The 60,948-nt window shown below is 36.7% G+C and overlaps 5 protein-coding genes across 5 annotated transcripts; all 5 read left to right on the forward strand.

The window, feature by feature from the left end:
* Positions 1-8,506: 8,506 nt before the first annotated feature.
* Positions 8,507-25,023, forward strand: LOC136811235 (thrombospondin type-1 domain-containing protein 4-like). The gene is made up of 16 exons (XM_067067848.1): positions 8,507-8,586; positions 9,431-9,699; positions 10,441-10,567; positions 11,517-11,640; positions 12,153-12,292; positions 12,804-13,071; positions 13,794-13,963; positions 14,220-14,329; positions 14,679-14,897; positions 15,587-15,774; positions 16,059-16,200; positions 16,650-16,869; positions 17,243-17,413; positions 18,225-18,398; positions 23,244-23,426; positions 23,790-25,023. Exons 1-16 carry the CDS (start codon positions 8,515-8,517, stop codon positions 24,723-24,725), a joined length of 3,513 nt encoding a protein of 1,170 aa, XP_066923949.1. The 5' UTR covers positions 8,507-8,514; the 3' UTR covers positions 24,726-25,023.
* Positions 25,024-26,992: 1,969 nt separating this feature from the next.
* LOC136811236 (peripheral myelin protein 22-like) lies at positions 26,993-29,616 on the forward strand. The gene is made up of 3 exons (XM_067067849.1): positions 26,993-27,187; positions 27,699-27,937; positions 28,769-29,616. Exons 1-3 carry the CDS (start codon positions 27,022-27,024, stop codon positions 28,955-28,957), a joined length of 594 nt encoding a protein of 197 aa, XP_066923950.1. The 5' UTR covers positions 26,993-27,021; the 3' UTR covers positions 28,958-29,616.
* Positions 29,617-33,032: 3,416 nt separating this feature from the next.
* LOC136811311 (lens fiber membrane intrinsic protein-like) lies at positions 33,033-37,735 on the forward strand. Its single transcript, XM_067067926.1, has 3 exons — positions 33,033-33,352; positions 34,068-34,202; positions 36,855-37,735. The coding sequence occupies exons 1-3, from the start codon at positions 33,178-33,180 to the stop codon at positions 37,064-37,066; spliced, it is 522 nt and encodes a 173-aa protein (XP_066924027.1). The 5' UTR covers positions 33,033-33,177; the 3' UTR covers positions 37,067-37,735.
* Positions 37,736-38,488: 753 nt separating this feature from the next.
* On the forward strand, positions 38,489-43,260 carry LOC136811237 (putative aldolase class 2 protein PA3430). Its single transcript, XM_067067850.1, has 6 exons — positions 38,489-38,720; positions 39,012-39,148; positions 40,073-40,233; positions 40,947-41,048; positions 42,204-42,373; positions 42,756-43,260. The coding sequence occupies exons 1-6, from the start codon at positions 38,530-38,532 to the stop codon at positions 42,883-42,885; spliced, it is 891 nt and encodes a 296-aa protein (XP_066923951.1). The 5' UTR covers positions 38,489-38,529; the 3' UTR covers positions 42,886-43,260.
* Positions 43,261-44,012: 752 nt separating this feature from the next.
* On the forward strand, positions 44,013-60,580 carry LOC136811240 (uncharacterized). Its single transcript, XM_067067851.1, has 7 exons — positions 44,013-44,407; positions 45,572-45,777; positions 46,542-46,895; positions 48,089-48,172; positions 51,987-53,054; positions 54,144-55,096; positions 55,534-60,580. The coding sequence occupies exons 1-7, from the start codon at positions 44,154-44,156 to the stop codon at positions 59,518-59,520; spliced, it is 6,906 nt and encodes a 2,301-aa protein (XP_066923952.1). The 5' UTR covers positions 44,013-44,153; the 3' UTR covers positions 59,521-60,580.
* Positions 60,581-60,948: the final 368 nt, after the last annotated feature.

The following is a 60,948-nucleotide window of genomic DNA, read 5'->3' on the forward strand; positions in this document are numbered from 1 at the left end:
AAAATCCGTAGTAAAACGCCACACATTTCAGAAAACCAGCGATTCTACAAATATCTCAAATTTGTCTCAGCTGCTCAAACCTTTAACCAACAAAATTCTGCAAAACGTGCAGAATGGGCGAGTCAAATTTTAAGATATTCAAAAGGATAGCACAGTTGTGACAAATTTTAAATCCAACTTTTTTACCCGTATACAGCTCGGAAAATTAACCGCCTTCGGCGGTCGATAAATTAGTCGTCTAGCTTGCTAGACTACTGTCTCACTGTCTCGGAAAATTGATCTGCTGTTCACGGGTTTGCACCCCTGTTTTAATGTCTAGTAAATATGATCTGCTGTTTTTCAAAAATATCCCGACAGTTTGTACATTGTCTCATGAAAATAACAAAATGAAACAGCAGTTGGATAAAATATTCATTATAAAGTTATTGTCGAGAAAAACCTATCTGATGTTCACCGATGACGTAAGTAAGTCGGCGACTACAGTCAGAGGCAACCCGAAGGCTCCTCTTTCGATAGATATCTACCCGAAGGTAGGGGATACTCGGGGATAGCGCCACTCTTTCTCCCTGGATTGCTCCACTTACCCTTGATCCTTCTCTTAATTGCTGAGCATCAAGCAGGGAGGCATCAAGTACCATTTTGGAAATCTTTGGTAAGACCCGGCTGGGGGGTTGAACCCACAACCTTGCGCACCGTAGCCGGATTCTACCATTGCACTACGGTCGCTTAGGGTTGATGACGACCGATGACGTCATTACCTAGAAAATTATATCTACTGGTCACTGATGACGTTTTTTCCTGTAATAGAAGAACAGATGTTTTGAAGTAAATTGACCCTCCTAGAAAATGAGACCTGCTGTTCACTTTCAATCCATTTTATCTTGGAATGAACTTCAGAAATGCTTGACCTTTGATGATAACCTTAGAATTGGATCGTCTTATGGATTTAATTAAATTATCTTACCTGTCGCAATATTTCTAATTATTTTCACCAGATTACCTATTCTAGCCGTAGATTTATTGAGGATATCCGATATCCGGGGGGTTAACGGTTTTTTGTTCAAAAGTGGATATCCAGGGGGTTAAATATCTACCAGGGAGTGGATATCCAGGGGGTAAAGTGTCTTTTCAAGTAAAAATTACGATATCCGGGGGTAAGCATCTTTATAAGAGAGAATATCCAGGGAGTTGAGCATATTTTTAAGAGTGGATATCAAGGGGTTTTTTACTAATAAAGTAGGATATCCAGGGGATTTGATCATACCTCGAAAAATCAATATCTTCAACAGTGGGGGTAAATTTTGTTTCTGGAAAAGCCCATTTCACTTATCTCTGGATAGCCATTGCTATTCTTGGACGACTTTTTGGAGAGATGATCGAGATGAAACTGAGGAAGATAAAAAAACTTTATAATGACGTCTTGTTCTCCAATCAACATCAAAGCAGCAGAGTGAAATTCTTTTTCGCTGGTGCTGATGATACGGCCTTGTCTTGGCTTCACAATACAAGAATGTCTATGTCGTGCATATAAGAGACTAAACGTAAAATTCGTATTTTTTCTGTTCATTTTGTTGTAAAATGAAGGCAGAATAAGAAATTTGAAATCTCATGTTTTTATCCCGAGCAGAATAGAAAGGTAGCGAGGGCAAGGGGTGGACATAATGGAAAGGGAGCTAGTCTTCATAAAGTAGACGTCCTGCTCTCCGGGTATCGAATTACATAATATATTATCTTCTTCTTTTTTTTCACGGCTGCGGTAGACTTATCCTAGTAGATTACCGACTTTCGCTGTGTTAAATTATTGACGTTTGATTTGCTGGGCGTCAAACCAAAAAGTTATGTATCTTTTCGACTGCCCTTCCTTTCTTTATGATATACAAGTCTTATCTTGTGTTCTTACTAGCATTATTACCCGATTGCTTCCATACAATGTTTAGTATGGTACATTTGATGCAAATTATTACCGGTTATTGACGAGGCTAACCTTTTTCGCCCCGGGTGTTCTACATCTTGCATTGATCTCATTTTCTCATCTCCTCAGGCCCAAATTTCAGAATCTGTGGATATCAGACTATGCTTTGTATGATTGCTTTATTCTGGAATCAATTTATGAAGGTTTTTACCGCGCATTTTTCTTCTCTTGCTATTTGTGAGCTTATTATAATCTTTGTGGAAGCATTTTAAAGTTATCTCAGTAAAATTGGTCCTTGGTGCAATTTAAGACGCGTGTGTTCGTTCAAGTTTGATCAATGGGTTGCGGTTCGATCAGTACGATTTTTCAATTTTCGACAAGTTCTTTCATCAGGTGTGGACGGGATTAAGGAAAACTCAAATATGGCCTAATTTGCCGCAAAAAGACCAATTTTATAGGGAAGAAATTTTCATGCAGGAAGAAAATTAACCTTAAAATTCCCCTGATATCCTAACTTAATAGACCTTTTCTTAAATTACGTCTCGAACATCACTTGCCTTGTATTCAAACAATTACCATGGTGATTGTAACATAAGCATATCTCGGGGCTCCCCAGCGGTTTGCGTGAATGCGTGAATGGGCTTTTTCACTTGCGTGAATGCGTGAAAATTAAAAGAAAATTGCGTGATGTATGAATTGGAAAACTTTGCTTGAACAGAAATTGCGTGAATTGCGAAAAAATGTGTGAATGCATTAATTTGGGGAAAAAAATTTGCCTGATTCCATGACTTGAAGGTCCGCTTGGGGGGGGGGGGGCTCATATCTGATCAAAAAATGTATTCCACTAACCATAGTGTGGCCCACAAAAATTTCTCCATTCTTATAAAAAAAGCGTGTAGCTTGGAGGTGTGGTAAGACTTATGATGACCTGTAGGATGATTAATAACTTTCGACAAAAAGTGAAGTGAACTTTCTCCCTATGGGCACAAACGTCTTTTGGACGTCTTATGTACGTTTCTAGGACGTCCAAATGTCTCAAAGCCGTCCATTGAATGTCCATAAGACGTTGCGTGCCCATAAGGATCAAGGCGTATGAGATATCAGTAGTGACAAAAATTCCATCTCAAACCACAAGAATCTTTCTCCTTTCTCCACAGCTATAGTTTTAAAGACATAACACTCCGAGTCACGGAGATAAGAAAGAAAAGGTCTTTATATTTAATATTCAAGAGATAAAAATTAAAAGTTTTGAATAGAACTGAATGTTTTTACTGGAAAGTTTTTATTTGGTCATTTTTACTGTATATGATTGTTGATTGGATAAAACTTTGTGCAGGATATGAATTCTTTGGTGTCAGATGAGGTGAAAAGGATGAAGCTGGGGTGGTGCCATGGGAGAATTGTGGAAAAGTTAATTAAAGTCTCAATATAAAAACAGCCACTTTACAATACACCTCTTTTCGACCGTATTTTTTTGTCTGCTTCATCCCACTAAAACCGTCCCGGTCCTTTTTTCACACCGAAAAAAGGATTGGGACGGTTTTAGTGGGATAAAGCGGACAAAAGGATGCCCGCGTGACTGCGGTCGAAAAGGTGTATTAGAACCAGCAATGTCGTTCGTATGTCAGATATTGATTGCAAAAGTTTAAACGAGTCACATTCGCTAAATTCTATCATTTGGCCGTGTACAATAAACTTACTTGATGAACAAGGATGAATTCTTGTGTTACAATCTCAAAAGCTTCCCTCCCTTGTCTCAAGTAGTTCAGTTGTAGTAAACAATATAAGTGTTTTGAGATGTGGGATTTTTTCAAGTGGCTAAGGGGAGTCAGATTTCTGAAGTGGAATAAAGGGTAAGTGTTGAGGCTAGACTGAGATTTGCACCACTCTATAGCCTGGATTTGGCTTTTGGCAAAGTGTTTTGAAATTCTTACAGGTTCTCTTTTAAAAAACCCTCCTTCATTCTCTGAGCCGTAAAAACGAAGGCCAAACTTTTTTTCATTTTTAGGCATAATTTATCCCCAAGTAGCTTCATAGACAGCTTTATCTGGGAGTAATTTTGTTCAGCTGCTTCAAACATTTTTCTGTGGTTTTAACCACTTCACTTTATTTGTAGACACTTTCCAAAAAATCGAGAACTTTAACCATAATAACATTGTTCGATCCTCTATTGATTAAAGAACAATCATTTTTCAAAACACTATTAACTTTTGTCAAAATTTTATATCGTAAATTGATTTTCGGCAGTAGTTTGAATCACAGCCCTCCACAAAACCACCGCCGTAGTGTAAGGAGCAGTGGCGTTGTGGCAGGGGGGGGCCGGAGCCCCAGCGAAGCTTTTTTGAAGGGGTGCCAAAGAGCAAGCCAAAAGAGATTTTTTCTGAACGCCCCAATCTTACAAATAATATTTTATGCGCTTTATATTGCGCTCAAGGACCAATTTTATTGAGATAATTTTAAATTACTTGTAATTTTAATTGGCAACTTCTTTGCAATCTAGCTAATTTACAAGTTTTTTTTGTGTACAATATAGCATTATTAAATGAAAATCTAACTGCGCCCCAAGACCAATTTGCTGACAACATTATTGAAATCATAAACATCAATTTTTTCGGGAGGGGCGGCACTTTGGAAAATTAAGGGCGCCATTTTAAAAAAATACTTTGGCCCCTCCTGAAAAATTTTCCCACAACGCCACTGGTAAGGAGCACGAAATCATTAGCATATGTCAGTAGCACCAGAGTCAAAAGATACTTTCATCGGGTTGATTTTCACGATTTTACAGTGATTTTGTGAATTTATGCCCCGATTATGCCATTTTGGCAAAATCTCGCGAAATCTTGTGAAATCCCCGCGAAACTAGAATTTTGCGATTTTTTAAGCTGGCGAGAGTAAATTTTGCCAGAATTAATCATATTAAGATACAGCGTTTGTTATTGCTTGTTTTGGTCAACCTTTGCAGGCTAAAGGAATTTTTACTTTATTTTTTGGGGGTAATGTAAACCTATTTAGCCTTTAAATACTAAGCTATTCAAAAGTCGTGCGCTAAAAATGTTTCGATCGAGGTCAAACTACCAATCATGTGTAAAAATGACCTCTTAAATAAAATATTGGTGAAAAAAATATTTTCGTTTGATTTATGGCATGTAAAGGGTTCGCTTATTTGTTTTGAATTGTCATCAATCACGAACCGAAATGACACCATTACCGCATTGGAAACTATAAATATCTTCTAGTCATCAAAATGATATCATATACATTTCAATGATAAAAGTGTTAATAATAAAAGTGTTTTAAAGCCCTTTAAATAGTTCTGTAAAGGAAAAAATAGCGCCGACTTAAGCATACAATTTATGTAAGAATTTCCTGTAAAATATAATCCAAGAAAAATTGATTTCGATAATTTATTTTATTTTGCTTTTTTGCTAAAGCTGTGTTTACATTGAGGCTTTCCAGAACGTTTTCTTCCGATGATGAATAAGTACTCATTCATTAGTACAAAGTAAAATTATTTTTTTTATAAGAAACCCAAGGATACATACGTTTGTTTTTTAATGATCATTTTCTTACAATCAATCGATAATTTGGTGGAGTCAACAAAAATTTGATACGTATTTCTGGTTGGTTTGGTGTCCCATGATTCTCTATTTTTAAAAACCTTGTTAACTTGCTCACCTATGGGGTTTTTTGAAACTGAATGCGTCCATTGCGGTGAATCATGAAGCAAACACAGAGCTAAATTTAGAAACATTACAAATAATTAAGACACCCCCGTGTCACAGAGATTTGGGTTCTAATTGAGTTGAAAAACCCCGAAGAAAAATATATTGTATGATAAAACGAAGCCAAACTGGCCACTTATTGCAGAATTCAAACCTGTGACTGGCTTTTGGTTATGAAAAAATGGGCGATTGAATGTGAAATATATGGAAAGATTTTCAAAAACATTTTTCACTTGAAAACAAAGAAACCTGTAAAATCACAGATCTCTAATGACTTGTGCAATATTGTAGATTGTGAATTGACGGGCAGTGGTAGAAATTAAAACAGGGCTTTGCCTTCGTAATCACCCTGGCAAAATCTTCCTGATTCAGACAGTTTGGGAAAAGTTAATCTATTTGATTAGGATTGAATCCTCTTGTCAATGCGATTACATGATAAATCCAATGGCTTGCATAATAAGTAACCATCTACACGCTTTTTTTTATAAGAATGGTGTATTTTCATTCCATCATGGATATTCTTAACTTTTTGGCGAAAATCATCCAAAAATATTCTTACGGTATTCTTAGGTTAAGATCGAAATTGGCAATCTACAGGTTAAAATGCTTTAAAAATGGCATTTTTAGGTTCAGTTGCTAAATTCCATGATGGTGATATTCTTACAATATTCTTAATTTTTTGGCCATTTTCATCATGGACATTCTTATAAAGTGTATTCTTATAAAAAAAAAGCGTGTAACGTTTAGAACTGGACACTTTAACCATACTAAGGATATATCAAGTTTGCAAGTGTTTCAATAGCACTCAGCTGTAAGAAACTTTACATAACCATAAAAAAGAAAATAATTATTCCGTGGGAGCACAAGATTAGTCCAACCTGATCGAAAGGACCCAAAACGATGGAGAAAAAAAATTGCATTTTTCGAATTTGTGCATTTTTTGCTGACGTCATCAACTTATAGAGTTAGAGCTAATTTACGATTTATGACGTGATAATTTGATGACGTCATATTTCACACTTTCTTTAATAACTAAAAATCCATAAGTAAATTCCTGAGAATGGGTGCTTTTGGTCGCGGCTTCGGGATTTGTGATTTTTAAAAATCTAGACACGCCCTAACTCACCCGAGTACATAACCATCAAAAAAGAAAATAATTATTCCGTGGGAGCACATGTTTAGTCCAACCTGATCGAAAGAACCCAAAACGATGGAAAAAGAATAAAGGTATGCTTTGTAGGACAGCAGACAGAGGAGCTGGGATGAAGACAGTCAAAATTTTTTTTAAGTTTCATATCTTTAGACAATCATCAACTACTGAATTAAAAAAATTCAAATTTGGGGGAAGGTACCACTTCCCGAATTCAACTGCCCCTTTTTCTAGTGAAGAAAGAGCAGGACATCGGGAAGTTTTCAATAGATCTATCCGTTCATTTTCATTCAGTCTATAACAATTATCCAAGTAACCGTGGACCGAACCCATAACCCCTACTCTACCGACTAAACTACCCGGCCACTAAAATAATAGTTTACAAATAATTGCATGAAATTACTGCGAAGACAGAAGTCCCCTGGAATATACCCCAACGAAACTCCTTCCATATGCCACCCCTTTTTAACAGCCCATCGCACTGGAAAGATTGACAAAAATATCGTCCCCGGGGGGAAATTTTACTCTATTTTCTTGTCCCCACTGAAAATACTCAGATAAGCCTATCCTCACTGCAAATTATTGTGCTATTCTTTCCATCCCCACTGAATTTTTCTTGCTTAAAAACAATGGAATTCGAATCCCCAGTCATGAGTAAAATGGAAATATCGATCCCCATTGAGGGAATATCAATCCCCATTGAGTTTGGACCAGCTATTTTTACCCCCACTTGCTGAAAAATCTCACCGGGTCTGTGAGAATAGGTATCATATGGCATACGTACCACAAAGAGATGAACCGTTGAAGTAAAAACGTTTCAGTGATTTTACGAGCTTTTAATAGTTCTTTAGGTTTCACTTTAAGTTATAAAGTAGTAACTTCCGAATACGTTATAATATTTCTTCGATACCCCAGGCCTAAACTAAAGTCTTGATGAGATTTTTGTGTTCTCATAAAGCTTATTTTCAGCGGTTGATAAAAAGTCGTTGAAAAGAAACAAATATTGTGGTCAATCCTTTGTTGTGTCGATTTGTGTCGATTTCAGTTTTCCGATATTTTTCATCGAGAGAATGAGTTTATGTTTTTGATACTCTTGAATGGATGAAAGATTTTTGGATTCCATTTTTTGGCGGTGAAAGGATAGATGTTTATTTTGAGTGTTAGTTATGAAAGAGTTACATAATAACTTTTGTTTATCAAAATTAGAATCAAAGTCATTCTTTTAGGAGCTTACTCTTAGGTTCCTTAAAACTAAAAATACCGAGGCGGATGCAGAAATCGCACCTTTAAACTACCAAAAGGTTATTTTGAGAAAAAATCTCATTTGCTCAATAGTGGGGAGACTATTTAAGAAAATCTCCTTTGCTCAAATGTGGGGAGGCTGAAGTCTCCCCAGTCTCCCTGCTTCCACTGGGCCTGTTCCATAGTAGACACAGGTCGTATGTTGTGTTCTATTTCTTGAAATATTTCTATGAATCGAACTAATTCGCAGTTCCCGTAATAGGAGGACGACACAGCAATAAGGGCATATATGAGAATTTTTGTCAAAAGGTAGGGCTTCGCTCTTTTGAGCACTTTTGATAGAAGACCCGAGAGTAAATGATCGTAAATCAAGCCCCTATTATGTCCCCCTATAACGTATATTTTGAAAAAGAGATCAAAGTAGAAAATCAAAGTTTTGAAAATAATGGTCTAAAAAGCAAGGTCATTTGATTTAGATTAACTACAAAATGAAATTAAAAATGAAGCACTCCTTGTTGGCCCTATGGACGGTGGTTGGAATATGTGAATGTTTTTCTGCAGTAAGTTTAACAAATTTCGCTTTTTTGATGAATGCATTGGACCAAGTGTCTTTCAAGATTGCACTAAACTCACTAGACCCTTCTTTTCACTTAGTTTCTGCAGTAAGTTTGACAAATTTTACTTTTTATCAACTCATTGAGCCAAGACTCCTTTAAAGGTTTTGTTTCTAAATAAGGGTGATATCGTTTGCTTACTCGTCAATTTTAATTCACAAGTTTTTTCACATTGGATTGACACGGGTGTGGAGCAAGATTGGTCAGAAAGAGGGAAAAAACGTTTTTTTGCTTATATCAGCATAATATAACAATAGGCAGACACTGTCCTGATATGAAATATGTGTCTGATATGAAACGGTAAATTTATGTAATAAATAAAACCTTTAAGATTGCGACAAACTTAGAGACCCCTCCTTTCAGTCAACTCAGAGACCTCTCCTTTATTTTTAATTTCACAAAAATGTCTGTAATAAAGCACAATCAAGATGTACGAGGAAAATATACCATTTTATCATTTTATCGCTTACACTCTTTTCTTATAAGCGTACCGAAAAATCGAGTCGAGACTCAGTATGCTTAGCAAATCTCATTTTCAGCCTTAATCTTTATGCTTAGCCTTCGTTTTGTTGATTTTCTTTTTTTTCTTCTTAAATAATCAGCGTTTTAAAAAAGCTGCACAAGTTTTTTTGCATTTCAGCTTGGAGGTATGCTTAGCATTATGCTTATTTTTCACCAAGTTTAAGCCTAAGTATGCTTATAAACGTCATGCTTACAAAAGAAGAGTGTATTATATTAAAGCCGCTATGAAGTATTGTTAATAACGTAATCCCGCCCTTATTTATTGCAGCACCCTTTCACACCGCCTCAACAACAAACATTTTCATCACAATTTATAACACCCAATCAATATGTCAATGGTTGGTATCAGCCTCATCGTTACCAAGGTAACAAGGGTTCCCACCACGTCCGCACTCGATCAATTTACGTTCCTGATCAAATGAAGAGTAATCATGTAATGGGCACTCGGCACCCTACATGGTCGTTCTGGTCAAAATGGACCTCGTGCTCCAAAACATGCGCCGGTGGTGTGACGAGCCGAACCCGTGTTTGTAAAAGGTAAATATTCCATTGCTTAAAACAACTAATACACATAACACTTTTAGGAGCTCTTTCCAGCTAAATTTTATGAACGATCTTCCAGCTGCAAGTAATTTAAATTGACATGGAGACCAAAAACAAAAAAATGGCACGCTGAAACGAACTTAAACATGATCTATTTTACTTTAGCCTAAGGTTATCAAAATTATATTGAAGACGATTTGACGCACCTCGGCCTCGAAGAATCCTTAAATTTCAGTTTTCTACAGTACTGAAAAAGTGAACCCAAATAGCAGAAGTTTATCCTCTATCTAGTGTTGTATGATCTTTATGAACGATAAGTAAACATTGTAGCAACGTTATGTGTCAGGTGGTGGGAAGCTTCAATAGCTCTGGTTTAGATGGCCTACTTTTCACCCTGCCTATTCTAATTGTGAATTAAAGTTGGCATAAAGATGGGCTGTCTAAAGTCAATGCATTGTCCTCTTTTGACGCCAATGGCTAAACCCGGCCGTTAGCACAGAACATCTTTTCAACATTCAACTAACGTTATATGGATGCTGTGAGCTTTAAATAGACAGTTGAAATACACTGTGTGGCGACTGTGAAACAACGAGCCCAGCTGGCACACAACGTTGTTTCAACGTTCATCTAACGTTATATGGACGTTGTGAACGTTAGATAAACGTCAAAAAAACGTTGTGTGTCCGCTGGAAGAAATCAGTTCTGGTCTTTAGCCCTCGAAACTTTCCTTTCTAGTGAAGAGACACCGTTGCGATTCAATTACGAAGAAAATACAACAAGCGAAGAAGAACAAGGAGGAGGGAGAGGAGCTTCAAAAAAATGTGCTGGAAAACCACGAGAAGTGGTTGCATGCAATACACAGGTTACTTAAGATGACCACTGAAAACAGTTTAAGCACAAACCCTATGGGCACACAACGTTGTTTTAACGTTCAAATAACGTTATTTGGACGTTATGAATGTCAAATGGACGTTGATACGACGTCGAGTGCCGGCTGGGAAGGGAGGGAAAGGAGGATGCTTTTTGTATAAAGATAATAAATAGTCAGGCTAAGGTATCGATGACGAAAGCATCATTTATACCGTGTGTGTTCCAGATGAGATGGAGCTGTTATAAAATACTTTGATAATTGGTCATTTGAAGTAATAAAAATTATGCGTTCTTTAGAAAAATTAACTATTACTGATTAACGACCAACCAAATCAAATAAGAGCTTGTAAAAACTCCATCTCGTCCCGCATGTTCTAGACACAGAGCCCTTTTCTTGCCTCCTAGTTAGCCTATTGTGATTAGTACGTATGGAAGCACCCCGTATACTCCTTCGAAAGTTTGTTGATACTCAATACCTAATAGCTCTCCCAAAGAATGCATCCGACAACTACAATCATGCTTGAAATATATTGAGAATTAAGCTTATTTCCTCGTTTTTCGAAATTTGGAGTTTGGGCGAGGAAGTCGATTATGGGCTATCTCTCAAATTTAATTGGATATTTCAATTTGGCTCTGGTTTATAGACCTCCAGGCTATATTACGAGCCTTATTGGACCATTTTTGAACTTTTAGATCCTCTTAAGTCTTAAGTCTCATGTAAAAATCTACCCTTCCAACCTACTTTAGAGCACTTACAAATCGATTGTGGTTTCAAAACTTCCCGGTGGATTTCCCTTTTTTCTCAAATATTACGACCATGATTGTAACTTTTTCTATCGACCATGATGAGCCGATTATTCGTTATAGAACGAGAAATCCAAGGCCTTTTTTTCCTAAAGACTAGTGGTATATTTCAATAATGTCATTTTTGTGTTTTACAGCCTTGCTTGAACGGGCATACATTACGTTTGATGAAACGAATCGCGCGCTCACGTCAATGTTCCGCCTACAACAAAATACCGTATCGAGGGGACAAGTATAATTGGGTGCCTTACTTGAAAAAAGGTTGGTTTCTAAGCTTCTAAAATTTATCTTTAAAGGGATGATCAGATATATTCCTTCAGACACCCTTATAGTCCCCTATAGTCATTTTCCCGGGGGGGGGGGGGGGGGGGGGGGGGCAGTCAGGCAAATTGACCGATGGGTATGTGCGGCGGTTAAGGTTATTTTTTCAAAATATCAGAAATGCACTGTAAGGGTGGACTTTTGATAAATGGGTGGAGATTTAGCAAATCTAGAAAAAATTACAAACTTTTTCTCGAAAATCTTTTTTTTTTGCTCTAAAAGAGTTTAAAATTTGAAAAAATGCACTGTAAGGGTATGAATTTCACCCATTTTTTTCTGCACTGTAAGGGTGCGATTCTAAAAGCCAATTTAATAATCAAATATTCCAACTTAAAAAAAAAAAATTCAGAAAACCTTCTCAATCAATGATACCAAGAGTATCTGTAGGCCAAACACTCCCTTTCCCTGATTTTCCTCAATTCTAAAAATCAACTCACATTTTAATCCTTTAGATGCTGACTGCGAATTGAATTGTATGCCAAGGAAATCACGGTTCTTCAAAACCTTTGGAAATGTTGCGGACGGGACAATATGCGGAAAAGCGGGTGGTTTTCATTGCGTGAAAGGAAAATGTGTGAGACGACGTGAAGAGGTGATAAGTCTTTTGAAAAAAGTTAGAATTCATTTTGTTTATACGTCATTTTTTATGCGGAAACATCTGCAAAAAAAGTTGTCTCCGTATTTGAAGTTTTACGGAATAAACATCATGAATAAGAAACGCTCAATTTCTAAAAGCGTTCTTAAGAAGAAATTGAGAACTCGATTCTTAAAAAGAAATAATCAAGGGTCCGTCAAAATTTTGGTTTTCAAAATTATTATTATACATTTGGTACACATTTTTTTAAAGCACCAAGGTTGCCAAGGCTTGAGCCCTGAAATGAGCCAAAAAAATTCACTATAAAGTAAAAACTTCATCCATAGCAGACGATAGCCTCTGACCCAATAATCATAAAAATGGTATAATATCAGAGGTAGTCAAAGCAATTTTTTCAGAAAATGAGCTAGAATGCGAAGCAACCCCAGCCCTGACCCGAAAATTGGAGTTGCTTATAAAAAAATTGTGTATACAAAATAACAAATTCATAACATTTCCAAACATTTAGGCAACCAAAAGACAGGCGGTGGGCCGAACACGAAACACCACACCGAAACACACGTCTCGGTCACAACAAACAACACAAAGACCAAAACAAAGATTTTCTTACATCATCAAACCAATGGTCGTTCCAATACAATGGAAAAAAGTCTCCAGAACTTTCCATACCAGCAGATACGCAACAAATTTGGAAGCAAGCATCAAAGCTTTCTTGATCCCCATAAAAGCTGTCAATGTGACCATTGCTGAGATTTATTCATCCTCTAGTAAAATAGGTGAGGAACACAAAAATTATCTTATAATAACAATACAAGTCAAAACAAAAGACTATAACACTGGATTGACAAGTATTCATGATATGCACCATTTCAATGTCTTCTGACATTACATATTGAGGACCCAATAGCTATTGGTTGTAAGTAACGTAAAATCAGTCAATACGTGACTTGCAGCCAATCAGCTGTCGGTTTCTTGGAAGACATTGCAATGGTGCATATCATGAATACAACTATCATCCTATAAAGCGTAAAGAGACTGGGGTCCAGTTTAAAAGAAAAGATTGACGTCAAAACTCTTTGTCCATGAGAAAACCAATGCAAGGACTTTAGACAATTTGACGCTTTTTGACGTTATTCCTTTCTTTCAAACGTGGAAGAAACAACGTTGAAATGTCTGAAGTTGTTGCATTGTAATTCACAAAGACAACAAATTTTGATGTCCTTTCCTTATAAATTCATTACCATTCTTCTCGTCAATAGCCGAAAGTTAAAGGGTTGATAGGTGTTTAGTTCTTTGATCACTTTTTTTCAAAACAAAAGAAATGTTCGGTAGAAATACCTTTCTCGTTTCTAATATATTGTCGCCGAATAGTTTTTGCATACAACATAAATAAAGCCTAGGTTATAAGTGGTCGAGGTTCAAATTTAGCGATGTATATAGTTGGTACCCAGATCTTGACACCACACTCATTAAGAAAAGATTATATTTGTTTTTTCAGTACTGAAAGCGTCACGTCATCGTGCCCTGATCAACGGGCGTTCTCTCGTCCAAGAAAGTCGCAAAATGTATTTCGACGGAAGTATCATTGATTACAATTCCGGAGACAATAATGGCGGTCGTGAGAAGATCACTATTAGTGGACCACTGAGAAGAAACTTCTATATAGATGTGAGTATATAACGTAATAAAGCAGATACTTTACGAGCACCCCTTTCTCAGCATGTATTATAATGTCACCGTCCCGGTGTAAAAAATACTCTTAAATTTTAGGCCCAATTTTAGGCCTTTTGATTATCTATTCCCATTGGAAATTTGAATGGAGATGATTCTTTAAACATCTTAATATTTTGGCCATCGAAGCCTTATGTTCTTATATAGTTTGTTCTTATGAAGCATATAATTCCATTGTTTTTGTTACTGACAGATTCTGAAGAACGGCTCACTCACAGACATTCTTTACGAATATTCCATCCCTACCAAAAATATGAATTACGTCAGAGAAGTTGCACGCCGACGACAATACAATCCTATCAGGTACGACCACATATATCATATTCCATTACATACTAGACGCTATTTTTCACAGATGTCTATTTTTGAAGTCGACAAGTCCGCCATATTGTTTTCTGATCTAACTTAGGTATTGCTGAGAGTTCGTATTTCAAAAAATTCGAATCTGAAAGTTGACGTCCAGAATTGAAAATAAGATGGGGGACTAGTCAGCTCAACTGGAAACACTTCCTTTTACAAAGAAAGCCTCAGAGATCCAATCGAATCAGATTGAAGTTAATCTGTTAAAAACCGATGACTCTTTGTATCTTTGTTTTATAACCGTATAATTTTTTGTCTGTTTGGTAAATCCAATCTTCAATCTTTCTTTAAGATATCAACAACAACACTTCCCAGCTTACCAACAAAATTACGTCACTAATGCTGGTCTTAATCACCAAGGGAAAGTCCCTCTCCCAGTAGGGAAAGTACCACCTTACCACGGTGCAAACAATAGAAGAATACCGTTCAACGGGAATCAACAACGAAGGTTCAATAACAATCCTTTTCCACCTCGAGTCACTTTCCCGCTCAACAGACCTGTCAATGCAAGGTAAGCGTTTTTGGTGAGAATTTGTCCTGCGTCGGATGACCTTTTTTCTTAATTTAAAAATTCCTAAAAACTTTACCGTCTTTGATTTTCATTTTCAAAAATGCAATCCTAAGGATACCCCTTTTCGACTGTAGCCGCCAATTGCTACGCGGGTATTTTTTTGTCTGTTTTACCACCCTAAAGAGGTACCAGTCTTTTTTTCGCACCTAAAGACAATAGAAAAAAGTGCAAAAAAAGGATTGGATCGAGTTTAGGGTGGTAAATTAAATAATAAAGTGGTACGCGCCTTACCGCATGACTGCGGTCGAAATAAAGGTGTATTGTCACTAAGAAATTCTTTGAATGAATGAAAGCATATTAAAGTATTTTCGCTTGAAGTGTGCGCTCTTTTTTGTTAGTAAGTAGAAACCACTCTCAAGGGAATTAGTCTAATTACGTTGACGTGGTTTCTTCATGTTAGCAAGAATGAAATGAACACTTAAGCAAATGGACTTTCCTAAAGTCTGTCTCAATATAAGCTGTAGCGGAGACAAAAAAGGCAGTAACCTTTGAAGAATTGAATTTGAACAGCGGTTTTGTACTTGTTGAAAATATATTCGAGAGTGGAATACTAATCAAAAAGACTTTAATAATCGAAATTTAAATTCTATTAGAAGTTACACGAACTGTATTCTGACTTTTCCATTTAGAGTGGTTCCACCTTTTGTGCCGAACGCCAACACCAACACGCATTTCAATGGTAACTTCAACACCTTTGGCAACAATAGAGTCATCGGTGGAACAAGGGGTCCAATCAATAATAATGTCCAGAATATTCCATTCAATCATCGATGGTTTATCAGTGGCTTCACCAATTGTACCAAAAAATGTGGCGGAGGTGAGATTCAGCAGTAGTTTAAACGCGCAAATCTTAAGGACCTAGAGAATGCCAAAACAAAAGGATTATGTTTTCCATGCGTCAGAAAATCCTTACAATAAAAAGCTAAATAATCGGATTCATTAGGCCTCTGAACCGGAACAGAGTGGAGCAAGGAATAGTCGTATTTTTAAAAAATTACAAGCAATTTAAATCAGGTTTTACTGGCCAATGTAATGACTCCATTTATCTTCAAAGTCCTGGAACTGTTTAGCAAATGATGATTGTCTTCTCTTTCATCCTAGGTGAACAGGAGATGGTTTTCCGCTGTTTTGAAGCGAGAGGGGGCGGTAGCAACGGGCGGTTTGTTGAAGACGCCAAATGCAAAGAAGGAGAAAAACCAGCTGTCAGAAGGAGAATGTGTAATGTCCAACCGTGTCCGTATGAGTAAGTTGGGCTTTTCATTCGTAGGTCTATAAAGTGTTGACTTTTATGGCGATCGAAGTCAAGATTAGAAAGTGAAAGAAATCAAAGTTAACCAAGGAGACTTATTAGGGATCATTGATGAGATCGGATCCAGCTGGCACAAAACGTTGATTCAACGTTCATCTAACGTTAAATAGACGTTGTGAACATTAGATAAACGTTGAAACAATGTTGTGTGCCAGCTGGGGAGGAACTTCTAAACAAAAGAAAGTGATTAAAAATGAAACACACATGTCTAGTAATGTGGAATATGCTATAGCCTTAGACAAATCACTATCTAAGAAATAAGCCCAAAACCGAAGAAAATTCGCAAACAGGGGTTTAGTTTAGGGTTTTAGCGGAAAGAGTTTACAATCGATAGAGTTTTTGGGTTTTCGAAACTCTACCGGCAATTTCTTTCTCTTTCTTAGGTGGAAAACATCAAGATGGAGTGACTGTTCAAAACGCTGCGGTATTGATGCCGTTAAAACGAGACGCGTACGTTGTTCGCGCGTCACTCACGTAGCGGGTCGAACGCATGACGAGACAGTAAAGGATGAGCTCTGTGAGAGAACAGATAAACCAGAGAGCGAAATGAAATGTCCCTTTAAACCGTGCAATTATCGATGGCATTTTGATGAGTGGTCAGAGGTACAATGTATGTTTTGGATTTTTTGCATATTAGGGTATTATTGGTGTCAATTTCAACACGACTTTTAAGGTACTATAAAAGATAATAAAAGCAGGGCGCCATATTTGCCTTGGCCAGCCCAGAGAAATTTTCCCACCACGCCACTGGTCGAGGAGAGATTCGAGTTATAGAGGTTTGAGTCAAAGAGACTCTATAAATGTGTCGAATGTGACAAAGTGTTGTACGAAATTACGCATTAATTTTTACGGGATAAATAGTTTGTACAGTCTATACTGTTCCGGGATTCCTTGCCATACCCTACTTTGACTTGAATTTAGTCATCTAAACTAGCATACTAAACTTCTTAGTGATTTCCTTTCCCTCCCTTTCTAGTGTTCAAAAAAGTGCGATTACGGCATGCAACACCGCGACGTCCATTGCAGACACGTTGCCGGGTTCCGATTACCGAACCGTTATTGCGATGTGAAGTATCAACCGAACGGTACGAGAAATTGTATGATGAGATATTGTTCTGTTGGATGGTTTGCTAGCCAATGGAATGAGGTTAGTGCAAAGATTTGAGTCGATATTCTAAGTGGATAGCCCAGTAATCTAGGACTTTTAGACGGTCTTTCGATTGTTTTCACGGGGTCCATGGTCAGCCGGCTCGGCTATCTATGAACTGAACGGAACATTGGAATGAGCCCCTGGTTCGAGACGCTGACGCCTTTGACCTCTTGGCCATCGCTCCGTATATCTGGAAGGGGGTTTTAAATCTATGACCAAAAGAAACACTCTCTACTATAAACGAAGTTGGAACCTCTATTATATCCACCACTGTAATGGACATCACCAAAGCAATTTCCAAGGCAAAGGGAACGGTAAAAATTTTCCCTAGGAAGAGATTATGTCACGTGTCTCAGGACTGTGGTGAAATTCCTCCGCAACTTGACATCTGGTACTCTGTATCTTGGTAAAGCATGTCCACAGAGAAATCAAAGCTTCAATAAAAACTATATACAATTAGCCCAATAAAAATTATGAACAAATTTGGAACATCTAGCTCGTACAGTAGAATGAACTTTTTCATTCCCGGGGAAACTTTTTTATCGCCACTTAAATGATTTGAAAAAAAATATGGACTATCACTCTGGGTAAATACAAACGTAACTTCAACTTGTTATTCGATCAGTTTGAATGTCAAAATCTCATCAAAAACTTCTTTTGCTGGTATACCCGGAAAATATCCCAAAAATCTGCCAGGAATGTTTCCCCGGGAATGAAAAAGTTAATACATTCTACGGTAATTGTATGACCTCTTAAAATACTTTATGAACTTGAACACACGCAAAGACAAATATAATTCTTTCCATAGTGTTCCAGCCAATGTGGAGAAGGTATCCAGACACGCCACGTGGTTTGTTCAAGCAGTACTGGAGATGTTTTGGATGAACGAAAATGTCGTGGACAACAGAAGTTGGTCACACAACGAGCATGTAATGGGAAAGTTTGCAAAGAAGGTGTTTGGTTATCAACTGAATGGACTAAGGTAACATTTGTAACCCAACTACATGCTTTTTTATAAGAATATACTTTATAAGAATATTTATGATGAAATTGGCCAAAAAATTGAGAATTTGGTAAGAATATCACCATCATGGAATTTAGCAACTGAACCTAAGAATGCCTTTTTTAAGGCATTATCACCAGTAACACTCAATACTCTCATAAAAATGCCATTCTATGCTTCAGGCTCAATACTTTCATAAAAATGCCATTCTATGCTTCAGGCTCAATCTCTCAGCCATGCTTCAATCAATACTCTCATAAAAATGCAATACTCTCATTGCTTCAGCTTCAGGCTCAATACTCTCATAAAAATGCCATTCTATGCTTCAGGCTCAATACTCTCATAAAAATGCCATTCTATGCTTCAGGCTCAATACTCTCATAAAAATGCCATTCTATGCTTCAGGCTCAATACTTTCATAAAAATGCCATTCTATGCTTCAGGCTCAATACTCTCATAAAATGCCATTCTATGCTCAGGCTCAATACTCTCATAAAAATGCCATTCTATGCTTCAGGCTCAATACTCTCATAAAAATGCCATTCTATGCTTCAGGCTCAATACTCTCATAAAAATGCCATTCTATGCTTCAGGCTCAATACTCTCATAAAAATGCCATTCTATGCTTCAGGCTCAATACTTTCATAAAAATGCCATTCTATGCTTCAGGCTCAATACTTCATAAAAATGCCATTCTCTATGCTTCAGGCTCAATACTCTCATAAAATGCCATTCTATGCTTCAGGCTCAATACTTCATAAAAATGCCATTCTATGCTTCAGGCTCAATACTCTCATAAAAATGCCATTCTATGCTTCAGGCTCAATACTCTCATAAAAATGCCATTCTATGCTTCAGGCTCAATACTCTCATAAAAATGCCATTCTATGCTTCAGGCTCAATACTCTCATAAAAATGCCATTCTATGCTTCAGGCTCAATACTCTCATAAAAATGCCATTCTATGCTTCAGGCTCAATACTCTCATAATAATGCCATTTTATGCTTCAGGCTCAATACTCTCATAAAAATGCCATTCTATGCTTCAGGCTCAATACTCTCATAAAAATGCCATTCTTCAGGCTCATACTCTCATAAAAAATGTTCTTCAGGCTCAATACTCTCATAAAAATGCCATTCTATGCTTCAGGCTCAATACTTTCATAAAATGCCATTCTATGCTCAGGCTCAATACTCTCATAAAAATGCACATCTATATTTCATAAAAAATGCCATTCCTCAGGCTCATACTCTCATAAAAATGCCATTCTATGCTCAGCCTCAATACTCTCATAAAAAGCCATTCTATGCTTCAGGCTCAATCTTCATAAAAATGCCATTCTATGCTTCAGGCTCAATACTCTCATAAAAATGCCATTCTATGTTTCAGGCTCAATACTCTCATAAAAATGCCATTCTATGCTTCAGGCTCAATACTCTCATAAAAATGCCATTCTATGCTTCAGGCTCAATACTCTCATAAAAATGCCATTCTATGCTTCAGGCTCAATACTCATCAAAAAATGCCATTCTATGTTTCAGGCTCAATACTCTCATAAAAATGCCATTCTATGCTTCAGGCTCAATACGCTCTCAAAAATCAATGCCATTCTATGCTTCAGGCTCAATACTCTCATAAAAATGCCATTCTATGCTTCAGGCTCAATACTCTCATAAAAATGCCATTCTATGCTTCAGGCTCAATACTTTCATAAAAATGCCATTCTATGCTTCAGGCTCAATACTCTCATAAAAATGCCATTCTATGCTTCAGGCTCAATACTCTCATAAAAATGCCATTCTATGCTTCAGGCTCAATACTCTCATAAAAATGCCATTCTATGCTTCAGGCTCAAATACTCTCATAAAAATGCCATTCTATGCTTCAGGCTCAATACTCTCATAAAAATGCCATTCTATGCTTCAGGCTCAATACTCTCATAAAAATGCCATTCTATGCTTCAGGCTCAATACTCTCATAAAATGCCATTCTATGCTAGCTTCAGGCTCAATACTCTCATAAAATGCCATTCTATGCTTCAGGCTCAATACTCTCATAATAATGCCATTTTATGCTTCAGGCTCAATACTCTCATAAAAATGCCATTCTATGCTTCAGGCTCAATACTCTCATAAAAATGCCATTCTATGCTTCAGGCTCAATACTCTCATAAAAATGCCATTCTATGCTTCAGGCTCAATACTCTCATAAAATGCCATTCTATGCTAATACTCTCATAAAAATGCTCTATGCTCAGGCTCAATACTCAAATAATGCCATTTATGCTTCAGCTCAAAACTCATAAAAATGCCATTCTATGCTTCAGGCTCAATACTCTCATAAAAATGCCATTCTATGCTTCAGGCTCAATACTCTCATAAAAATGCCATTCTATGCTTCAGGCTCAATACTCTCATAAAAATGCCATTCTATGCTTCAGGCTCAATACTTTCACAAAAATGCCATTCTATGTTTCAGGCGTGTATTATATGTTAAATCTAGGTTATGTAAATTTCGATGTTAACCTAAGAATACCTCAAGAATATTTCAGGATGATTTTTGCTAAAAAGTTAAGAATATCCATGATGAAATGAAAAAAACAACGTGTAACACAGATGAACGTCATCACAACGTACATCTGACATCCCTAATGTTCATATAACGTTCAGATAACGTTGGGTGATCGTTAAAACAACGTTCTGTGATAACTGGGAAGATAAATTCATTCTTTTCCTCGGAAAATCAGGTGATCTACATACCCGGCGGAACAACCGTAAAAGTGGGGAGGCTGAAGGCTCAAATGGGATAAAATTCACCAGGAATTTGAGAAAAAGAATCTCATTTTCTCAAAAGTGGGGGGGGGGCTGAAGTCTCCCCGCTTCCACCGGGCCTGATCTACTCTTGAACCAATAAGATTCAATCATTTCGAGGAAAAGGGAAAACATAAACACTATGATGAAACTTCATAAAAAGGTTTACTGAGGACACACAAATCCTTAACGAGTGAAATCATGTTGCAAATAATATGTGATTAAATTATTGAAAAAAACAAGTGATACTTTTATGGACCTACCTGGTTATGCATTTAACACATATATAATTGATATCTACGTGAGCGTGACCATTAAAAAATCATTCACAACACAAATAGTGACGATCTATTAAAATTAGTTGTTTGTTTCTTATAAAAAAAACGTTTAGAAACCAAAATTTCATGCTCTTGAAATATTTTTTTATATTCAAGACTTAGTGAGCAAAAAAAATATCTATCTCATCAAAAATTTCAGTAATTTGGCTAAGAACATTTATGTATGCTTATTAATAGTGATTCTTATAGAAAAGATGCGTTTTTTGAGCTGAAAAATTCTTTTTTTACAAAAATCTGCTTGAGCCATCTTTTATCTAATTTCATGCAAAAAATCAGAAAAAAACAATGATCCAATAATTCACAAAGTCCAAAAAACCCTTTTTTTTAGCCGTTATTTAGCTGAAATTTACCCAAAAGATTTTTTTCCAAAAATCGAGCTCCGTCACATTGGAGGGTTTATAGTTATGCATCTTTGTGCAAAAATCATAAAGAATAAAAGAGCCAATGTCGAGAAAAGCTAATACCTAAGTAATTGATAATGTGCTTATAAAAAAATATCGAATTTGGCTTATTAATAGTGATTCTTATAAGTTATAGTTTACCTATGATGGTAACCTACTTTCATACAAAATATCAGAAAAAATTAATGATCCAATTTTTCACCAAGTCCAAAAAACCCGTTTTTTAGCCGTTTTTTGGCCCAAATTTGCCCAAAAATAATTTTTTCGAAAATCGGTCTCTGTCATATTCGAGGGTTAATAGTTATGCATCTTTGTGCGAAAAATCATAAAGATTGAAAGAGCCAATCTCGAGAAAAGCTGATACCTAAGTAATTGATAATGTGCTTATAAAAAAATATCGAATTTGGCCAGTTTTTCTATATAAAAACGCCAAGCAACCAAAATTTCATGTCTAAACACACATATTCTTCAAAAGTAAGCCCTCGTGAGTAAAACGAAACATCTATCTCATAAAAAAATTGAGTAATTTGACTAAGAACATTGGTGTAGGCTTATTAATAGTGATTCTTATAGATAAACATGCGTTTTTTGAGCCAACAAATTTTTTTTACAAAAATCTGCTTTAGCCATCTTTTACCTATGATGGTACCCTAATTTCATACAAAAAATCAGAAAAAATTGATGATCCAATTTTTTAGAAAGTCCAAAAAACCCGTTTTTTAGCCGTTTTTTGGCCCAAATTTGCCCCAAATTTTTTTTTTCTAAAATTGGGCTCAATCACATTTTGGTCACCACCATTTTGCACCTTTGTACCAAAAATCAAAAAATTACTATGATTCAATCCTGAGAAAAGTTGGTAACAGACGAACGAACGAACGAACACAGGTTAACTTATAGGACCTTTACCCCACCGGGGCAGGTCCAATAACAAAAAACCAATCAATAAAAGAAAGAACTTTCAAACAAAGAGATGTTCAACAAGTTTTCTCAAGATGTACGATTTCAAAAGTGACTGAAATTCAAACACTAACTTTCGAGCATTATCAAAATTTCCTCCTGATCAAATCATAGTATAAGGAAGCCGCGGCTTTCTTATACTATGATCAAATGCATATCTTCTGTGAGATTATCTGTTTTGACAATTTTTACAGTCCTAATTGGTGTAAATCCTAAATTTAGTAATGGCGGGATAGGTCGGCTTTTACTCTGATGTGAAAAGAGCTGATAAGGTAATGGCATTTATTTTTTGAAAATGTTCGCGTATTTCTTTTTCAGTGTTCAACCTCATGTGGTATGGGAAAACAATTCCGGTCTGCATTTTGTTTGGTGCAGAATGACCAAGGTGTCAATCAAGTGGTCAGTGATGTATTTTGCAGAACGAAAACAAAACCGACATTGATGAAGAGATGTTATGAGAAGGAATGCAAACCCATGTGGCACACTAACGCTTGGAGTCAGGTATTGACATAAAACCAGTGAATTTTAGGAATTTATGATTTTTTAGATAAAGATTTTGGATAGAAACACACTGTTAGAACATATTTTTTTCAAAACAAAGTTAACCGAGAATCTAAAAACAGAAAATATAGCGAGGTATGTTTCCGGGGGGGGGAGGGCACTTACTCAAGGTAAATGACCTATCGTACGATCGGCCCTTCAGGGTCCTTTTTCCAAGCTTCCCAAAGTGTTCTGTAAAAGGGTCGAAATGAGCAAAGATGAGAAAAAGTGCACTATAAGGGTGTAACATTTGGAAAATCTGGCCAAGCAAATGTACAATGTTTTATTTTTTTATTTTTAAAATATTTTCTTTTTTCAACTTAGTGTAACTGTACCCTTGGAACTCAAACACGTCATCAAATTTGTATGACGTCAGAGAATCGGAAAGCTCGTGGCTGTGAATGGTCAAGTCGTCCTGATATGTCGCGTGACTGTTCCCAAAAATGTGGGAAGAAAGAAAATACTGAAAGAAAATCAAAGAACTTGCTTGAAAGGAAAAGTACTGTTGTACAAGAAGGGAAACCGGCACATTCAAAACAACCGGCCCGCAAAAACAATGTAAGACTATCAAGCAGAGTAGATACACAACCAAGAAGGAAAATCACAAAAGCAGCAACAACGACTACTACTGGACCTACAACAACGACCAACGAACCCATTACAACGGCCGCCTCCACAAGAAAGAAAACAACGACCACTCTTAAAACAACTTCTTCAACAACAACTACCACCACTACTCCCTCAACTACAACGACCACCCCCTCAACAACTACGACCACCCCCTCAACAACTACGAACACCCGTCAAACAACTTCGACCACCCCCTCAACAACTACGACCATCCGTCAAACAACAACGACCACTCCTACTACAACGACAACCACTACAACCACCCCTACAAGAACAACGACCACATCAACGACCCGAAAAACAACAAAAGCGACAGTAAACAATAACATAGCTTCACAAAGAAAAAGATTACAATCTACAAACGGTCAGCAACCGAAAAACCCCTATAATTGGTACAAGCAGCGCTATAGATCACGAATCGCACAATTACGAAGGTCTAGACTGGCTGCTTCACAATCTCGTTATGGCAACGCGCGATCTAGATACGGCCGAAAGCAGCAATCTTCTTCTACCGATACACAATGTTTAGACACACAGAAACCAGGATTTTGCCACGTGGTCAAGAAGAATGGATTCTGTGTGAAACCGAGGCTGAAGAAATACTGTTGTGTCACGTGTACTAAAGGTTAATTTCAAAATGAACGGCTTACTTTGTAAAACGTTGAATGAATGAATGGATGAATGAATGGATTAATCTATAAATGAGTAATATCTTCATGATAAGAGAAAACGAGATATAAAGCGGGGAAAAAAGTAGGGTCAGACTTTTGACATTTTAAGGATAACTACGAAAGTATTGTGTGTTCAGAGAAAGCACAAAAGTTCTCCTGATGACAAATATTTTTTGAGCTTTGCAGATGAATAAATTGTAAATAAATATCATGTAGTTATTTCAGAGAGAAGTTTAAGAAGAGGAATATTTACGGTACCGGTCCGACTATTTTCTTTCTATCGTACTACAATGGAGTCTCTATATCTCGAACGCAAAAGGAGAATTGTAACTTCTTGATCTTGACCCATTTCGAGTTGTGGAGTAAGGTTTAAAAGAAATTGCTAACTGAAGGGACCGCGAAACTAGTTCGAGTTAAAGAGATTCCACTGTATTTTTCAATTGCTTCGTACGAGCGAATTGTCAATTTGAGCTATGCTATCAGACAGGTTTTGTAAACACCATAAATTGGAAGCTTTTTTCATAGAAATTGTTTTTGTCGCTAACAGTTGGAACTGCTGCTGTATGAAGTCGAAAAGTTTGACGCATGTTGGGAAATTTTAAATGACCTTGTTCTATTTGGATATTAAGTTAAGGCTTGGGGGACAGGAGAAGTTTTTTTCACGCTGGTGCAATGCAACATGCTCCATCCCACAAACACAAGAAAAAAAGTGCGTATCTCGTGGTTTCTTTTTTTGCTTCATGGGGCAAAAAGTGAGGGAAATACCTAAAAGATTTTGTCCCTGGGACAATGGAGCAAAATTGATTTAAATCAACTTTGCTCCATTGTCCCAGGGTCCCAGGGACAAAAGTGAGATTTCACTTTTATTGGGAGAAAGAAAAATGGGATGGAGACACGAGAAAGCGTTTCAGGTTGGTGGGATGGAGTATGTTGCATTGCACCAACGCGAAAAAACTTTTTGTGTCCCAAAGCCTTAAACATATGATACAGATATTTTTAGTATAAAACAACAGTGGTTGGACGTTTTTGGGTAAATTACCAAGTAGAATAATTACTTAGCTAATTACTTGGTTCAATGCAATAAATTTGGGCGAAAAAAATTCATGGGTAGATTAGAATGGGTCAAGTCCTAAATATCTAGTATCTAGCATCTAACATTAAAGAAAAAAGAGGGGATAGTGACTTGTCATTCAACTAAAAGGTCCAATTACTTAGCCTCCGAAGGGTTCAGAATTATCTAAAATTATGATTCAAAAGTAAATTGCGTAATTTTGATATTTTTGTTTACTTTATGATAATACTTAAAATTTAGATTTGAGAGAGTTTTTTTGAATTTGATACCTCGTTTTCTGATCCTCAGTTATTTGAGATTAAGGATTTGCATATCTTTATCTATAGGAATAATCATTTAACTTATTTGCCAACATTTTAAATAAAGTTTAGACTTGAAGATAGGCAAACCTCCCAAAAGGCTATTAGAGGCTATCAGTATAGTGTGGCTAGATATACCCATAAGATTCCCTTACGCCCTTAGCTACTCTCCAAAAGGTCATATCATTGTTTGATTCTAATAAAACTTCCATCTGAAGTATGTATCTGTTTACATCAAGAGATGTTCAAGAGTTGTTTTTAAAGACGCCTTCACAAGGATTGGTATTTAATGTAATGTTGGTATAATTCTCCTGATGACAAAAGAGCATCTTTGAATTTAAAGAGAATATTGTGGATAAAATATTGTGAACAAAAATTATGAAAGCATATTGAAATCTCAAAATTCAGAATGGTCTCCATAGTTTCTTTTTTTCTTTATTTTTAAATTCGCTTAATCTAAAGTTTTGCATGTTCGATAAGTTTAAGGTGTTAAAATATGCTGATAATTGAGGTTAGAGAAATTCAAAAATTTGACCGATAGTCAATGGTCAATCTATGTATGTTTGTTTTGGTGGCAGAGGATATGGTCAGGATAAAAGGGCAGGTAGTTAGTATTTTCCTCTGCCAGAGATATTGACTGACTGAAAAACTATAGCAAATGAGTTCTTTTACTGACTCCATTTTCGCGGTTCAAAACTGCGGGTCATTCTAAGACTTCCTCTGTCATCAAAACTAGTTTTTTTCACGCAGTAGATAAGATATAAAAACATAAATTAAATTCTATATTTGTGCATTCTGAACTTTTTGTGTACATACACCTATAAGAAGTCTTTTAAGAAAAACAAAAACAAAAAACAGCACAACAGCATTTTAACGTAACAAAAATGGGGAAAGAAAGTATCAAAGGATTATATCTCATCGTATCATTGATATATGTTGTGTTCAGTATAACGAGCACGGTCAGTCATTGTTGGGTACAAGCCACGCCTGAAAATGTGACGATAACTCATCATCACAGACAATTGGGATTGTTCATGCAATGTACCGATGGTAAGAGACTCAAGACACAAAAGATTAACCAAACTCGTCACCGTGTATTCCAGGCTTTATTTTCAATGATCTTAAGATTATCCAACCTCGTCATTGTGTATCCCAGGCTTTATTTTCAATCATCTTAAGATCATCCAACCTCGTCCCCATGTTTTCTAGAATTCAATGCATTTACGTTACTGATAGACACCAGAGAATTTTATCTTCAGGCTTTTTTACCAGTTGTTATAACTGTTTTGACCCATAAATTGCTTGATATTCTCCAGGCTTAGCATTGTTCTTAAAGTGAAGTTATATTTTGATGATTTTATCGATAATACGCAGGAAAAGAGGTTAAAGATTGCCAACTTTCTACCCTAAACAGCACTAATCTCTATCCTATATCATTCATTCAAAATCAACCGTCTTTCGGTTACAAAGTGGGTGCGTTTATAAGAGGTTGAAAAATGAATGGTTAGAACTCTTTATTGGTTAGAACATTATAAGAAGAATTTGCACTTACATTCTTTAGGTGAAGAATATTGTAAAGACTTACCGGAAGATGAGCACAAGATGCCGGAATGGTGGTGGGATGTGCGGGCGTTGGTGATCGTATCATGTTTGTTCTCCTCCTTTGCGACTTATGTGGAGATTCTTCACTTGTTGTTCGAGAAAGTGCAACGTTATTTCACAACGGTGGTCATGTTCCTGGCGAATTTGTTGTTGTTGATTGCTTTGTCCATGTATACTAAGAAGGTTGATGATTTCGAGGTAAGGAATGAACGTTATTTCAACTCTCCTGTAATATTATAAATTTTCTGTGCGATAGTAGTGTATTGGTTATCAATCTTGACTGCTATCCAGGAAGTCGAGGCTTGATTCCCACTTGGTGCTGTGATTCACTTGGCAAGTAAATGTACCTTTGTCAATCCATGTTGTGTGAGGGGAATTAGGTAGACAGAAACTTGATTGTCATCGGTGATTGCACAAGGTATCAATTCCACAATACACCATTGATGAGGTGTGAGGTGTAAGCGTGTGTAAGCCTTTCTTCCCTAAAGGCTCACGCTGGATTCATGCATTCAATCCGCAAGATGTTTGGTAATGTTTTCTAAGCTATCAGGCAGTAGAAACCATCAAATAGACGATTCTAACGAGACAATATCAATTTCATCTGTCAGACAAAATTTAACGCTGAGCTTGGACCCATCACATCTGATTTTCTTTCAAAACCTAACTTGAAAAGTGACAAAAATGACTCTGAATTGACCCTGATACTTTCCGAGCTTGCAGAAACGTACCGTGGAATCGTGAATAGCGGTACATCCCCGTACCTCATTCTGCCTGAGTAACCGTCTTTACAGTGACAAAAATGACTCTGAATTGACCCTGATACTTTCCGAGCTTACAAAAAGTACCCTTAACAGAACCACATCCTCGTACCTCATTCTGCCTGAGTATATCCTCATTCCCGGTTCTCTCTCCATTTCGATATAATTCGTACCCAACCTTTCAATTTTTTTGTCCTTTTGGTTACCTGTTGAGATAGAACTCTTTTTTTCAGTGGAATTATGAACTTTAATTTTTACTTTGTAATATTAGGTTTACAACAAATTTGGTTATGGCGGTACTTACGAATACAAATACGGTTGGGGCTTCATTCTGTCGTGGGTCGCATTTGTGGTCGGTATCGCAGTCATTGTGATCGGTGCTGTGTCAGCAAAATCGATCAATCGTGAATTTGAGTTGAATATGTCAGCAGAAGAACCTTCAAAGAAAATAGAAGCTTGAATTTTTATAAAAAGAAAAAAAGAATGAGACAATGCAATCCTTTAATCACTGTATGATAAGTTTTGATACCTTATTACATGAATATCAGGAGACGTGTAATTAACACGAATTGAGAAATTTTGTGTTAATTAAAACCCCTTGAATTAAAACCAGTCGTGGTGTCCTTGAAAAAGCAATGAAATTCGCGTTAATTTTTTTGCGTGTTAATTTCAAGACCGTTAAATACTTCCATACTTACATTCATGTAATAAGGTATATTCTGAAAGAATGGATAACTTACTTTCCCACTTGTGAGGGGCTTCCGTGAATCCGGAAAAAAAGTATTGCTGGAAAATGACCGGTATTGAAACACCGGTACTCTCGTTGGTACATTTTTGACAGGTATTAGAGATTTTTTTTCGTGAAAATCACCGGTATTCCCTACCATCGGAAGTCACCCAATTTTGAGGTGATAACGTAAATTTTTTGGGACACATTTTTCTGTCCTTTTGTTTGAGATATGAGTTAGGATATATTTTGTAAATAAATGATTTTGTAAATCTGATGTCTTACTGTACAATGTACGATTCTTTTATCTTCAACTTTTTACTTTGACGAACTTTTGATGCAGTTTGTTGCATACACGCTTTTTTTATAAGAATACACTTTATAAGAATGTACATGATGAAAATGGCCAAAAGATTAAGAATAATGCTAAGAATATCACAATCATAGAATTTTGCTACTGAAGCTAAGAATGCCATTTATAGAGCATTTTCAATTATAAATATCAATTAGTAAGGCTCACTCCTCCACAAAAATGCCATTTTATGCTTGAGGCGTATGTACTAAATGCTACATCTAGTCTGAATTAGAATCCTGACCTAAGAATGCTCATGCTGTAAGAATATTTTAGGATGATTTCCCCAAAAAAGCTAAGAATATTCATAACGAAATGGATTTTCAACCATTCTTATAAGAAAAAAAATTATTCGGCTATATCCCACTTGACTATTTGATTGATTCGTTTCCAGTTTGTTTTGTTAGTTTTTCATAGTATCTGAACTCGAAGCTTCAAAATAAACGTTAATATATTTTTGGAAATATTTTCAGTTATCCAAAGTTAAATTGCGTGTGTCTATTTTTAGTACCTAACTTTGGGATTTTTATAGGTAAAATTTCTGACGCCTCCCCGGGCAATTAGCCATTTTTTATTTTGAAAAAATTTCGAAATCCCCCCTCCCCTTTTCTACTATTCGGAACCGGCACCTTAGAGTACTTTAAACTCTTTTCGTTTCGATGCAAAAGATAATCTACAGATATATGACCTTGAAAACTATTTTACCCAAAAACATTTGAACCCGGGATTTGAACAGACATATTCTAAGATAAAGAAATACAGTGTTACATACATTAATGTTCGATAACGTACGTTATGTATGTTTTATCAACACTTTAAATCGTCTAATAGGGTCGTCTGAGAGCCTAATATAAAAATCTTATGATAAGAAGTACGGCCGTATTTCTTGACTGTACTGGAGTGGGAAATATGAAGGTTTTAGAAGTTCGAAAACAAAGAAGTCCATAACGATGTTATCGTCCGTCAAGATTAGCACGCGGGAAAATACGGTGCGGAGGTTAAAGCCGTTTATGGCTGTAGATGAAAAAATGCCGCGGAAGTGATGAATTATACATTGGACCCCCTTCGAATTTTTACCCGCCCGACTTTCTATTTCCCGCGCGGCTTCTTTTCCCTTCTTCCGAATTCGTCTTAGTTAGACTATAGGATCGTCTGTTATCATAAGCATGTAATGGGATAAAGGAAAATTAACATACATCAATTTTATTTCTGACCTTTAAATTTGGGTGTTAAATCTTTTTTTCAGAGACAAAAAGGTTTAAAGTACAAAATAATTTTACCTTTGCATACGCTACAATATATTTTTTCTCATTCTGATTGAATTAAAATTTGATGAGTAGAGCAATAAGGTCTAACCCTCATATACATATCATGAAAAACAACTTATTTTAAGAAAAATTCTACTTTCAGCCTAAGAAAAAATTCATTTTCCGTGGAAATGCCGTAAAAAATCGAAAGAAATTCGATTCCTATAATTAATTCCCCTAATTAATTTCATTTTCAAAATTATTCCATCTCTAAAATATTCGGCCTATATCTTAACGAAGTTTTTGAATCAAAAAGAGAGCTGTTCTTATGAAAAATCAGAGGAGAAGAGCAGCAGTCTGGACAAAATACAATGAGAGGGAAAAAACTGCAAAAATGTAACAAAAAACATTGAAGGAGAAAAGTCAAGCAGAATACTAAGGGAAGGTGAAAATCAGATTTTAAACTTGTTTATTAATTTTAGAAGTGTGAAAAGAGTAACAAAAAATTAAATTTTTAAAGTAAAAATTGCATTAAATTTTATTTTGGGTTGAACTGAATTGTTTTTTAAGACGAGCTTTCCGATTCTCTGTTCTAATGGATAATCATGGTTGAGCTAAATGTCAGAGTAGTGATTTTACAAGAATGAAATCAGACAAATCGTCTCAGAACCCTCTTTAATACAACCCCTCCTCACTGACCCGGTAGGATTTTTTCAGCCAGTGGGGATAAAAATAACTGACTGAAACTCGATGGATTTGACATTTCCATATTTTTTATTGCTGAGGATTCTGATGTTTTTTCAGTGAGAAAATTCAGTGGGGATGGGAAAATAGTAAGTATTTGGCAGTGAGGATTGATTTATTTGATTATTTTCAGTGGGGAAAACAATTAGAGGATGATTTTCCACCGGGGACGATATTTACGGCAATTTCTCCAGTGGTAAGGGGTCCCAGTGGGTCTGTGAGAAGGTTGTTTTAATAGCACCAAAAGCGTTTTCTCCTGTGACTGAGAAAAGGGGTATTATTTGAGTTCATAAAAAAGGCTGTATAGCCGTCTTAGTCTGTAAAGAGGGTCTATTCTTCCAGAGAAGTCTAATTCTAGATAAGAAGTTTGCTTTGCAAAAGGGTTTAAATTGGTTTTAAATAAGTTTTTAGGCTAAGTTTGAATAGGGCTATCTAAAAGATGATGTTAAATAATGAAATGTGAATGTTTTTCTGAAGAATTATTTTTCCAACGTGAATCAAGCATAGTAGACCATGGCCAGGTACCTCAAAACGTTTCACTTTTTTTCAAAATGTCGGTGAATAAACTTTTGATATCTTTCTTGGTCAATTTGAGGGTGCTGATTCGGAATTTGAATGTTACCAAGCTTGGAAACCCGCAGTTTTTGCGTAATTTGCGATTTTTTGCGTTTTTAAGCAAAATTGTAAGCCCTGAAAATTCGTGATTTTTGGCGGGTCTTCAAAATCAAAAAAGACCTATACCACGTGATAGAGCTCTTCAAACTGAGCAAAAAAATGTATTATATCAAAGTCTCAACTTTTCTTAATCAAAAGTTATGGGCGTTTTTGTGGCAAAAAAGTGCTATAATTTTGCATAAATTATGCAGATTGTGGGGAAATTCCCTGTTTTCAATCAATTTTTGACCATAAAATCGTCTATAACTTTTGATCTAAAAAAGTTGAGACTTTGATATAATACATTTTTTTGCTCAGTTTGAAGAGCTCTATCACGTGGTATAGGTCTTTTTTGATTTTGAAGACCCGCCCAAAATCATGAATTTTCAGGGCTTACAATTTTGCCTAAAAACGCAAAAAATCGCAAATTACGCAAAAACTGCGGGTTTTCAAGCTTGGTAACATTCAAATTCCGAATCAGCACCCTCAAATTGACCAAGAAAGATATCAAAAGTTTATTCACCGACATTTTGAATTTTTTTTTTATTTTTGAAACAATAACAATCCACTGGCCACGGCCTATAGGTAAAGCAGTACAGTTAATGCTCTCTAATTCGACGTTCAATTATTCGATAATATTGAAAGCAGGGATATGTAATAGCGAAACTGGATATAACGCACATTTGAAAAAGCCTTGTTCTATCTCTGTACCCTGACATTTAAATTTGATATGAAATTTAACTTTTCCAAACTTAACTACAAACTTGTAAAATTTGGATATCCTCTTAGCCAATGATTTTGCGGCTGCATTTATTCCTCACGATTAAAAACTTTTAATTATCAAGAGGGTCTGTAAAACATTGGTAAATGACAATTAAAAAAATGAAAAACATTGTTTTCATTAGTAAAGTTATAAGAAATTTCTTCTGTAAGATTATAAAAGAAAGTCTTTCGCCATGAAGTTATCTCGTGTTTTAATTATGTTATCTTGTGTCGTGGCGTCCACTTTGCTAATTGCGGCAACCGCTGGCGTCGCTTGGGGTCGCAATGAAAATAATGGCGCGTTAATTGGTTTGTGGAAATTTTGTGATCGTGCTATTTGTCACAAATTCAAAGAAATGACGGTTGAAGGTATGAGGAATTTTCATCGATTTCCAAAGAAAGTAGCACCCCTGTCTGACTGTAATATTTACCGAGAAAAATTAGCTATACCCTTATTTCATTTAAACAATGGGCTATTCTATTAAAAAGCCATACATGGGGTGGACGAACCTTTTCAAGTCAAAAAAGAATTTGTGAAAATTTGTGGATACCCCCTGGAGAATGGCAAAATTTGAAAAAATACCCAAAATTATTTTCATATCTAAAAGTTAGGGTGGACGAGCTAAAAATCAGTCTTTTACCCCCTGGAAATTTTTCTCGAATTACCCTCTGGAAATGGTCGTCCACCCCCCCCCCATGTATAGATATAAAATGGAATGACCCAATTGCCAAGAAAAATTAACACCCCTGTCTCACTGAAACGTTCAAGAAAATTTAGCACCCCTGTCTCACTGAAACGTTCAAGAAAATTTAGCACCCCTGTCTCACTGAAACGTTCAAGAAAATTTAGCACCCCTGTCTCACTGAAACGTTCAAGAAAATTTAGCACCTCTGTCTCACTTAAATGTTTACCAAGAAAATTTAGAACCCCTGTCTCATTAAACCTGCACTTGATACTTGATAATTGCCCGTTGTATGCTTGCAGAAGGATCAAGGGTGAGTGTAGAAAGACCTACCTTCGGGTAGATAGCTATCCAAAGAGGAGCTTTCCGACTCGCAAAACTTTACTTATTATTGTTCACAGGTTGGTGGTATGCGATTCGAGTGAACATGGTGTTGTCTTTATTGAGTGCATTTAGTGGATTCATTCTCTCCTTTGCAATGGTATTGAATAACTCTTTGAGCACCATTTGGTTGGCCCTCATCTACTTCATCTCAGGTAAGACAAATCCTCAGAACAAAACCACACTCTTTTGAAGGGCTACAGCGAACGCTCTCACTGGTATTCAGCCTATCAGTGAAACAGGTTATGCAAATTGCTTTTGTGTACGACGTTGTGAAAATGATTTGCTGCAGTGCCGTTGAGAGTATTTTAATATTCACTCCCTCGAACAGATGTAAAATAGAATGGAAAATCAGTAATTTATGACTGAAGTTAAAAAAACATTTCTATAAATATTATTTTCTGGCGGGCGCAAAGTCGCCCCTTGCTACGGCAATATGATGTTTTGGCAATCTTGATTACCAATGGTTTTTCATCTGATCTTTTTTCAGGTCATTTTCCAGCGTACATTTAACTTTACATTTGTTTTGCTTCTGTCGTCTAATTGGGAAATCTGTCGTGACCGTGCCTCTCAATGAACTTTCTGATAATATTCTTCAAAATGAATAATGCTTTTTAGAAACCACCCTAGTATACTCAAAATAAAAGAAAAGGTATCAAACAATGAAAACTCCTTCAAGTTTAGAAACACCACCGAAGACGAAGTAGAGAAAATAATTAGTAACCTTAAGACAAATAAGTCTCAAGCGGAAAATGATATACCAGCGAAAATAATTAAAAAATACTCTCACTTATTTGCAAGCTGCTTCTTTATAAGCATAAACGACTCCTTCAGCTCAGGCTTTTTTCCCAACATTTCCAAGTTCGCGACAGTCACCCCAGTCTACAAGAAAAATTCTAAAAACGATAAAAGTAACTATAGACCAATAAGTATGCTGCCGGTAATATCCAAAATTTACGAAAGAGTATATCACAATCAAATATCAGAATACTTTGAGCACTACTTTGATGAACAACAATGTGGTTTCAGGAAAGGATATTCCACTCAAACCTCTCTTCTCCCAATGGAAGAGCTCTGGAAGCTAGCCAATGATAAAAAAGATGTTTTCGGGGCACTGCTCATCGACCTTTCTAAGGCCTTTGACTGCATGTGCCACAAATTACTTGTAGCAAAGATCAGTGCATACGGGTTCGATGACCTTTCCACTGGGTTAGTCAAGAGTTATCTAGAAAATAGGCAACAAAGGACAAAAAAGTAGGCAACGAACTGAGTAACTGGATCAAGATCAAGGATGGTGTTCCCCAGGGATCAATCCTTGGCCCTCTGTTTTTCAATATTTATATCTGTGACCTCTTTTTCATCATTGAGGATACTAAGGTTGCGAATTATGCGGACGATACGACACCCTATGTTAGTGCTCCTACCTGGATTGAGTAAGTGGTAAAACTAAGCTTTGTAGCAGAAAAAATCTTCACATGGCTTTCGATTAATCAAATGGTTGTAATGCTGACAAATGTCAGCTAATAGTTAACATCATTGACGACTCGCTCTATCTAAATATTAGAGAAGAAACTGTTTTCAATACCAAAACGTCAAAGATTCTTGGAGTAACCTTCGATAATCTTTTGGCGTTTGAATCGCATATAGAAAATCTTTGCAAGAAAGCTAGTTTGAAAATAACCGCCTTAGCCAGAATGAGCACATATCTCACTTTAGAAAAAAAGAAACGATTGATGAATGCTTTCATTAAATGCCACTTCAATTACTGTCCTCTCATATGGATGTTTCATAGCAGAGCTCTAGAGGATAAAATAAACAATCTACATAAGATGCTTGAGAATCGTTTACTCAGACTACAACTCATCATTCGATGATCTGTTGAAACTTGACAACGGTTCCACCTTTCATCAACGAGCAATTCAATCCTTATCCACAGAGCTATTTAAATCAAAACTCAATGAATCAGAAAGTAAAATATTTCTCAAAAACCAATGTAAGATCAAAACGAGAAAAAGGAATTCCTTTCGTAGTAGAGTAGTTGAAAGTGAAATGAATGGAAAATCGTCTTTAGCTTTCCTGGGACCTAAAATCTGGGCTACCCTTCCCGATGACTATAAAAAACTTAAAAACCTAGATGAATTTAAAAAAGAAATCAAGCAATGGAGGCCCACTACTACTACGTCCTTGCCGAAACTGTCGCACTTTTATCCATGGCGTTGGTTTCATTGATTGAATTTAAATTAATTTGTAAATAATAGTTGATCTTGAGTATCAACCTTCTAGATAGATTTGTAATTAATAGTTGATATTGATTAGCCTCGAGCTAAGTACACATTGTACTACTTTGCATCAACTTTAAAGAAAACAAACATAAACATAAACATAAACCGTAGTGACGGAGACGTAAGGTCTGTAATAGGCTTCAGAAGGCCTGACAAGGGAACTTCAGTCACCGCGTTTGGCCTGGAAGGGTAAACGCGCGGTGAAAGCATAGCAAAAATGAGTGATTATGAGGTGTTCTAAGGCCTGCAATAGTCTTCTTATTATGAAGAGACCATTTACAAGAATAACTTACATTTGCACTGTCCTGTCGTTTTTCTGCTAACTGCAAGAGACGAGATGGAGTTTTTACAAGCTTTTATTTGATTTGGCTGGTCGTTAACCATTAATAAAACAATTTTGTTACCTTTTCTAAAGAACGTGTCATTTTTACTACTTCAACTGAACAATTATTAAAGTATCACATAAAAACTCCATCCCATCTGAACTGGAAGGGTAGGCCATGAAAAATTCTTTTCCCTTTCCAGGTGTTCTGTCAGCATCCAGCCTCATCGTGTGGGGAATCAAAATCACACCACCCTATCGTCTCTCGTACAGTTATGTTCTTGGTTTGATCGCGTTTGTGTTAGAATTACTTGTCATTGTTTGTTGTTTTTTGGAAGAAGTTCAAAAGAGGAGAAATCGAAGAAGTTCATCATCAGATGGTTCCAATAGCGATCTGCAGAATTTACAAATTTAACTGGCTGGGTTGTTCAATTGTTTATCATTGAGCTTATGTTTAAAAATAACAATTTCGCATTGCTCCAGTATATAGTTTTCCCAGCTGGCACACAACGTTCTTTCAACGTTTATCTAACGTTCACAACGTCCATATAACGTTAGATGAACGTTGAAACAACGTCGTGTGTCAGCTGGGTTCGTTACTAATCAAGAGCGTTCATATTGGTTTTAGATGTGGATGGTGAAATTTGTCGTTTTTTTTTTAATGTTCCGAAGTAGGCACTTTCTCTACCTCGAAGACGTAATTTGTGAATATGGCCTAAAATTAGCATTGTTCAATGATTTAAACATGATAATATAATTTGATATCTTCGAAGAACATTTGTGACTTTATGATGGAATATTTGCTTGTCCCAAGAGGAAATCATACCACCATATTTTCTATCGAACAGTTATATGATATTTTTGAACGCATTGGAGTTGATCATTGTTTTTTTTTTGAAGGAAGAAGAGCAATGAAGTGATCTAAAAAGTTTGCATATTCAACATAGTGATGTTGGATCTTTGATTTTCTTCACGACTTTCAATACTTTTAGGAAAATTTGAGTTCCTCGAAACAAAACATTGTAGCCCTAACGCTGTGGAAAATCGTATTCGACGTATTGATTTTTTTTTATCAAAAAGTTATTAGAGGGTACTTTCAAGTTTATGTCTTTCATTTAAAAATAAATAAGTCTTAATCTTCATCTTTATCAACCATGTCAGAGCATATTCTCTTCCGGAGCCATGGATTTTATTGTAAAATAACGGATAACATAAGAATCTTCGCAGTAGTCAGACACCCCCTTCTCACAAACCCGGGAAGATTTTTTCAGCCAGTGGGGGTAAAATTAACGGACTGAAATTCGATAGGGAATGATATTTCCATGCTTTTTATGGCTGTAGATTTGAATTCCATTGTTTTCAAGTCAGAAAATTCAGTGGGGATGGGAAAAATAGCATAATATTGTGCAGTGAGGATTGGTTCATTAAGTTACTCTCAGTGGGGACAAAAATTTTAGGATAATTTTCCACCGGGACGATATTTTGGTCAATTTTTCCAGTGGGAAGGGTTCCCAGTGGGTCTGTGAGAAGAGGGTGTAGTCAGGGAAACAAAAGTGTTCTCTCTCTTCAATACAAAAATATCAAACATAAAAATTGTAAATTTGCGTTTTACAAGAGAAAGTCTTTACGCAGAAAAATATTGATTAGACGTTCCTCGCTATAACTTAAGGGAAAATAACTATTTGAAAACAATAAGAAGTTTTTGGGATAAGGAACAGAAGTTTTTTTTTGTTTTGGAACGAATTTTGACATATGTTACAAATTGTACAAAATGTTGGAACTCGAGGTGAAAAATGAATTTTTTTTCCTATTTGAAATACTTTGAGGAGCTTTCCAGTTAGTTTTAGATCTAACCTGGTGAAACTTTATTTTTCAAATATGCTTGTTACTCTTCGAAGGGGTAAAACTTCAAAGCTTACGCACAATTTACCAAAACGTCCTCAACAAAGATTTAAAGCAACGACAACGCTGGATATTCAAAACAAAAGCGTAAATAACGAGGAAGAAATTTGGAAAGAAAATTGGAAAAGACGGTGTGAGCTTGCAACAGCTTACAGAGGTTTAGCAAAGTGAGTATCTTTTTCATTCTTATTTTATATGTTATTGCTTTCCTCTACAGAAAAAAAAATTATTTCCAAAAGAAATTCTTTCGGACTTCGAATTCTTTTTTCAGTTTTCAAAAGGCCTTTAATTTTTGCTTGTCTTTTTTAATTTCTTCTGATTCTTGGTAACGTTGACATACCGAGGTTAGAAAAAAATCCTTTAATTACAGTTTCCCACAGAAGGAGTCAAAGCGTTTCAAACCAACAATTTCTCCCCTAGTTAAACTCACATAAAGAATTTCTTTTCATCACTCGCAGGTACAACATGCACGAAGGAGTGTGCAACCATCTCTCAGTCAAAACACCCTCACTACATACAAAAGGAGAACGTCAATTGATGTTAACGGCGCCGTACGGCATTTATTGGACGGAGGTTACACCTAGACATCTTGTTGGTGTGTATTTCAACTGGTTTCAGTTTCGTTTCAATAGTGATTGGCCTATTCCAGAAAAGTCTGTATCCCTTATGTTGAGGAGATGCAGGGTCGGATACAGGAGGTAGGCTATCTTATTCATGGAGAGTAATTAGTTTCCATATAAGGTAATACGATAAAAAAGTGCACTCTCCTCCATTGGTTATAGCCTCCCTCTGTATCCGAGCCTGGGTGACGTCATCTAGGGCGGTCTGGCAAATAAAAAATCCAGGATAGTCTGTCTGGTTTTTTTGTATAAAAACTCAGGGTGGTTAGTAAAATGAGGTGGAAAATCCAATGCCGTCAGTAAAACGATTCAAGAGTTGTCCAAAAAACGAGAAAAAAACCAAGTACCTTATCGGAGAAAAAATGTCGGGTGACGTAAACTTTGAGGGGGTGACGAAATTTTTCCCCGATATTTCTTCACCCGACCAAAACTTTTGCCCGATTTTTTTATCCCCAACCAAAACTTTTACCCGATTTTTTAAACCCTAACCAAACTTAAAATCCAAATTTTTTAGACCTTTATTAACCGAAATTAGTGCTTTAAACGCCGAATGAAAAGATCTTTTTTCGAGCTAGTGAAGGAAACCATTTCATTAGGACAATTAAGTTGGGTGAAAGTGACTAAATTGTAAATTTCGTCGGAGAAAAGTGACGAATCTGAAATTTTGGTCGAGGGAAAGTGACGAAAATGCCTCTAGGTGACGGAATTTTTCCCCAACAAAAAAAATGTCGAAGTTTTATTTAGTCGGGGCTTTTTTTTGTCGGGGAAAAATTTCGTGAAAATATTAATCATTGCAGAGTTTCTCGCTAGGTATTTTATTAACTTCTTCTTTGGTTTTACTATCTAATGATATTCCACTTTTGATCATATTGTCAACGATTACCTAACCATTATTTTAGGTGTTGATTTAGAAACAGGTGAATTGGTGGAAGGAAAGGAGCCACCGGAAATCACGGCACAGAGTATTCACATGGGAATATATGCGCATGCGCGGAAGAAAGAAATCAATTGCATCATGCACACGCATGCCATGTATACTTCTATCCTTGGTACTCTACAGGTAGAAACGATTTCTTGATATGTTTAGATATTTCCCGATTGGGCCAAAAGACCTTTTCATAAATTACATTACGAACATTACTTGCCTCGTTTTGAAATGATTGCCATGGTGACTAACTCCCAGTGGATTATATTAAAACTACTTCCTATTCATAAGAAAATCATTTAATGCCTCAAGAAGCATAATCACTATGGTAATTGTTTGAATACGAGGCAAGTGATGTTCGTGACGTAATTTATGAAAAGGTCTATTAGTCGAGGAACTGAAAGAAGTTTATACAGATGAATATGCAAAAGAGTACTGTGCATGAGGCTCTTCAGAAACCGTAGAGAACATTCAGTCACGGCCAGCAAAAAGAGAATAGCCCGGGTTCCACTTTTTGATAGACTGGATGGCGCTGATGAGTTTTTTTGCCTTTGCGTGAGTTGGTAGCAAATCCGGAGCGCTAGATCTAGTCCCTTTCTGGAGGATAATTTTTGAAAACGAAAGTGAAAAAATTCAAGATGGCGTTATCCTCTAGTCTACTTCAGTGGAGCAAAGTTCAGTCAGAAGTAGCCTTTAGTCTAAGAAGAGCACGAAGAAAAGGATCGAAGGGAAGTAGAGTAACCCAGGGAGAAAGAGTGGCGCCCTCCTCTACATTCGGTGGATAGTAATCAAAAGAGGAGCCTCCGACTGTGGTCACACACATAACGTGCAATCTACCCCTTCCATAGGATCCAGGCATCCAAATGATCCACCAAACTTCGACACGTTTCCTCAACAATGTCTCTTACGATCAAGACTTCCCTTTAATGGCCAATCAAACGTCCAACCAGGTAACATAACCCTCTTTTTTATTTTTCATTTCTTAGAAATTTCATTTTTTTACTTTAAGAGTCCGAAATCGACTAGCTAGTCTGACTTTGTTACGTTGGTTGATATGGACCAGCCTTCAATTCACTTCAATCGCCCTTGCACTTGAACAACAGCCTCATCAGACCTGATACACAACGCATTTATGGTTTGCTTAAATCTTTCTATGTCACCAACACTTCGAACAAACAATTGAGACAGGGGACCAGGGGGTACTAGGTTCCGAGATGTCTGAGTATGTCTGAGTCGACCCCGATTTTAGCATTGTCCAAAATCACGGTATATTGAGTATAACAATAAAATTTATCTGTGATACAAGCCGTTTTGGGGGACCGTTATTCTAGTCTTTTACTCTAACTGCTCTCCTAGCTCATTTTGTTTTTGTTTTTTATTTCTGTTAGTATTTATCCTCTGTAGTAAGTTTTTTTTTTTTCCATTTATCAATTTATTTATTAATTTATTGTTAGCTTAGTTTGGGTTCCTTCCTCCTGGCGGTATGATCTGGTGGTCCTTTTGCGGGAGGTTAGGAACCTTTAGTTTTGTACTATTTGTTCGTGTTACATACAATATAGATAAAAAAAATAAAAATAAAAAATAAAAAATAAAAAAAAAATGTCTGAGTCAGAAATTGGCGTTTTAGGAACCCTTAGAGAGACTCATTTCTCAAAATTTCTATCGATTTTCACTCGATTTTTGTCCAAATATCGGAAAATCACGACCCTATGAGAGAGGAAATTTTGAATTTCGTGAATTTTGAACTCTTACTTAATTACTCAACTTTCTTTTTAATGGTTTTTGTACCCCTTTGAAAGACTTTCGAGAGTGTGAAAAAGGACATACCCGGCACCCATTTTACCTAAGTACCCCCCCCCCCCCCCCCCGGGACAAAGGAGCATGAGTAAAAAGATAGCGCTTTCTATGAAAGCTATTTTCCAAATTTCATCAAACGGATTTCATGAAATCAAGATATCTATATGTATGAGGTAGACTTTTATACGCGCGAAGCCGGCGTTCACGTAGCCAGTTTAAAAGTTATACGCAAACTAGTGAAAAACGCAGGAAATTTTTGTGTCTTAAAATACTTGAACCTATGGCATTCTTTTTATTTATTTTTTCAGGAAGGTGAGCGACTTGGTCGTGTGTTGGGAAATAAAGAAGTCTTAATGATGGGTCATCACGGCTTAGCAACCGTTGGCAAGTCGGTCGCCATGGCATTTGATCTGCATTATTATTTTGAGAAAGCTGCCGAAATACAAGTGAAAGCTTTACAAACTGGACAACCATTGAAGTAAGTTCGGGGAAAGGGTGGGGTTCTTAGGCAAAATGGATGTTGTACATTCGCGTACTTTCAATTTTCCTTGTTTATCTAGATTAAAGGTTTTGTTTTTATATAAGTGTTTCCGTTTCATATCTGACACATATTTTATATCAGGACAGTGTCTTGCTATTGTTATATTATTCTGATATAAGCAAAAAATGTTTTTCTTTTCCTCTTTCTGACCGCAATCTTGCTCCACATCTGCGTGTCAATCCAATGTGAAAAAGCTTGTGAAGTAAAATTGACGAGTAAGCAAACTATATCACTCTTATTTAAAAACAAAACCTTTAAGAGTAACTACTTTTTAGTGAGGCCCTTTATGTTGTAAATTTCCACACGCTTTTCCTCATAGATTGTTATCAACAGAAATTGCAATAGATACGCATGCGCAGATGGTCGATTGTCAAGAATTCACAGCACATGCCCATTTTGATGCTCTCCAAAAAACTCTTGAAAGAGAATATCCTAGCTTCCTAGCTTGAAATGTCAATTGTGAAGATTCTTTAGTTATATCAATGCCAGAATAACTTAAATCTATAACAGAGCACTAGAAAACCACAAAAAACGCACTGGAGCGACCACACATAAAACAATTTTGGTTCGAAACACAAACTGGACTTTGACCCATACTAAATTACGGCAAAACGCCCATAATATCCACGTTATGTTATATGGATGTTGAAAGAACGTTGTGTGGCAGCTGGGATGCAAAGCTTTAAGAATTCGTGACCTATTCGAGAATAAGTTCGAGTTTGTTATTTTCACCTTTGGAAACGAACTTTCTACCAATGCACGTACAACGAAAATTTGTTAATTTACTCGAAAACGAAGAATAAATCTATTATTATAATACTCGAACGAACAACTTTATTCATAAAATGTTTTTATAGTAATCTTTTGACTGATACTCGGCGGAAGATGTTCTTCAAGTCTGATTCGCGACCCTCCTTATAAAAAAGACCGTCCAGGGATAAACGCCTGATATTTTTCGGGTGGCTAAGGGTACCAAAAATATAAGAATAGCCGAGCCTCGACAAAGAACTACTGGTTCTTTTAAAATAAATGAGTGCCAAAGTGCATTTGTAGAATGTTAGTAGACTGCGTTTACTAAAATCGAACTTTTGGATTTCGAACAAAAAAAAACAATAAACAAACAAAACGTTCGAAACAGAAAATAAACCAAAATAATTATTATGCTGAATTTCGAGATATTAGTCGGCTTTAAAAGAATGGATAGTTTTTCAGTAAACACTGTTTAACAAATAATTAACGAAACGTTTCGAATCGCTTCGATGAACTCAAACTCGTAAATTACTCTATTAGCCCAACAATTTTTCGAATCTTTAAAACAAAGTCTCGTAAAACAATATTATATTTGAAATATCGATTTGAAAAGTTTTATATTAAGTAATATATAGTTGACGCTCTCTAATTCGGTTTTCAGGGGAATTTGATTTTCATCGAATGATAGAGCGCCGTTTATGAAAGTTTCTCGTTGACGGTGACTTTCAAAATTATCGAATATTGGAGCGTATCGAACGTCGAATTAAAGAGCGTCAACTGTAATATCGTCAATGAAGAAGTTTTTTACATTACTTGTTTGGTTTTAGGGTATTCATTAAAAAAGTTGGATGGAGTCAAAATATAATAAACGAATAATTTGGTGACCGATATTTTCAAATTTTATTGGAAGAAAAATCAATGTCATTTTGACCTTACACTGAGCTTATATTAAACATTATTTTGGAAAATGGAAAATTGTTGCTCTAACGAGATGAACCATTGTTACTGTAACCATATAAATGCTAAAAGGACTTCTATCAAACATATCTGGATGTTTTGGCTTGTGTTTATCTCCCTAATATCAGGGACGTTATGTGATGGGGGTACTGAAATACAAGGTGTTCAGGCATCAGGAAATATGTTTAATGAGATAACGATGGAGAATTTTGATCAAATCACCAAAGATAAAGATATTATGCTTATATTGTTTTATATGCCATGGTAAGGCTCATTTCAATAATTCTTCAATAATTGTACATATTGTACCTTTTTCGAATTTCAGCGGTAAACATCGCTGATTCGTAAAGGGTAGTTAACCTAGGCTAGAAGGTCCGGAAGATTTGCAGTATTTTAGTCGGATATTTTTTTCATAATGGTGTAGTCATTGTGAAGTTTGGCTTTTAGATGTGACAAATAGTTTCGAAGTTTGACTCTCCCGCATAGGCCCGTCATTCGTTTACCGTGTAAATTGGTCTAATGTCGACATAGGTCATCTAGTTCCGACACCTTTTTCAGAGATTGAATCACTGAATCACTGATTGAAAAAACATTTTTTTCCCTGACCACAAAGCAAATAAATAAGGAGATCAGCAATTCCGGTCTTCCTTATTAACCCCAGCTTTAATGTTTGGTGTCAGAATTAGAAGGGGGTGTCGGCATTAGATCAACAGTACTTGTCAATACAGAATTCAAGATGAACTTATTGAGGGCATGAACATATCAACGACTGGACGTCTATCTTCAATTGTCTCTATGAAGTGAGCTTCGTTGCCGCCTGATTTTAAATCTGGGCAATATTCAGTCACGAAAGTAGTTCTTTGAATTACTTAGCTAAAAAGATGAATCAAAATTTATGATTTTAACGAGGTGGTAACGACCCGGGGGGGGGGGGGCAGCTGGGCAAAAGGACCGACGGGTATGTGCGGGTCCTAAGGGTACCTTTTCCAATATGTTTAAAATGCACTGTAAGGGTCGGAAAAACTAGAGATGCACTGTAAGGGTAGAAATTTCAGAAAATTCCTGAAAAATCTAGATATTTTGACCAAAAATGCTAGAATTTTGACCATTTTTTGCACAAAAGGGATCGAAAATTTGAGGGAAAATGCACTCTAAGGGTATGATTTTCACTGATTTTTGCTGCACTGTAAGGGTGCAATTTTAAAAGCCAATTTTTGGCCCGCACATACCGTCAGTCCGCAAAACCAGTGCCACCCCCGGGGGTAACGAAGTTAGCTGTACTTTTTACAAAAATACAAAGGAGATGGATGTCCAGTCTTTTATTCGTTCATGTTGTGAGATAAGATAATTTGATGTATAGCTTCGTTATAAACACGGTAAGGATAATTCGTAGGATCATTTCAATCTGTTATTTCTCTCTACATAAAGGTGTGGCCATTGCAAAGCCTTACAACCAGAATGGGAGAAAGCATCCAAGGTATTGGAAGACAATCGCGAATATGTTCTCGGACGATCAAATTGCGATGGATCGGGAAAACCATTATGTCAAAAAGTCAATGTTGAAATGTATCCCGATATCCGATTATATCGACATGGAAAATATATAGAATCTTATGAGGGGGACAGGAAAGCAGGTAAAAGACTTGTTTTTCGCTTGGCACAAAAATTGTCAGAAATATAGTATGTCCGGAAAAAAATAGAGGAGGACTTTTAAAAAGAATAACCCTCGTTAATTATACCAATTCAACATCGTGCATAAATACCCTATCGGGAAAATAGTCGAAATATGTACAGTACCTGTATTACAATGAAAGATTTTGGCCGAGGAGAATTTAGTTATTTCATTTAAAATTTGCACCAACCACCTGAGTTAACCAATTCAATATTCCCCTAACTCGATATTATTTATTGCACCTCACCTCGCAAACCCTGACAACAAGTTGTTGTTTTTAATTCGACCTGTATGTATCTTGCGAACCCTGATCCTATGTGAGTTGAGGTTAGAGGTTAGTTAACTCGGAATATTTGGATGTGCTGGATTTAAGCTAATCATTAGCCCATTTTATTATATTTTAAATTGTCCTCCTTGGGGACTAAAAATATTAATTTTATACACCTTTTCGACTGTAGTCGCGCGGTCAGGCGCGTGCCATTTTATTATTTAATTTACCATCCTAAACTTGATCCAATCCTTTTTATACACTTTTTTGTTGCCTTTAAGTAGGTGCGAGAAAGACTGGGACGGTTTTAGGGTGGTAAAACGGACAAAAAAATGTCCGCGCGGCAATTGAAGGCTACGGTCGAAAAGGTTTATTGTATGATGAAAATTGACTTTTTATATCACACCCAGAAAATGAAATGAATTAGTATTTTGAAACCTATCTATTTACTTTACTAGAATCCATTCTTGAGTTTGTGCAACGTGCTCAATCAACAACCGGTCGTGTCGGCTCCTCCCCGCCACCAGCCGACCTTTCAACAACACCACAACCAGCTGCACAACAGTTCGCACCACCAGAACAATCAGCAACAATTCCTCAAACTCAAAATACAGCATCCTTCCAACAACAACAGTCACAAGGTGGTCAAACGAACACTCTGCCACAAGTTCAACAACAACAACAACAACAACTTCAGATGAGCTTTGCTCCTCCACAACAGCAGTTAACATTTCCCACAATGCAACAGGTTCCGGCAATGCAACAGTTCCAAACGCCAATACAAACACCCAATGGGCTTGGTGCACAACTTGGTAACGAATTCTTGGAAGGACTTTTTTTTAAACAGTCCACTAAAATACTGAATCAGACATCTTTTGTTTTTAAACATTAATTTCTAAGTTCAAATTCATCTTCAGCTCTACGCTAAAGTAAAAGCAATCGTAATTTTTTAAATATGCCTTTAAACTGTTATTTTGGAAAACCAAAGATACAAAATATTAGATAGCCCATGGGCCACTTGAGCCCTTTTGATAGAATGGGTGGCGCGATTAGGTTGCCCGGTAGTATTAGGTACCTTGGGTAAAATTGAGGAGGAAGCAGAGTTAATATTTGAAAATAAGGGATTGCAAATCTGTTTCTCGTGTTGGTTCCCCGGAGGCACTCATATAATCTGGCCTACGTCATGTGCCGCGCTTAAGGGTGGGGTTTTTCAGCATCCCAAAATGCACTGTAAGGGTGTGTTTCTGTGTGATTGCACTGGAAGGGTCGAATTTTAAAACAATTTCAAAATAATTGATAAAAAGAAATGTTTTTATTTCTCGTTTGTCTGATAATTACAGCTGACAAGAATAATTTTCTCAGTTTTTCTTTGAAACAGAAAATTTCCCAAGCTTCTTCTTTCACGCAGATTTACAGCTGAGAAATATAGTGCGCTACAAGGGCTGGGTAAATCAAGAGAAAATACACTGAAAGGGTACCTTTTCAGCCATATTGAACCGCACTAAGGGTACAATTTTGAAAAGCAGATTTTGCACGGAACATACCGTCGTTTCGAAATCGAGTGCCCCCCCCCCCAGGGTTGGTTTCCATTAGCCAAGGTATCAGCATGTTACCGTGATACATGAAGAGTTCTAATACAATAATTTTTTCGATCAAAAAACAAGGAAGTTATCCTAGAGGAAATCCCCTGTATGTACTATACTAGCTTCTAACAACGGCCAGCCCTTTATTTGTGAGGAGAAGGCTTGTATTACCTAGCTGGAATGCAGATTGTTTTGTGAGCGCCAAACTTCAGCATATTTCACAGCTCCAGGTACCATTTTAAGACAAAATTGGATCGTTTCGAACTCAGAAGCTTCCATGGAAATGACTTCCAATGTTAAAAAAGGAAAGCCAGATAGACTTAGACTCCATGAAAAAAATCAAATAAAGTTTTTAGGTCTTCTGGGTTATCTCGGGAAAATTCTGGCTCGATCTATTTCTAACGCACCCCTTTCTTCTTTAGATCTGTTCACAACCGTACCAAACAGTGACGTCATGGGAAGAGCAGGTGGTATCGAACCACAACAACAACCTTTCATCGCAAACGGTAATAGTAACAATAACGGATTATTCTGGTCCTCAGTTTTTCAAAACCGTCTTCAACAACAGCAAAATCCTTCTCTTCAGACATATTTAAGTAGTCCATTCTATAACCAACAACAAACAATGTATAATCCTTACTTAGCAGCTTATATGCAACAACAACAACGCCAGAGGCAGCTTGAACAACAAAAAACTTTAATGAATTTTCTTAAGAATAATCAGAAGGTTCGCGGACCGAGTGTGTGGGGTCAAGGCGCCATACCTGGCATCAACAGCGCCGGGAATTTTGAGGCCCGGTTGGGCCAGAACCCATTATGGCGTCAGTATTTTCAAAAGCTTCAGATGAGTAATTCGCAGAACGATTGGATAAGACGGATGTATACGCCGGCGTTGTCGCTAATGAAATACGTCGTCGATCGACAACACGATATTGTTCGGCAACCGGCATATCAGAGATTGTTAAATCCGACGGAACCGGGACGAATTCGGCAATATTACGAGTGGAAATATCCAGGGTTCGATAAATTAAACGAGGCTGAGAAACAAAGGAGAGTTGAGATGGGGAGTTATCTTTTAACACCGCTAAAGAACCTACGACAAAACATGGGAGTTGCGGATTTAAGGCACTTGATACACGCTAACAAAAGCTTTGACGGTTTGTATAAACACTTCAAAAAGACACCATCAGTTTTAAATGACATTTCAAATACAATCTCAAAATCGAATTTCGAACATTACGCAGATTCAACATCACCAATAAAAAGTTTTACAAGCAAATCCGGTCACGTTGTAGCACCTCATTTAGATAATCTTGGTAATCTTCACCTGGAAGCGCCCTCTCCGCCACAACCACCCAAAAAGAAGGACAAGGGCGGCAAACCAAAACATCATAAACAGGAAGTAAATATTGCTCCACGTTTGAACAATTTAGGTAGCCTGCATTTAGATCGTGCAAAGAAAATCTTCTATACGAATGCTCATCCCGTACCGATTTCGCGTGCGCGTGCACAACAAATAGCGCTCTTACGCGCTCGTTTAACAGCCAGTAACCGTCGAATGAATCCACTTGTTTTGAATAAAATGTTACACAATTCAGCATTTCCTTACACAACTGGAATGTCGACTGCACCTTATAAACCCCTGACCGGGTTACCCATGATGCGGGAGAAGCCAAACTCGGTACAAAATGCTGCATCTCTGATAATTAAAGGAGCACAAACGAACTCAAATTCAATGCACGTATCACTTCCTATGATTCGAGTATCATCGCCAACTTTGAACAGCATTAAAAAAGTTAACACACTCCGATATAACATGAATTCCATGTCTAAACCAAGTTCACCGATCATGCCAAAACTAACAGCACAGGAATTGACTGGCGTTCCCTTGATACGAACCAAATCACCGATCAAACTGAATCCGTTAATGGAAAAGACTGGCGTTCCTTTGTTAAGAATGCCTTCAAAATCCTCAAAAGAAGTTTTAAAGAGCACTAGAAACAATCCATTGTTTACAAATAGTGGATCAACTCAAAGCAGACTACCACCAACAACAAAAAATGCAGCGTCAGCACAACTTGGTCAAAACATGAATAAAATTTTACCAAGTTCCACATTACAGCAAAATCCACATCCAGCGAATCTTCTGCAATCTGTAACATCTTTGAATGATGAAATCGTGAAACTTCGACAAGAAAAAGCTGGTCTTGAAGCAACAAATATCGCTCACTTGCATAAAGACTTGCATCAATCTGACGTATTGAATCTAGCACAATTACATCATTTACCAAACATCCTTCACATGCCAACAAACGCTGTTAAAGTTCTAGAAGAAGACGATCCAAGTCTCGATTATCCGAAACCTAAAATCACGAAAACTAGTAAAAAAGAAAGTGAAAGCAAGTCGAAAATCGCTATTACGGCGTCACCCCCATTACAGTATATTGAACCGGAGCACGGGAATACGGCGTCGAAGATCGCGTCAATGCGTGAAGAAAAAAACAAAAACGAGCAGTTGACCAGTTTTATAAATACGCAACATCCGAATGCTAAGTTATCACATCTTTTGGAAAACGCTTTAGGCAATATTAAAATGAACCTTGGGGTGAAAGAACTCGTTAACCAGGCCAAATTACATGAAATATCTTTGCCGGAACCGAAAGTCAAATCCATGCCAACAGTTGCAACAATGTCTGCTGCTGAGAAACGTAAGAACGCATACCAATTATCGCTAGTCGAAGACTTCCTCCGAACAAAAATAGCGGATGTAAACAACAGACCCTCGTTCAAACATGATGATCAGGTCATTACAGAGGCTATAAATAAGGAACCTGTCAAAGCGGAAACGGTCATGCCACAGACTATAAACAGCCCGGTTGACAAAGATTTGAGTAATTTTTTCAAACTTGACGAACTGGAGAGTCACGAAATCGAAAAAGTCGATAAACCAGTGTATAAAAAACGATCAAAATCGAAAGAACCGAATCACACGCATACAGAATTTTTATTAAAGACCATAAGCCCAGACCCCTTACCTTGGGATAAACGAGCAAAAGTGACTTTTAAACTTTCAAAGAAAAGTGATATCCCTGGAAAACCTCAACGAGTGTTAGGAGTATATGGAAGTCTACGTAAAAAGAAAAAGAAGAGAAAGAAGAAACGTTTTTCAGAACAAGATATCGACTTTGATTCAGACAATACTAAACATCATAAATCGAAACAACACAAATCAAAACATCTAATAAAAAGCAAAGGAAAGACAAAGCGATCCGAAAGGTCGGCCAGATAAATACTTCGTGTTAACAATATTTATTTCTGATTTAATTTTAGGGATTTTAAAATTTTGATAAAAATGTCTATAACAGGTTCGATTATGAGGCCTGGAATCTTCGAGTTAGAAAACTTCCAGTCAGCAATTTTCGGGTAAGCAAAATTATGACGTCAAAAGTACAAATAATGACGTCACTCGACTCTAACTCGATTTTTTATTTTTCGAGTGACAAGAGTCGAGTGACGTCATAATTTGCTAACTCGAAAATTTCTAACTCGAAAATTGCTAAATCGAAGTTTTCTAATTCGAAGATTCCGGGTCTCTTCGATCATAAGGCTCTAAAATCATTCTGGGTTAAAAAAATCTTTAATTTTTTTGATGGAATGAATTCGCTTTAGATTACAGGAATTTGATTTCATATTCGGGATATAACTGTGTTCTGTCTGCTCTAATCCTTTTCAATATCCATTTACTTTTTCGAATCTACAGGCCTACAAACAAAGATTTAAAAAACCTTAAGGGCTAGATGTCGTGCTTTAAGCCATCGCAGGCAAAAAAAAATTAATATCGGAAAAAATATTGCTGCTATTGTTTTCGAAAACTCGCGAAGCTTCTGATTGGTCATGCTAAAATTCTATTGTAATGTCGCCGTGACTTAGGTAGGATTTCCTACCTAACCACGGCACACTTTTCAACCAAATCTTTAAGCTTGACAGCTAGCCCTTCGGGCTTTATAAATCTATGGCTACAAATAGAGCTTTCATACATTCGAAAACTTCGATTTTCTACATGATGTAAATATAACTATGTAACATAGAATATGATAGACAAAAATTATTTTATTCTTATTTTCTTCGTTAACTTGTAAATATTAGGTTCTATATTACTAAAATTGAAACAAAAGAAAAGCAAATTAACCGGTGTACTTCCGTATTTCAGAGAAGTATTAATTTAAAATTTCCCTTCCAGCTTCAAAAAGAACACCCCTTAATTTTCATTATCCATTTAAAGTGTCATTTTCTGACTTTGTACTGTCATCTATTTAACAGGTCAAACCTCACATGTTCAACAAACTTCACAAACCATTCAACAAACTACATCTTCATCACAACAAACTACACAACCATTTCATCAACAACAAACAAACTCTCAACAAAACTTTCAACAAAGTCCTCCAAAACAACTAGTCAACGAAAAACAAGTTTTATACAACAAAATGAAATACACGCTCGGAATGCAGCCGCTTACAACGACAACACAAAGCGGCCGCGCGGACGGACTGGAGCACATTGTACTCGGCAATTTGGACAAATCAATCTCTGGTCCATCCCTTGGGAAAATGTTATTACCAAAAACCGACAATTCTCCGAAACGCTCATCAGTAACACCTGATAAAAAAATCACACCTCAAGTATACAATACTCAAACAACAAACTTTGAAAAACAACTCACAAATTACTTCCGAGTTAACAACTCGGCGAACAACCAGGAAGACACTAGACCAGGTGAGCTGAACCAAAACATTAATCAGGATCAAAACTACAGACCAGATTCTGAATACATTAACGCATTCACTAACGACTTGGGTGATATTTCACGGACCGGCTTTTATGATCCATCGAACGTATACTTTGACCAGCGTCCCGGGTCTGCATTTTACACGGAACCTTATTTGAACCCTTACGAAAAACAAAAAGACATGACTCAAAGGATTCCAACTGAATTCTCAGATGTTCCTTACGACAAGAGAGACTACGTTCAGCATGGGGCAGTTCCGTTAAAAAGGGTAACCGCAGTTTTAGACAATAAACAAGGCGGAACACGACCAGGGTCCGATATGAAAGCTGATACCCGTAATGCGGAATTCACTCGAATGCGGTATCCAAGCCCCCGGAAATTTGGTTGGAACTATTTTAAAGACCAGAAAGTGGAAGATGAGGAGAGAGAAAAAGAACGACAGAAAATCGAACGCCAAAAAGCTTTGGACGATAAACAATGGGGATTATTTTATCCGAAACCTTCGCCATGGAAAATGAAAAATGGAACAGTTATTCAAACGTTCGAAAAACCGAAACCACAACAAGCCATCAAGGTTAAAGTTGAACAAGACCAAAAAGGTAGGCTAATGAATTTTCTCTTAAAGGGAAAGTCAGATTGTTTGAGATCTTTCCCCTGTATATTCTTTCTTTAGTTCCGAGTAAGATTTCCAAACATTTTTGAGCGACCGTGGTGCAGTGGTAGAGCATCCCAAGGTTGTGGGTTCAACCCCCAGCCGGGTCATAATAAAGATTCTCAAAATGGTACTTGATGCCTCTCTGCTTGATGCTCAGTAATTAAGAGAAGAATCAAGGATAAGTGGAGCAATCCAGGGAGAAAGAGTGGCGCCCTCCCCTACCTTCGGGTAGATAGCTATCGAAAGAGGAGCCTATGGGTCATCCCGACTGTGGTCGTAGACTTACTTACTAAACATTTATTTCTACTTCTTTTTCAAAGTTGAGATATGACAATACGAAATCTCTATATGGGTTCTTACACAGTTTCTTACGTCAAAATTCTATTGTTTTCTTGCTAAAACTTTAATGTCTCGGCTTAGGAAAAAGTGACAAGTAAAAAGATTTTTTGAAAAAGAAGTTTTGCTCAGGACAATAGAAGTAATCAACAGGGAGAATACCTCAAACCATCTGCTCATACCTTGATTTTTGGGTGGCAACTAATTAGATTTTGGTTATTAATATCGTACCTGTTGTTACTGTATGTACACCCAGGGTAATTTCTTCTCCTCGGATTTTTAATCGCAATTTTCTCATTGTCTTTGTTGTCTTCATTCAAGCCTGGAAGATGAGAGAAACATAAGCTGTAACCAAACACAATCATGTCGAATTATTCTTATTACAGTTGAGTCTCTATAACTCGATCACGCACGAGAAAATAAAGATTATGTTTACATAAAAAATTCAACTTCCTTATATAAAGGTTTGTTATTTGGAAAGTAAAGAAAACTCGTTCGAGGTAAAAAAAGGAGACATTCGAGATGTACAAGTGTTTTTAATAGAACGTCAAAACTTTTTTGAATCATTTGGATTAAATTTTAGAATGTTTAAACTAAAATATTCTTAATTTCACCATTTTTTGAACATTTTTGTGCAAACTCCTAAGCCGTATAGTCTTGTATATTTTATTCTTATAAAAAACATCTTCTTTTAAAGGGCAATTTATCATGAAATTCAATGGACCCATGTTACAGAACACGAAAGTGATCATTGCACCAAATGCACAAAATGGGCAAAAGAACATAAAGAGTGGATTTGAAGATGCTTTATCCAATGAAAACTCTGATGATTCTCAAAATATCCTTCAAAAACCTGACAACAAACAAATTAAACTATCTGCGAATCCAAAAAGTCAAACAAAGTTCAAGCATGAAAGACAACCACTGCAACAATTGAATCAGAACCAGCCACAAGGATCTAAACAGGTGAAACAGGATATAATGAATTCCCAACGTAGTTCTGACAATGAGGGTGCAGTAGGACCAAGCCAAGTTGAAGCATCCTATGGGAGATTAGATGCAGGTATTATTCAGAATCCTGACAAAATCACCGATGAAAGCCAGCAACTGCAATTTGGCGTTGCTGGATCTGAACTAATCAATAAACATTTCACACCAGAGCAAAATGAAATGGCAACCAGTACACCAAACTTTAATGAAGCTTCTTCCCTCCAACAATTAAACGGAATCAATGATCAGGCTCATAACAATGGACAAAACGAAATATCATCAGCCTTCCATGAAGATCAAAAAATCTCTGGATATCCTGAGAATCAACCCAATGAGGCAACCACTAGAGGCCCTGTCGTGTCATCCTACAAAGATAACCGTCAATTGGGACAAATCTCAGAAGATTTCCTGAAAAGTGGAAAAGAGAAAACGGTATCTATCAAAGTCCCAGCGAACGTTCCTTTGAGTACTGTTTTAAAGAACATCTATCAGCACATGTATAAGCAATATTTCAACAAGAGACCAGATCAAGGTGGCAGCTTAGACGCGAAGAAACTGATCGACGGTTTAGTGCAAAAAGACATGACAAATCTTCCATCCATAATGGAGGAGTCAGCAAAGAAAGCGGCAACAAAACCGATTAATAGTGATGCTCAAAAGGTTCGTTCCTTCTCTTTATACTAGGTGTCCACTGGAAAAAATTCGTCGCGAATATCTATTGTTTTATTTTTCGTCAACGTGTTTTTGCGAAGTACTGATTTCTTTTTCAGTTGACACCAAGCGTTTTCGAATGTTATTATTTAAAAGTTGCTTTCATCTCAATTCGGACAAGTTGGTTAGGAATTTATGTGTTGAAAGTCTTCCAAAGAACACAAGAATGTCCAACCATTTTTAATTTTTAAATTTCGTATTGACCCCTTACTAACAAGTATCCCATATTCTGTGGTGTATTTAAGATTGTTTCTCGTGGCCTTCAATTTAAGTCCTCTCCTCCCCCCCCATTTAAAATAATAAAATATTGAACCTCCTAAACAGGGGATTTACATTTTTTTTCTACGAAGCTTTTAAGTCTATATTCATTTCCATTTCATCTGTAGGTGGAAGATTTTCTTCAAAAGATGTACCAACGACAAGTCAAAGTGGCGCACGATATGCAACTACAACACAACAAAGCTGCAACGCATGCGCGTACACAAACACCTAACGCACAATTTTCACAACAGGCAAGTATGACAGGAAACCCTAGCAATCAGCAAACATTCACTGGCAAGTTACCACAAACTGGAAATCGATATCCTCAAGAATTTTCAACATTTCAACATCAACAGATAATGAATGAAGAGCAGCAACCATCTGCCACACAACTCCGATCTGATCAACAAACAATTCGAACGCAACAGCCAAGAAAATTTCAACAGTCCGTTAAAACAGCATCGCAAAGTCTCCTCAGCAATCAACCAGGATATCCACAGCAACAACCATTGGAAAAGCCCCAACAACAATCATTTAACAACCAACAACTACAAAACTTTGACACCAAAACTTTCCAAAGTGAAGACCAGTCATCGTTGGCAACACCTGGCAAAACAGTAAACATTAATCTTCAAGTTCCTCCAGTTTACGTCTCATCACTAAGACAACCAGAATCGATCACATTCGACCAGAGAGATGCAGAATCTTTCAGAATCTCACCACAGACAGACTCACCACAATCAATTATTGGTGCAGAATCTCAAGCAGCTCTGGTCAGAAACCAACTGGCAGGACACCAAGCACAGCCAATAACTCCGTTAGGTAAAAATTCCATACCTTGGAGCAACCGTAATCAAAACTTAGATTCACCAAATAGATTGATCGCTTCACAATCTCAAGCAGCTTTGGTCAACAACCAGCAGGTGAGACACCAAGGACAGCAAAGTAAAGACTTTATAGCTTTGAAGGTTCAGAATCAAAAATTGATTCAACCTCCAAATATGCAGCAAACAAACATGAAACTTGGTGGAGTAGACACATCCAAAAAATCCATTGGTCAAGCAAATTGGCACCAGCAACAAAACCTCCAAATACAAAAAAATCGACAGATGATGAAAGTAAATGTCGGTAATCCTCAGTTACCAATGAAACAAAAGGCTGACCAGAATTATATCAAGAATCAACAAGTAGTACCTGGAAAGAGAACCAGCAATCAACCGAATGAAAAATTCTCCGGATCGGGAAAACTCGTGAAATCCGATCACGAACCGATCGAGCATTTTTTCGAACGTTTGGATGATTACAAAACAAAGCACGAGAGTCGAGAATTCAATGCACTGGCAAATCAGATGATGAACATCCCTTTGAGAGTCATCAGTCAAGAACATAAAGAAAATACAAAGAAATCTATTGTCACGTCTGGTCCGTCAATTATCAATGATGAAAATTCTGATCAATCAAGCAATAAGAAAAAGCTTTCAACTAAGAAAACAATTTCCAGACCAATTGGTACTTCTGAAAATACAAAAAAATCGATTGTCGCATCTGGTCCTTCAATTATGAATAATCTCAAAGTGAAAGAAGTAACCCATGGAAAAGCAGTGAACACACAAAGTACAATCTCAAGACCAGAATGGGAGCCCCAGAAGAAAGAAAATATACCAGCACCAAACTTTGGTAACAGTTATCCCCAATACCAGTTTTATAACCAGCCACAAAACCAATACTTTACTGGGTACAAACAACAAACAACTCAGAACCCTTACATGCAAAACTATTGGACAATGAACAGACTTGGTAACCCTGTGATTCAAAATACTGGGTTTACTAGAAGCTATATTAACAACGGTTTCGGGAACTTTCAATATTTGACTTCACCAGTGACTACCGGCAATGAAATCAAGAAAGAACTCACGTATGAATTTCACCAAAAGAAAGATTCAACTAAATTCCCTACAGATTTGAAATCGAAACCCCTGAAAGACGTTCCGGGAACTAAGAAAGGAATAATTGAATCAAATGACGTCATGGCTAGTCTCGCTTACCCAACTAAAGGATCAGTTGCACAACAAACTGATTCCAAAGCTGTATTTGAGAATGACCCATTTGAAAATACGAAACGGAATCAAATAGCTCGTGTTCAACAACGACTGATGCTACTCCGTCGTAAAAGAAAGTCGGTAGACGACTATAGCAAAAAGTTGTCGGTGAAGGAAAGTTCGTTTAACGAGAACGAGAAATCGGTTGCCGGTAAGAAGAGACGAAAGATCAGCGTGGTTTCGCAATCGAGTGTAATCGTCACTAAAGGAGCAGTGAAACGAAAAACACAGAAAACTTCAACCGCATCTCGTAAAAGAAACACAACGATTGGAACAAAAAAACTAACCAATGAGAGAACGTCTTTGAAAGAACCAACCAATCAGAAACCAGCAATCGCGAAATCGAACATTGGCAGTCGAAAAGATAACGTTAAGGAAAAGAATGCTTCGGAAAATCAAGCGCAAAAGAAAGACGTTCTTTTCAAGAAGAGTAGAACATCTATGAAATCAAGAAGTGTCAGAAGTCAAAAGACCACTTTCAATGTCCCACCAATAACGACAAAACGAAAATATACACCAACTGTCTCTCCCACTAAACGTTCAAAAGTTCCGCAGCCAAAACCATCAGCAACTATTCAGCCAAAGCCTAAACTACTGACCAACGAAATGAACAATGCAAATGCTTGGTCCTTAAATTCTACTTTTCTCGACGCTCTCAACAAAGGGGTACCAACTAAAACGAGAAAGAGATTCAGTGTAAACAAGGTTTTAAAAGATGTTGGGAAAAATACACGTAAGTCTCAGATTACACGACGACACAAACAGCCCAAGTTGAAACATAAAGAGAAGAAACGGAAAACGATCGAGAAAGAACATGAGAATTTGACGAAAGGAATTATGCAGAATGCTTTAAATGCCTCGTTCATCCAACCCACACAAGCTGCTTCACAAACCGTAATGATGTCATCTGTTGACCGTCTCCTAGGAAACAACACCATCTTATCTGAGCCTCGCTTAGATGCTAATAGCTCATTAGTGGATCATGAAACACTAGCCTCCAGCCCCCTTAAAGAAGAAACAGGAAGCTCTCGAAGCAATATTGCGGCTATTGGAGAATCAGCATTCAATAGCGCGCTAGATCAACCAAAATTGTTGAGTTTCAGTGACGAAGCGATGGGTGAAAAAACGAGGGGAACAGATTTTGGTGTGAACGATGTCGAAGAGTCCTTGATGAAATCCATGGAAATAAAAGACGATTTAGATGGTGGAGATAAAAAGAAGCGGAAAAAGTCAGAAATTGTGGTTTTGCATTATGGAGATAATATTCGTGATAAGAAATCTGAGATTGCGAAAGTGTTCAAAAAAGCTTTGGAAAAAGAAGGTGATATCGTGCAGAATTTTCTGGAGATAAAAAACGTCAAAAAATCAGTGATTTCCAGACCATTGAATGTTAAGGAGATAAAGAACAATAAAAAATCTATCATTTCTCAGCCGAGACACACTGGGAAGAGAAATGGGACTAAAAAATTTGACATTTCTCAAAATCAAGAAAGAAAAATTATGGATTCCAAAAAATTGAATTTTCCAAATTCCGTAAAAATGAGTGCTAACAGCGAAAATTTGAAGAAAACCACAGTTCCAGGTGAAATGGTAAAGAGCCCAAAAGGAATATCCAAGAAGTATAATACTGGCTCACCGAAAACTCAACAAAAATCAGTGGTGAAAGCAAAAAAATCGACCTTTGCAAAACGCGAAGATGCGATGAAATCATTTAATTCGAATCCCGATGATTTAATCAAAGTAAATACTTCAAGAAAATCGACCACTCCTCGAGTTCAAGAGTCTACAGAGCCTGCCAAGAAGCTTGTACCAATTAAGAAAACTTTGAAAGTGAATAAAAATGCTTTTGGAGTTGGAACTCAACTAAAAAACATTGCCGAGATAAAAAAGAACAATATTTTTTCAAAGATTATGGAGATAAAGAATTCAAAACGATCTTTGAACAAAAAGACGAAAGAGAAATCGAAAGGACAGGAATCTTCTTCAAACGAAAATATCATGGAAATACAATAAACATGGATACTACGTTTAAATATGGTCCCTCCAATCGTTAAAAGCTTGGAGTCAATGAAATGTATATAAAACCCTAGAGAAAGTTTCTCAGTCCCGGCCAAGTCAAATCTCTTGATCAGAGTTTCTAGATAGTGGTAATACGATGCTACTCGATGTGGGTGTAATGCACTGAGAGCGCTAAATCTCCTTTGGCTACATGCGATGTAGTGCGTTTTTCGTTAGGCAAATTTTTAACACTGCAATGGCTTCTTTGTGTGTATCACTTTTAAAAAAACTCCGATTAAAGATAAGGGAGACAACCATAAATTTATAAGGCCCGAAGGGCTAGATATCGTGCTTTTGCTGAAAAGTGTACCGAGGTTAGATAGGAAATCCTACCTAAGTCACGCGACATTACAATATAATTTCAGCGTTTGACCAATCAGAAACTTCGCGGGTTTTCGAAAACAATAGCAGCAATATTTTTTGCGATATTCGCTTTTTTTTGCTTGGAAGAGCTTAAAGCACTCCATCTAGCCCTTCGGGTTTTATAAATCTATGGATACAACCTCTTATTGCAAGGTTTATAAAGACCAGTGTCCAAATGCCGTTTATTTGGTAAGGTTTCTCTGTTCAGAACTAAGATATCGCCGTATTCCAAAAAAACCTTCCAAGAATGTTTGCTCTGTTTCCAGCTGAAAGTGCTTCCAAGGTTATCGAAAATAGCTTGTGTTCGATTGAGTGACTGACTAACTGTCGAAGCTGGAGTCTTGGGTTTTTTTTCTTGCTTAAATGTTGGTCGGAGAGATTAAATCTTTTTTATCATATTATTTTTGCTAAATGTTTGACACTCTATATTTTAGATTATTTTATCACGATTTTTATTCTTACTACAATCCTTTTTTTTGACACACTGTATTTCCAGTTAGAACTTTAAGTCTAAAGTTTCGATGAAATATTTTAAAGGTTGAAAATGACTAAATTTCTAGTTGGGCCTTCAGATCTCGATTTTCAGTTCTATATGAAATTCAATGGTATATAAAGATGGTATTTTTGACATATTATGACATTTAACATTTTTCAGTAAAACGATTTTAATATTTTTCATACAAAAATATAAATTATTAGATATACTTTCAACATGCATCTTATTTGACTGTGCATATAAACCAAAACCCCAGTACCTATGTGCGCCCGGGCTTATATGTTAATAAAGTGAATAAACCAGGGAACTTAGGTCAAAATAGGTAGGTGCTTGGTATTTTCTAATCTCATAACAGATCATCCATTTCGCGGGCACCGCCATAGGTGGTTTTAGACCCTGTCGAACTTATCAGATGAAGAGATTTATAATTGTAATTTCATTGTTTTTTTAACGAGCGTTGCACTCCTTCACATATTTCCGACGTACTTGCTCTATTACAGAGTTTATGTATCGGAGGATATTGA

This window comes from Clytia hemisphaerica, unplaced genomic scaffold, assembly GCF_902728285.1.
Source record: "Clytia hemisphaerica strain Z4C2 unplaced genomic scaffold, Clytia hemisphaerica genome assembly, whole genome shotgun sequence".
NCBI lineage: Eukaryota > Metazoa > Cnidaria > Hydrozoa > Leptothecata > Clytiidae > Clytia > Clytia hemisphaerica.

Bases quoted from the DNA above. Each gene is read 5' to 3' on its own strand.
- LOC136811235 (XM_067067848.1), top strand. From the start codon at position 8,515: ATGAAATTAAAAATGAAGCACTCCTTGTTGGCCCTATGGACGGTGGTT. The intron at 11,641-12,152 runs GTTGGTTTCTAA...TTAATCCTTTAG, and splicing joins GGTGCCTTACTTGAAAAAAG to ATGCTGACTGCGAATTGAAT. The intron at 14,330-14,678 runs GTACGACCACAT...TCTTTCTTTAAG, and splicing joins CGACAATACAATCCTATCAG to ATATCAACAACAACACTTCC.
- LOC136811236 (XM_067067849.1), top strand. From the start codon at position 27,022: ATGGGGAAAGAAAGTATCAAAGGATTATATCTCATCGTATCATTGATA. The intron at 27,188-27,698 runs GTAAGAGACTCA...TACATTCTTTAG, and splicing joins GTTCATGCAATGTACCGATG to GTGAAGAATATTGTAAAGAC. The intron at 27,938-28,768 runs GTAAGGAATGAA...TTGTAATATTAG, and splicing joins AGAAGGTTGATGATTTCGAG to GTTTACAACAAATTTGGTTA.
- LOC136811311 (XM_067067926.1), top strand. From the start codon at position 33,178: ATGAAGTTATCTCGTGTTTTAATTATGTTATCTTGTGTCGTGGCGTCC. The intron at 33,353-34,067 runs GTATGAGGAATT...TATTGTTCACAG, and splicing joins CAAAGAAATGACGGTTGAAG to GTTGGTGGTATGCGATTCGA. The intron at 34,203-36,854 runs GTAAGACAAATC...TTCCCTTTCCAG, and splicing joins CCTCATCTACTTCATCTCAG to GTGTTCTGTCAGCATCCAGC.
- LOC136811237 (XM_067067850.1), top strand. From the start codon at position 38,530: ATGCTTGTTACTCTTCGAAGGGGTAAAACTTCAAAGCTTACGCACAAT. The intron at 38,721-39,011 runs GTGAGTATCTTT...CATCACTCGCAG, and splicing joins GCTTACAGAGGTTTAGCAAA to GTACAACATGCACGAAGGAG. The intron at 40,234-40,946 runs GTAGAAACGATT...CCCCTTCCATAG, and splicing joins CTATCCTTGGTACTCTACAG to GATCCAGGCATCCAAATGAT.
- LOC136811240 (XM_067067851.1), top strand. From the start codon at position 44,154: ATGGAAAATTGTTGCTCTAACGAGATGAACCATTGTTACTGTAACCAT. The intron at 44,408-45,571 runs GTAAGGCTCATT...CTCTACATAAAG, and splicing joins ATATTGTTTTATATGCCATG to GTGTGGCCATTGCAAAGCCT. The intron at 45,778-46,541 runs GTAAAAGACTTG...TTACTTTACTAG, and splicing joins TGAGGGGGACAGGAAAGCAG to AATCCATTCTTGAGTTTGTG.